The sequence below is a fragment of the Lupinus angustifolius genome, unplaced genomic scaffold, assembly GCF_001865875.1.
Source record: "Lupinus angustifolius cultivar Tanjil unplaced genomic scaffold, LupAngTanjil_v1.0 Scaffold_143_12, whole genome shotgun sequence".
Classification (NCBI taxonomy): domain Eukaryota; kingdom Viridiplantae; phylum Streptophyta; class Magnoliopsida; order Fabales; family Fabaceae; genus Lupinus; species Lupinus angustifolius.
Window position 1 is genome coordinate 1 of NW_017725470.1, and position 63,881 is coordinate 63,881.

The 63,881-nt window shown below is 34.3% G+C and overlaps 2 long non-coding RNA genes across 2 annotated transcripts; both read left to right on the forward strand.

The window, feature by feature from the left end:
• Positions 1-12,435: 12,435 nt before the first annotated feature.
• LOC109340109 lies at positions 12,436-29,918 on the forward strand. Its single transcript, XR_002106754.1, has 3 exons — positions 12,436-12,449; positions 26,477-26,482; positions 29,686-29,918. It is a non-coding gene; the product is annotated as an uncharacterized LOC109340109 (long non-coding RNA).
• Positions 29,919-41,067: 11,149 nt separating this feature from the next.
• On the forward strand, positions 41,068-41,628 carry LOC109340111. The gene is made up of 3 exons (XR_002106755.1): positions 41,068-41,269; positions 41,310-41,383; positions 41,451-41,628. It is a non-coding gene; the product is annotated as an uncharacterized LOC109340111 (long non-coding RNA).
• The last annotated feature ends 22,253 nt before the right edge of the window (positions 41,629-63,881 follow it).

Sequence of the window (63,881 nt, forward strand, 5' to 3'; positions counted from 1 at the left end):
ACCCCCCTTGTGTGTGTGTGAGTATAAGGTGTTTGAAGCTTTGCTTGAAAGATAATCCTTGGGAAACGACCTAGGAGTCACTTCCTAGTACTGCAGTTTTAATTGTTATATTATTTGTATCGGGTACGGCCTCGATCACCAGTCAAGCCCTTTTGCTCCACGCCGCTCACATATTGTTATTATAGACCCAATAACATTAGCATTATATTTTTCTAGCTTTCCAAACCTTTGAGAAAGGTTCTCTAGCGTGGAAATTACATTTTCCATTTGATTTCCTGAATATTGTACACCATAGTCTCTCAATGGATAATGTCTCTCTCATTCGCCTATTGGTGATGATTGGAAACTACATTCTCTATGATCTTTGAAGCAGCGTCAATCCATTTTCACATGAAGGTACCACTTGCTGAAGAATCCAACAATTACTGTGATGAAAAGTCTAACCCACTGTAAAAGTTCTGGACCAACATCCATGGTGGAATACCATGATGAGGGCAAGCTTCAATCAACTAATTTAATCTTTCAAGGCTTCAATAATTGACTCCCTATCTTTTTAACTGAAGTTTTAGATGAGGTGCCTATAGTGAACAATTTGGAAGGAGTGAAGTATTTGTTGAGAAAAGCCTCCTCCAAAGTTCTCCATGTTGCTTGAATTTTAACATTTTGAATTCTCAGCCACGTCTTAGCTCTGTCTCTAAGGGAATATGGAAACATGCGCATACGAATGACATCTACAGAAGCCCCATGGATCCTTATAGTCTCACGTAATTCCAAGAACTAATCAATATGGACATTCAGATCTTCATGAGGTCCACCTCCAAATTGGTTTTGCATCACCATTTGGATCAGAGCGAATGGCAAAGAAACGTTCTCCACCTCAATAGTTAGGCGAATTATTCCAGCACGTGAACTATGAGCATTAGGGGCTGTATAGTTGTGAAGTGGTTTTTCACCTCGTCCAGCTACTGTTTGTCCACGTGCTCATCTTTCTCTTGTTCTTTCTCTTTTTTCCTTCTTTTTCTACGGAATGTCCTTTCTAGCACTGGGTAGTAATTCAAACTTTGCATAAACCAAATGAGCAACCTGCAGAGGTACCAAGAAAAAGGAAAACACGTAATACAATAGAGTAAAGTAATGAATTAATTCAGAATCAAAGAAATTTTGTCACAGTCCCCGACAACAATGCTAAAAACTTGATAAGGGAATGGCAAATGCACGATTATGTCATCAAGTAATAAAATATCGATCACACGATGACTGGAAAATTTCTTTAATTATAACAATGAATTTATACTTAACTCAAATTGGGATTAAAAGTGAATTTAGAGCAATTGAACAATTGAAAAGAATAATTATGAAAATAGTAAAAAAATATTGAAATCTAATTTAGGAAGAGTTTCTAGGATAAGCGTTTCCGCCTTTACACTCCCAAATCCTTGGTTTGCTCCTTTTCATGAACTATAAGTTGTAAGGGTGATTTTCTCTTTGATATATGTCATCATCTCTCGAGCTCCGACACGTGTACTCAATTGAAGTCGCACATACTCTCGTGGTACAGTTATCTATTGAATCTTTTACTTGGATCTCTCTATCCAATCGCTTTGTAGCAACCTAAGGTGAATTCTAGAAACCCTGAGAATCGTAAGACTACTCTCATGAATTAGGATTCTAGTTTGAATAACTGAATGATCGGATAGTTGGGGTTCACCTCTCGGTCATTCTCCAATGTATCTAAGAGGGGCAATTTATGGATCAGATAACTCACATGAATAAAACTCAGTCTAATGATTCCAATCACAACACTCGCTGAAATAGAAGTAAGAACCCTAGAAATAAAGGGAATCACTCACTCATGATGGAGAAGAGAATACGAATTTCTAAATTAGATAATTGTAATGTAAAACAATTTTCAATCCTGGAGGGATAACCCTCATTTATCCTAATTACAACATATTGAGATAAGCCTAACAAAACAAATCTATAAAATAGGAATTGAATCTGCCATCCGCGCTTGTGGGTGAATGTGGTGCCTTCACTTCAAGTTGCTTCTCTTCGATTCAGGCTCCAAGGCGACTTCTTTTGGCCCTTCAATTAGTCTTCGTATAGCATCAACACTGAATTTTATCTTCTTGCACCCAATCTCTACTCTTTTTGGCTTCCACCCATCCAACTTGTACAACATAGCCAAAAACACTCACTCAACCCGAACACAGAGAAATAAAAGATAAAAACAATCTTAAATTCCTAATTATATCCTAAAATGCAAGTTAAATAAAATGCAATTATAGCATAATTTCACACTCATCATTTGAGCTTATCAAATCCCGAACCCTAAATCCAAATCTTGAACCTAAACCCAAACCCGAGTTGAGCAGAGTTGAAATTAACAATACTATCTCCGAACCTGTTGGGTGTTGGAAAACCTAAACTCAACTGGGAACCCGAAAAAATAAAATACAACGATATTATAGCTACTGGATGTAAGAAATGAACCATCAATCACAAAAAACAATTCTGAGTGCAAAAGATTTTTAAAATTTCTCTCTTTAAGTTGTGTAATTTTTTGGTTCTTGAATATTTTTATTTCTACTTTCTTTCAAACAGAACTTTCATTTTGGAACCTTATCTTCTCAATTACCTAGCCATAACATCCACTTTTTCAAGATAATTCTTGAGAACACCCTGCTAATCTGTTTGTACGAGGCTTGAATATACAAACAGATCCAATGGCATCACACCAACACACAAACAAATTTCATAAGCCAAATGCTAAATTAAATTCAAGAGAAGTCTAGAAACAATGCACGCAACAAAAAGTAGAGGCATGTGAGGGCTACAGTAAATGCAACTTACCATTTATCTTTCTTCTTGGAACGAACATAGAAGATGAATTTCGAATGAAACTAGGAAGGACAAGCAGATGGTTGTTAGAAGTTGGTTGTTCTAAGAAGGAGAAGATTAAATGAAGGAGAAGATTATTGTTCACTGAGACTTTGAGTTATTAAGGTATGAGGAGTTTCTAATTGTGCGGCCTGTAAGTCTCTAACAAAACTAGGTTAGAAGATATATTAATTTATTTAATTTTTCAATCGAGGCAGCTTAGGGGCGGGTTCGGGGTAGGGTACCACATATACCAAACCCTCGGGTAAAACTCGAACTTGAACTCAGTAACAACAATTTTAACCCGTTAAATTTGGGTTGGGTTCGAGCGGGTACCCACAAGTTTAGTTTTCATTGCCATCCCTAATGATAGAGCATATGAATTCATTCAAGGGACTTGTGAATCTATTGACAAAGATAGATGATGAGATGCAAGCATTTGTGCTACTGTGTTCGTTGCCAGCTGTGATATACTGGTGGTGACGCTCAACAACTCAGTCGCATATGGGAAGATCTCAATGGATACTATTTTAGGAAGTCTATTGAATGAAGAATCCAGAAGAAAAGAATGAAGTAGATCCTTCCATTTTGAAGCAAATGTTGTGGATAGACGTGGAAGAAGTGAAAATCATGAGAGAAATGGATCTCGTGGAAGAATAAAAAAGAAATTCAGAGGTTGCTCTCAATCTTGCATAAGGTCGATAACATGCTATTATTGTAGTAAAGAAGGGAATAAGTGATCTAAATGCAGTCCCTGAAGAGAGACCAAAAAGTTGGAATTATCCATGAAGATTTAGTTGATCCAAGGAAAAATGGTCATAAGCCTACCACAACCATCACCGTAGAGGATGATGTTCTCTTCATTTGAGAAGACAATTACCTAAACATTGAATATGGAGATTGTTCTTAGATCATTGATTCTAGTGTCTCTTTCCATGTAAGTCCACATGAAATTTCATCTCAAATTACAAGAAAGGTGATTATGGTACTCTAAAAATGGGAAACCATGTTACAAGCATGATTGCAAGAATTAGTAATATTGTGTTGCTAAGAGACATAAGAGGAAAACTTGTACTAACAGGTAAGTTGGATGATGTTGGTTTTGTAAGCCACTTTCGTGTTGGAAAGTGAAAATGTCAAAAGGTAATCGAATCATTGTTAGAGGCCTAAAGGAAGGATCTTTATATATTATGCAAGGAAGAGTTTGTTTTGGAGAAGCAAATGTTGCTACCGACTCCAAATATATTTGGCATAGACAATTGGGGCACATGGGTGAGAAGACACTTCAGATGCTCGCCAAAGACCACCTTCCAGGTATAAAAGATTAAATTTTGGATTCATGTATTGATTGTCTTTATGGTAAACAACATAGAGTCAGCTTTCAGAGATCAGACAATCCCTCATGGAGAGATGAAGTACTTGAACTGGTGCATCAGATGTTTGTACACCATCTAAAAAATCCCTCGAATGAGCCTATGATTCTATCACATTCATAGATGATCACTCGAGAAGAGTATGGGTGTACTTGTTGAAAAGCAACGATCAAGTCCTATTAGCGTTCAAAGATTTCCTTGCACTAGTGGAGCGTGAGACTGGAAAGAAGCTGAAGTGTTTGTAAGCATACAATGGAGGAGAATATCATGGTCCAATTGAAGTCTATTGCAAGGCTTATGGTATTAGACTGGAGAAGACACCACCGAATACTCCTTAGTTGAATGGAGTAGTTGAGAGGGTGAACTGCACAATTGAAGAGAAGATCAGATGCATGTTGCAAGATGCTAAGCTCCCCAAGTCTTTATGGGGTGAAGTAGTAAAGACTACATTAGATCTTATAAATCAGGCACCTTCGAGACCCCTAAACGGAGAAATTCCAGAGAAAGTGTGGTATAAGAAGAAGACATCCTTCAACTACCTAAGAGTATTCAAATGCAGAGCCTTCATTCATACTCCAAAAGATGAGAGAAAGCAGCTAGATGCTAAGATCAAGTAGTGCATTTACCTTGGGTCCCCAAAGGATGAACTTGGGTATAGACTGTGGGATCCAATATACAAGAAAGTTGTGTGAAGCAAAGATGTTGTTTTCTTTGAGGATCAGACGATCAAAGATGCTCAAAAGAAAAACTAGTGCAAGTCCAAAGTTCCCATTGATTCAGGGGAGAGATTCTTCAACAGACAGATTATGATCATTAGATAGATCCAAAACTGATAGACCATCAGGTAGATCGTAGCCAAACAAAACTTGAATAGATTAATGAAGATTCAGATCATGATGAAATGGTGGTAGACAAACAAATGCATCAAGAACCTAAGCCAGTAGAGCTTTAGATGCAAGTTTAACTGAGGCGCTCTACAAGAGGCAGAATACCTTCTTCAAAGTATCATGAATAAGATTATATCACATTGATAGATAATGGTGAACCTCAAGACTTCTCAAGAGCTATGCAAATAATTGAGAAAGAAGAGTGAATTAAAGCCATGGAAGATGAGATGAACCCGTTACATAAGAACCAGACTTATGATCTGGTGGAGTTTCCCAAGGAAAGAAAAGCCTTGAGAAACAAATGGGTATATAAGCTTAAAGTTGAAGAAGGAAGCTCTAGACCAAGGTACATAGCTGAGATTGTTGTGAAAGGATGCAATAAGAAGAAAGGCTTGATGAGATATTCTCACAAATGGTGAAGTATTCCTCCATAAAAGCAACATTGGGTCTAGCAACTAGCCTAGACTTAAAAGTTGAATAACTTGAAGTCAAAATAACTTTCTTATATGGATATATCAAAGAAGAAATCTATATGGAGAAACTAGAAGGTTATGAAGAACCAGGCAATGAACACTTAGTGTATCGTGTGAATAAGAGTTTATATGGTCTAAAGCAAGCCCCGAGACAATGGTATAAGAAGTTTGAGTCCTTCATGACCAAAAATAATTTCAAGAAGACAACTGGTGATCACTATGTATTCATTTAAAGGTATGAAGATGAAAACTTTATTATCCTCCTATTATATGTTGATGATATGTTAATCATTGGGCATACCAAGATTTGTTGGTTTGAATAATGCTTTAGGCAAGTATTTTGATATGAAAGACTTGGGTCTTGCACAACATATCCTTGGAATAAGGATAATTAGAGATCGTTCCAAGAAGTTGTTATGGCTATTACAAGATAAGTACATTGATAAAGTTCTCAAGAGATTCAACATGGATAAGGCAAAACCTGGTAGTACTCCACTTGTTGGACATTTCACGTTAACAATAATACAATGTCCAACTAGTGATGAAGAAAGGAAATAATTGAGAAATAATTGAGAAAACTGTCTTATTCTTCTGTGATAGGAAGCCTAATGTATGCCATGATTTGTACAAGACCATATATTACCCATGTAGTTGGAGTTGTGAGTCGGTTCTTGTCCAATCCCGACAAAGAGCATTGGAATGTAGTAAAGTTGATATTGAGATATCTAAGGGGAACTACCAAAAGATGTTTATGTTTTGGTAATGAAGATCCTATGTTGTTGGGATATACATACACTGACATGGTTGGAGATGTAGATTCCAGGAAATCTATATTAGCTTATCTAACTACCTTTGTATGGGGAGTTGTATCTTGACAATTCAAGTTATAAAGATGTGTTGCATTATCAACAACTGAAGTAGAGTATATTGCAGCATCCGAAACTGGCAAAGAGATAAATTATATGAAAAATATCTTGCATAAGTTGGGTCATGTTCAAGATAGATATGTTTTGCATTATGATAACCAAAGTGCAATTCACCTAGCTAAGAATCTTATGTTTCACTTTCGTACAAAGCACATTGATTATCATTATCATTGGATACGAAATGCATTGGAGGATGGTGAGTTGCAGCTAGAGAAAATTGATACAGATGACAACTGGTCTGAAATGTTGACCAAGACAGTTTCACTCAAGAAGCTAATAAACTATTGCAGAGGTGCATAATTGGTGATACCCCTCAATTAATTATGGAAGGGGGATATTTGTTAGGAATTCTTCCTAATTGAAGTGGAAGCATAACCAACGAATCTTGGTAGATGAACCATTAAGTACATTCAATGATAACTATTCCAATATCTTGGAATTACATTTTGACTCTTGAAAAATATGAAGTACAACTTAGAAAGTTGGATTAGGACTTGGAATTACTCCTTAACTCTTGAAAACTATGAAGTGCAACTTAGAAAGTCGGAGTAGCATTTTTTAAGGTATCTTGAAAAGTATGACAGTAATTAATCTTCCACTATATCTTTATGATGAAGTCTTCCTCCCCTTTACTCTATAAAGGGGACTTGTGAGGAAGAGATGCACAACCAAGTGAGAAAGAGCAATATAGAGAGAAAGTGAGAGAGTGTATATCCACTTTAGTGCGAGACTTGTATTCCTAGTGAGATAATAGAAAGAATTTGTATTTCCATTTGTTGAATGGAGAGTTGAGGTGTTTGGAGTTTAGAGTTTATTGAGTGATGACTTTATTTATTTACTCACTTTTGGGTTGAATTAACCGTACCATAAAATGTCGGTCTCTTTTTATTAGGTTAACCATACAATTTCTTATGAAAGGTTAATATCAAAGTTAAACATACCATTTCTTGCTAAAAGTTGGTCTCATAACAAACTGTACCATTTCTGCAATAGTTTGGTATAAATATTAAAGTAATAAATAAATTGTTAGAATGTTAGTATGTGTAGAAAAGTAAATTTTAGAAAGTAAATAAAGAAATATAAAAGAGTTAATAATTAGTTGTGGAATTTAAATTACTGAATATAAATAAATAAAAGGAGAACCTAATAACAGAAATTAAATGACAGAATTGTAATAATTAGCGATTAGACTACTTATTCATCACTCTTTATTAAAAAGTAACAATTCATTAATTGAATTGCACCTTTTCATGTTGTTCCTATTCACAAAGTTTCAAACCATGAATTGGTTTGAACCTATGTTTTTAGGAACTCTTTTTCAACAAATAAAATTTATAAGTCAACACTTTATTATATTTTACATTTGCATCTCTTTTAAAATTCAATTGTAGTATAGTATAAAGTTATGTCAAACCACCGGAAATTGCCTAATATAAGAGAATTATATAAGTATATTATATAAAAAAGGGAAAAGTACACAAAACTCTCTTAAACTTTATGTCGATCAAGTCCTATTAGCGTTCAAAGATTTCCTTGCACTAGTGGAGCGTGAGACTGGAAAGAAGCTGAAGTGTTTGTAAGCATACAATGGAGGAGAATATCATGGTCCAATTGAAGTCTATTGCAAGGCTTATGGTATTAGACTGGAGAAGACACCACCGAATACTCCTTAGTTGAATGGAGTAGTTGAGAGGGTGAACTGCACAATTGAAGAGAAGATCAGATGCATGTTGCAAGATGCTAAGCTCCCCAAGTCTTTATGGGGTGAAGTAGTAAAGACTACATTAGATCTTATAAATCAGGCACCTTCGAGACCCCTAAACGGAGAAATTCCAGAGAAAGTGTGGTATAAGAAGAAGACATCCTTCAACTACCTAAGAGTATTCAAATGCAGAGCCTTCATTCATACTCCAAAAGATGAGAGAAAGCAGCTAGATGCTAAGATCAAGTAGTGCATTTACCTTGGGTCCCCAAAGGATGAACTTGGGTATAGACTGTGGGATCCAATATACAAGAAAGTTGTGTGAAGCAAAGATGTTGTTTTCTTTGAGGATCAGACGATCAAAGATGCTCAAAAGAAAAACTAGTGCAAGTCCAAAGTTCCCATTGATTCAGGGGAGAGATTCTTCAACAGACAGATTATGATCATTAGATAGATCCAAAACTGATAGACCATCAGGTAGATCGTAGCCAAACAAAACTTGAATAGATTAATGAAGATTCAGATCATGATGAAATGGTGGTAGACAAACAAATGCATCAAGAACCTAAGCCAGTAGAGCTTTAGATGCAAGTTTAACTGAGGCGCTCTACAAGAGGCAGAATACCTTCTTCAAAGTATCATGAATAAGATTATATCACATTGATAGATAATGGTGAACCTCAAGACTTCTCAAGAGCTATGCAAATAATTGAGAAAGAAGAGTGAATTAAAGCCATGGAAGATGAGATGAACCCGTTACATAAGAACCAGACTTATGATCTGGTGGAGTTTCCCAAGGAAAGAAAAGCCTTGAGAAACAAATGGGTATATAAGCTTAAAGTTGAAGAAGGAAGCTCTAGACCAAGGTACATAGCTGAGATTGTTGTGAAAGGATGCAATAAGAAGAAAGGCTTGATGAGATATTCTCACAAATGGTGAAGTATTCCTCCATAAAAGCAACATTGGGTCTAGCAACTAGCCTAGACTTAAAAGTTGAATAACTTGAAGTCAAAATAACTTTCTTATATGGATATATCAAAGAAGAAATCTATATGGAGAAACTAGAAGGTTATGAAGAACCAGGCAATGAACACTTAGTGTATCGTGTGAATAAGAGTTTATATGGTCTAAAGCAAGCCCCGAGACAATGGTATAAGAAGTTTGAGTCCTTCATGACCAAAAATAATTTCAAGAAGACAACTGGTGATCACTATGTATTCATTTAAAGGTATGAAGATGAAAACTTTATTATCCTCCTATTATATGTTGATGATATGTTAATCATTGGGCATACCAAGATTTGTTGGTTTGAATAATGCTTTAGGCAAGTATTTTGATATGAAAGACTTGGGTCTTGCACAACATATCCTTGGAATAAGGATAATTAGAGATCGTTCCAAGAAGTTGTTATGGCTATTACAAGATAAGTACATTGATAAAGTTCTCAAGAGATTCAACATGGATAAGGCAAAACCTGGTAGTACTCCACTTGTTGGACATTTCACGTTAACAATAATACAATGTCCAACTAGTGATGAAGAAAGGAAATAATTGAGAAATAATTGAGAAAACTGTCTTATTCTTCTGTGATAGGAAGCCTAATGTATGCCATGATTTGTACAAGACCATATATTACCCATGTAGTTGGAGTTGTGAGTCGGTTCTTGTCCAATCCCGACAAAGAGCATTGGAATGTAGTAAAGTTGATATTGAGATATCTAAGGGGAACTACCAAAAGATGTTTATGTTTTGGTAATGAAGATCCTATGTTGTTGGGATATACATACACTGACATGGTTGGAGATGTAGATTCCAGGAAATCTATATTAGCTTATCTAACTACCTTTGTATGGGGAGTTGTATCTTGACAATTCAAGTTATAAAGATGTGTTGCATTATCAACAACTGAAGTAGAGTATATTGCAGCATCCGAAACTGGCAAAGAGATAAATTATATGAAAAATATCTTGCATAAGTTGGGTCATGTTCAAGATAGATATGTTTTGCATTATGATAACCAAAGTGCAATTCACCTAGCTAAGAATCTTATGTTTCACTTTCGTACAAAGCACATTGATTATCATTATCATTGGATACGAAATGCATTGGAGGATGGTGAGTTGCAGCTAGAGAAAATTGATACAGATGACAACTGGTCTGAAATGTTGACCAAGACAGTTTCACTCAAGAAGCTAATAAACTATTGCAGAGGTGCATAATTGGTGATACCCCTCAATTAATTATGGAAGGGGGATATTTGTTAGGAATTCTTCCTAATTGAAGTGGAAGCATAACCAACGAATCTTGGTAGATGAACCATTAAGTACATTCAATGATAACTATTCCAATATCTTGGAATTACATTTTGACTCTTGAAAAATATGAAGTACAACTTAGAAAGTTGGATTAGGACTTGGAATTACTCCTTAACTCTTGAAAACTATGAAGTGCAACTTAGAAAGTCGGAGTAGCATTTTTTAAGGTATCTTGAAAAGTATGACAGTAATTAATCTTCCACTATATCTTTATGATGAAGTCTTCCTCCCCTTTACTCTATAAAGGGGACTTGTGAGGAAGAGATGCACAACCAAGTGAGAAAGAGCAATATAGAGAGAAAGTGAGAGAGTGTATATCCACTTTAGTGCGAGACTTGTATTCCTAGTGAGATAATAGAAAGAATTTGTATTTCCATTTGTTGAATGGAGAGTTGAGGTGTTTGGAGTTTAGAGTTTATTGAGTGATGACTTTATTTATTTACTCACTTTTGGGTTGAATTAACCGTACCATAAAATGTCGGTCTCTTTTTATTAGGTTAACCATACAATTTCTTATGAAAGGTTAATATCAAAGTTAAACATACCATTTCTTGCTAAAAGTTGGTCTCATAACAAACTGTACCATTTCTGCAATAGTTTGGTATAAATATTAAAGTAATAAATAAATTGTTAGAATGTTAGTATGTGTAGAAAAGTAAATTTTAGAAAGTAAATAAAGAAATATAAAAGAGTTAATAATTAGTTGTGGAATTTAAATTACTGAATATAAATAAATAAAAGGAGAACCTAATAACAGAAATTAAATGACAGAATTGTAATAATTAGCGATTAGACTACTTATTCATCACTCTTTATTAAAAAGTAACAATTCATTAATTGAATTGCACCTTTTCATGTTGTTCCTATTCACAAAGTTTCAAACCATGAATTGGTTTGAACCTATGTTTTTAGGAACTCTTTTTCAACAAATAAAATTTATAAGTCAACACTTTATTATATTTTACATTTGCATCTCTTTTAAAATTCAATTGTAGTATAGTATAAAGTTATGTCAAACCACCGGAAATTGCCTAATATAAGAGAATTATATAAGTATATTATATAAAAAAGGGAAAAGTACACAAAACTCTCTTAAACTTTATGTCTTTTGAAAATAGACACCATAAACTATTTTTTCTTCCTAATTGATAAAATAGACACCATAACTCTCTTAAACTTTATGACTATTGATAAAATTCGACCCCACTTATATGCAATTTTTAATTACTAAAATGAAATTGGAATTAAAACAACAATAATACATTTCTTCCTCTCCCTATTGGAACTTCATGAATATTTCTCCGGTGTACATTGGAGACATCTCCAATCGAATGAACATTTGGTCTTCAATGATGGGCGTGAACTTCTTGATTCAATATCTACATCAGATTCTTCCTTGTGCTTATTGTGGAATGCTAATTCATAATTATTATGAATCTCATTCAAATGAGTTTTTTTGTGTACATATCTATCAAAAAATAAATGGACTAAGGCTCTCATCTAAAATGTTGCAGACGTTCTAGCAAAAATTCTGTCCTTCAAGTAAACATGTGCCTAATGAACTCGATTTTCATACAAAGAATGGAGCCACTCATGATCAATAACTCCAAAATGTTGAATTATAAATCTCCATACTGCATCAATTTGGATCACTTTTAATTCTTTATACACTGCCTTACTAAGTACTTTTCTAATTGCATTATAATTGTGCAACCCTCCCAGCTTTTCTGTTACTTCCTTCATTATTAATAAAAACCTAAAACAATGTTGAGATTTAAGAAAAACTTCCACAGTTTCACTTTGCAAGAAGAGAAACTAACATCATGCAGTAAACCTTACACCATTTAATTGTTAATTTCAATTTCATTGATAGTAATTTAAAATTGTATGTATGTAAGAACCAATTTCACCAATAGTTAAAATTTAAGGAGTAATTAGGAAGAAAAAATAGTTTATGGTGTTTACTTGCAAAAGGCATAAAGTTCAATGGGTTTTTGTGAACTTTTCCCTATAAAAAATAATTATTAACAACTTTTTGATGATTTTTATATTTTTGTTGTGGCATAAATGTAAATGAAATGATAAACTTATATTTACAAATTCTTAAGGAGAAAAGTGATTTGAATGATGGAAGAATTTCTTAACAAAGTTGTTTTGAAAACTTTATGCAAGTTATTTGTTATACCTTGGCTATTTCCATACATCAGGTTCTTAACTTTCCCCCAATGTCCTAGCCTGGAAAAGTTCACTACCACTCATCCAAGGATTAGATATTTTTGGTACCAAATGAGATTACAAAATCATGCTTTTGCATCTCATTTGCCAAGGTGCTCCAAGAACTTCAGAAATGGGAGAAGAAGTAGAGAGAATGAGTGTATGACTTTATGATGGAATGAATGTATTTGAAGTGGACAAGTGCATGATATTTATAGACTTTCTGTGAAACTTCCAAGCCCCTCCTTCTACGCGCTAAGCAACTGACCAAACCCTTCAGCATGGATTTGATCACTTGACCAAACAGCTTAGTCACATGCTTGTGGCTGACTCCTTTAAGCTATTGTGGGCTATTTTAGTCTAGTTATGGTGAGCTACTCTAAGAAAGATATGGAGGGCTACTTCATGTGATGTTATGCATGATATAATAATTGCTTGGGTGCTAAGGCAACTTAAGTCACTTGTTTACTAACCAAGCGTGAGGCACCTACATGGACCTGCTGAGTTGCCTGCTTGAGCAGGTTGTCTTAGTCAACTTGGTGTTCGGTGCTGAGTTAGCTTGATGCTTGCTTGACGCGCCCAGGTGCTTGATTTTTGCGTTGGGCGGTCTAGGTGCCATACTAAGCTTCTCATTGAGCACGTGGCTTGTGCTCTAACTATGTGGGCTTGTGCCAAGCCGCTTGACACCTCATTCTGAGCATGCCTATGCCCATGCTAAGCTGCCTCCTTGAGCAGCTTCATGTTCATGATTCCAACTAAGACCAAGTGTGTTGGCTCATGCTTAAGGTTAAGCACACAGCTTGTCACGCCTGCTTAAGCTCACTTGTGCTTTGTTTCTTGGCTTGAATTGGGCATATTTTTTGCTTCAATTTCAATTTCATATTTTCTTCTCTTTTTCTCCTAAAAACTCACAAAAATGTTTGGAAAAGAGGTATACAAAATTAGGTATTTTTGGCACTTATCAACATCCCCAATTTAAGACTTTGTTTGTCCTCAAACAAAATAGTAAATCACATCCAAAAACATCTTTGCTAATTTTTAAGAAGTGATTGACAAAAAATTCAAGTTTGCTTTTCCATGTTCAATATGTTCAATGAGATTTTCCAAAAATGTGAATCTTTGCACATAACGTTTCAAACTTGAAGGGGCATGCTTATTTTCATGAAAAATGTTTAACAAATTCACCAAAACAAAATAATTTCAATCATGAAAGTGTTTGTACACATAAAAGTTCAAAGATGGAACTTTTTCAAGGGTAAATGTTTCACTCAAATATAACTTAGTTGGTTTGCATGAATTTTATTTTGTTTTTCATCTTAACACTTACTTTGATTGCACAATTTATCAAGGATTACGAAGGTCTTCCTTAGGTTATAATGAGACTTGACTATCAAAGAAAATTGGTTTTCAAGATATTCAAATATATTTTTAAAATTAAAAGAGAGCAAAATAATTTTGCTTTTAGATTAATGTCTCTTTACAACTTTTTTCACCTTTCTTATTTTTGTTCCTTTCCTCATTCTTTTCTTGACCTTGTTGTGTAACATTATCTTAATTTTTCTCAATCTCTTTTTACTCCTTTTTGTTTTAGAGCTTTTTCTTTACTTTTTGATTTGTAAAGAGATTGAGAACTTTTCTTTTTAAGATCCTTGTTACATGGCCAACCATTCCCCCCAACTTAAGTGTTTTTTCAACCTTCCTTTTCGAAAATGTTATCTTTTTACTTACAAAATTATGGGAGATAACCTTTGTTTTTTTTCTCATTTAGGCTCAAGGGTTGATTTGAAAATGTATATTTCTTTTTAAGGATCAAAGGGGTTAACAAAGGATGTTCCTATTTATGGTTGTGTATTTTTGGTCAAGTGGCTCATTCTATTTAAAAGAACTTGCCTTGATCATTTCCTATCAATTTTGTGCAATCAAGTAAATAAATATTCAAACAAAATGCTTTGTGCAAAGCCAATAAGTTTCACACTATGCTCACAGAAGTTTTGTGTTTGGGTTACACTCCCTCACATGGTTAGGTTTTACACTTCCTTTATTTAGAAAATGTTTGCAAAGACCATGTCATACAATTTTAAAATCATATTTGCACACGGTTTCAAGTTATGACATTATGTGTTCATTTCACAAATTTTTTTAGCATGTATCTCATTTTGCTTAATGAAAGCTTTGATTTCATCATGCTTAGCAAACTTTAATTTATCAAATCATGTAATGATTTTTCTATTTAGCCAAGTATGTTTTTCAGTTTTGAAATTATTTTAGACAACAATTCACTTTTAAAATAAATTCTAAACTAAAACACAAATACAATTAATTTTCTATATGTATCAAACTTTACTCACCCTTCTTGAATGATGGCTTATCCTCAATCCAATGAAAATATTGTTTTAAAGAGATGCTTGATTCATATGGAAAATTAATATAAACAATTAAAACAACTAAAATTGAACACACAACAAATAGAAACACAAAAATAAAAGTACGAAATCAAATACGCAATTAAAATAGAAAACTAACCAACTATTGAGTTACCTCCCATTAAGCGTTCTTCTAACATCAATAGCTTGACGCTTGTTTTCAGCTGTTAGAGGTCATTCAGTTGTAGTCCTGGTGATGAAGTCTGATTCATCACCTAAGTAAGGTTTTAACCTCTATCCATTCACAGTCCAAGTCTTTTTAGACTCGGGATCTTCCAACTCAATTGCTCAATATTCTTTGATTTATTTTATCACAAATTGTCCTGACCATTTGGTTTTCAATTTTCTTGTTAGCAATTTGTGTCTTGAGTTGAATAAAAGTACCTTTTGACCTTTATAAAAATATTTTCTTCGAATATTAGAGTCATGATACTTTTTTGCCTTTTCTTTGTAAAGCCTTGAAGATTCATAAGCTTGGAATCTCATTTCTTCTAATTGATGCAATTGATCCTTTCTTCTTATTCATGCATCATTTAAATCAAAATTTAGAAATTTAAGAGCCCAATAGGCTCTATGTTCCAATTCAACTAGTAAATGACAAGGTTTGCCGTAAACTAGTTGATATGGAGTTTGACCTATTAGTGATTTAAATGTTATTCTATAAGTCCATAAAGTATCATCCAACTTTTGTGATTAATCTTTCCTTGAAGATGAGACTGTTTTTTCTAAAATTCATTTAAGTTCTCTATTGGATACCTCAGCTTGCACGTTTGTTTGTGGGTGATAAGGTAATGCTACCTTATGTCTAACATTATAAAATTCCAAGACCTTGTATAACTGGAAACTTACAAAATGGGATTCCTCATCACTTATGAGCACTCTTGCTATTCCAAAGTGGGTAAAAGTATTCTTTTTAAAAAAAATTATTACTGTTTTCCCATCCACTTTTGGTGTTGCTAATGCTTCTACCCACCTAAAAACAAAGTCAACGACCACCAATATGTATTCATTGGAAAATTATGATGGGAAAGGTCCCATGAATTCAATGCCCCAATAGTCAAAAATTTCAATTTCCAAAATATTTTATAAAGGCATTTCATTTTGTTTCCCAATTCTGCCATATCTTTAGCATGCATCACATTTTTAAACATATGCTCTAACATCTTTAAAAATGGTTTGCCAGAAAAAACCATATTGAAGAACTTTTGCAGCAGTTTTTTCTCCGTTATAGTATCCATCATAAGCTGAGTTATGGCAATGCCAAAAACATTTATGAACTTTTCATCGGGAAATTCTTCAGTTATTTCTTTTTCTCCATGCATGACTTCTATATTGATTAATCGTGATAAATGATCTACTACCAGATTGTCCTTTCCACTTTTTCACGTACTTCCAAATCAAATTCCTACAAAAGCAAAACCTAGCGTATTAACCGTGGTTTGGAGTCAAACTTTTTGTAATATATTTTATTGTGGCATGACCAGTGAAAATTATAATTCAGGATATTTGGTTGATTTGTCAGCTAGTTGCCAAGACATCCTTATTGGATAGAGTTGTAAGCCTCCAATTCTCCTCATCATTGACAATGGCATAAGACTAATACTTGCTCCAAGATCAATTAGTGTTTTGCTTATAGATACATTACCAATGGTGACTAGAATAGTCACACTTCCTAGGTCTTTTAACTTATGAGGAATATTGGATTGGAGGATTGCACTACAACTTGCATTGAGATGAATAAAATATCTGGTGTACGTTATAACAAAGGACTTGAGTCCAATATATAACATGGATACTCTACTCTATTCTAATATCAGGCAATGTGGGACTAAAACAATAATATATTTCAAGCATCCCCAAAATTCCACCTTGATTGAAATAGATGAGTATCTCGCTCCTTAGGAAATCTCCACATGAATCTCTACCTTAGCGAATATCTGACTCCATATCGCTCAATGCCTAATTCTCGTTAACAACTCATCCACATAAGAGTATGCTCCCATTCACCATAAGTCTTTCCGAGTATCTTTGACGATGTTAACAAGAGACTAGTTCTCCAAACTTTCAGTGCAACTTCTCGTACCGCCATCTAATTGAACACGTCACAACCACATATTGCTAGGAAGTCTTTCGATATATGGAACATCTACATAAAAGTTCACCAACAATCGTCCTCTTTAATACTCAGTGTAACTGAACCTTGGAGCTTCCTTGGAAAACCTCAACCACTACCACCATTGTCTATTCTAACAATCATAGTTCAAAAGAACTATCATAATTCACCATAACGAGTATACTCACAACACACACCTTGTGTCAATGTTAACCAATGTATGTGTCATATCCTTGCATACAAGTCAATACCCATGTCACATCCTGCATCTCTACTGATGCTCATGTTACATCTTGCATCAAAGCTAATGTCCATGTTACACCCTACATCAAAGTCAGTCAACGCCTCTATGTTTTTGTCGATCTACTAACAATTAATATCATTCACTATGACGTCTCAGATACGCCATTAGAATATTTCACTTCTCATCTCACATGAGATCATTCTCTCAACATCTAGAGAGATATTGTCAATAGGGGTGGCAAAATTATCCATAATCCATCCAAATTCATCCAGATTAAATCCATCCAAATTCATTTGTTAGAAGTAATGGATTTAAATGGATATAATTCAATGGATAGTGTTGATAATAGATGGATTCAAATCCATCCATTATATCCAATAGATACCCATGGGTATATCCATTTGGATGGACAACCAATCCATCCAAAAAAGAAAAACAATTTTTTTTCAATTAAGGGAACAAATGTTCAAGCTGCACAGTTTCTGATATTTGTTTATTGTGAATTTGTGTTTTACTTAAGATGCTTCACATAATAAAATATTCTAGCAAAATACACTCACATTTATGAAAAACCAATAATTATGGATAGAGAGATCAATCATAATATATTTGGAGTTTTGTGATTAATTACATATGACTTATCTGCATAATAGATTAATCTTTTTCATGGTCTTGAATTAGAGTGTGTTAAGATGATAACTAGTAGTTCTCATAATCTCACATCACTAAAAGTAGGTAGGTTAGCCGTTAATGAGTGATATATTATAATCGTAAATACGGCTATACTATTATAGTGTTTATTTAAAAAAAAAATCACTTTTTAAAAGTATTTTTTTTAAAAATACCTTTTAAAAATGTTTTTTAAATTGATATTTAAAAATGTTTTATTAAATAATAATTTTTAAAAGAATCTTTTCTTCAAATAATGCTTTATAAAAAAAGTTTTGTTCAAATTAAAAAAAAATGATTGGATATCCATCCAATCCATTAGAATGGATGGATTGAAATCCATTGGCTATGGATGAATTGGATAATTTAAAAATGTGATGTAATGAATTTATATGAATTGATGAATAGTTTTCCATCCATCTATTAGGATCCAAATTCAAATCAATTCAAACTCATCCAATTGTCACCCCTTATTGTCAATATTTGTCTCAAGGCCAAACTCAACACTTGACTCCCTATCTTCACCTTGATCCTAATCTAGTATATGAACTTCTCGGGTTCTGGATACACATACATCACCCCGTCATAGTTCTGCCATATGTCTTTCTCATTCAACTCATCTAGTTTATCCTCATGCAGTAACTTTGACAAATCTTGTCCAACCAACACCTTTTCAACCCTCCTTTGCCATAATCTGGCATCTGGGTCAAGAGTCATCTACCAATTGATTCTCATACCAATTATTGGTGCAGCGGAAGCGATCCTTGCGCAACATTGGCCACAAGCAATCAAATAAAGTGCACAAAATAAACAGAAGAGAAGAAACAAGAGAATTTGGTAACGAGGTTCGACCAAGTGTGTCTACTCCCTTAGAGCATTGAACGACTACCAAGATATTATTAGAGAATAAGGATTGTGAACACCCAATTTTGTCCAGCTTGTTTACAAAATAAAAATATATATAAAATTTCAAAACAAGAAAAAATAATTAATATGAAAATAGCATATTGTTTATATATCTTGGTAACAATTTTTATCTTCTTGGTTCTTCACCAGCACTTAAAACATTTGGGTCTTCACCAGCACTTAAAACCTTTGGGTCAGTGTCAATTTCATTTCAATTAGTACAATAAATTAAATGATTACTTTTTGAGAAATGTCAATATTCAATGTTACAAAAAACAAAAGGACATGACCTTCCTATACTAGCAAAGTATTATTGCTCATACAAGCAATCATTGAGGAAACTCTACAGATTAAAAAAAATAGGAATATGACAATGTTGAGAATGGAAGAAAATAGAATATGGAATGGTTCCTGCTCTAAAAAAATAACAGGCGCTTTCTCTCATTCTCTCTTAGGTGGTTTTTATTATAGCTATTATGATTTGTTAATTCACTCAAAATATATCTCCCATTCATTGGCCATCGTAAATGGCATAAAGGGCCATTAAGGTCCATTCAAGATAAAACATCTAAAAAAGAAGTTGTATAGCATTTATGTATGAGATATAAAGAGAGGAAGCAACATGTGAAAAAAGAGAAGAAAAGAAACGCACAGAAAGGTAAAAATATAAGGGTGAGGTGTGTTAGAAAGATATCCATAGCCAAAGCCTTATTATCATGTTCTGTGTTCCTCCTTCAACCTTCAATACCATGCACTTTCATGATTTCATAGCCCCCACCATTCATATCCACATTCTATATCTAGGTTCCTAGTTTCTTAAGACAAAGAAGACAAATAAGAGTGGAGGAAATATATGATAATGCTGCTTCATAACAAAGTGGTGCAATTCAAGCTGAAATATAGAGGAGGTGTTGAACTTCAAACTATGTGCAAAGGAAGTATTCTAATCTGTCTATGGTTCCTTTGTGTTGTACTTGGTAGTGGTCTTCATTTGAGTGAATGTTTATGATTAACTCACAATAACAAAATTAATATCTTCAATTTCAAGTCACCCATTTTGTTGGTACAAACAGTCGCAATGCATTTACATTCCACCATTCACCATCATATTATTGGTGTGATACCACTGAATTATAAAGCATCTATTCACATTGTTAATTTTGATGTATCTTATAATAAAGCTGCTATATAACATGCTAGCCTACCTTTATTTCATTAGACCACGTCCCTACTATATGTATTCCAAAAAAAAACTTTGAAACTTTGAATGCTAATGTTTATAATTTACTGCACTCTTCAGTCTTAACCATCAAACAATCATTCTCAAATTTGCTTTCTCCTTCATCAACCCAAGTCAAATTCTCCATTTGCTAAAAATCCATAACTCAATCTTGAGAAATATCCAAACATTATTTCATAAACCATTATCCTCCCACAACATTGTACATGACGAGAAAAAACTCATCAAATGGAGTTGTTTGTGATAAAGGCTACACATGGAAATCTCCAAGTATTCGGTTTCATTCACTATTGATATGACTTTTGTTAATGATAAAACTAGAGTGGTTACACTATGCCATATATAAAATACAAGGACCACATATGTCCCCCTTTTTATACCATTCTATATACCATCAGCTTTGATTAGTCAAAAATAATTATTCAAGTTAAAATTGTAATTATTAAATATTTTTCTGGCCAATTACATCTCGTAGTACAGAGATTAACACAAAGCTGTAGGACGATAAATATACTCCCAAAATACAATGATACGTAAATCTCACTACACCTAGTATTTTGTAACAACAATATTTAATAATGTTTAAATTAGTGATATCCAAATAACTATGATGTTTTAATAAATTATTTTTATGGAATTTTTATAGGAAGATCACAGTTTGAGTCATTTTTAACTTCTCTGAAAAATAAAATAGGAAGAAGGTTTACGACCAACATCGTCTCTAAGCTATCAATTCAATATAAAAAAAATCAAAATAATCTTATCACTTACTTAATTATGGAACTTTTATAGTAAGGTTATGGTTCGAGTCGTCTCTAACTTCTCTGAAAATGGGAAGAAGGTCTACGACTAACATCGGCAACAAGCTATTAATTCCATATAATTATAATTAAAAACTACTTTATCTCTTAAATGAGTTTTTATGGAATCTTATAGTAAGGTCATGATTCGAGTCCTCTCTAACTTCTCTAAAAAATGGGGAAAAGGTTCACGACCAACACCGTTTCTAAGCTATTAGTTCCATTGAATTAAAACAATCATATATTATAAATATTTCAAAATCAATAAAAAATAACTCCATTGAATCTATCAATATTTTTCAAATCAACAAAAATCAACCAAACCAATTAACCGATCAGAACTACGTAGTCTTGATTTTCCTATTGCACCTAGGGATATGTAGGAGCAAGATAAATTCTTGTGTGACAAAAAAATAAAAAAAATAAAATATTTTGATTTAGTAATTAAATTCTTATTAAATAAATTTTTTAAGGGCATAAAAGCCCATATTATTAGCGAGGTTACCGTTTTAATACGGGTAGACGGATTGCTAATACCTTCCCCAACCCGTAATCGACTCTCATGCTCAGAATCTCCGTTTAAAGACCATTTTAACCAATTCAGGCATAAATAGAGTTTTCTACGTTTTAACCGCAAAAAATGTAGTGGCATCTCCAAATCAATTGAAAGAGGTAGAAATTGAGTTCGCCTCTTCCTAAGTCACAGAGTCGGTCTTCCAACCAAAAATCGGGTTACGAAAGTTGGTGAATCTGCTGGAGACACGCATAAGAGTCAGGCTCACAACCGTTAATTACATGGATTTAAGTACCCTATTGTTTTTTTATTTCTTTATTTTCCTTGGAATAATAAATTATTATGTTTTACTTCTGCGCTTTGTTATCAGTAAACTCTTTGATTATTTTTTAAGCTTTTGGGGATGGGGATTTAATATATTTGCACGCTTTCCCACATACAAAAATAATACACTTGAGTTACACAGACATATGTCCTGAACCCGAGTATTAGTGATTAGGATTAGAGATAGAAGGAACATCTACTTTGTCGGTAAATGACCTCGAGTCACATCTGGTATTGGCGTGATCTACCACCCAAATCGCTCATAGTATCTTGAGTTAGCGGCTTGGAGGGCTCGATCCTTCTCGTTTCTAGCCCATGATATTTGGTTTCCTTTATTTTGGGATTGGATACGATCTGGTGACCTGGAACTCTACAACTCTTATCGAGTGTGCTTTAATCAAGACCTAGTATCCCACCATTGGATTATGGCCTTTAGACTACCTAAAACCTTGTAAGAATACCTTTTTAGGACACGGGAAGCATATCCGAAATCTTGTCTCTAATCATTCAAAATTTGGGACTTTTGTCCCTTAAAAAATGTTCATGCCTGAGTGTCGTAAGGATGTCATTGCACTTTGATATCCTTGTATCATAATGCCGGCTAAATAATTTGCATTTCCTTCGATGGGCTAAGCGCCCTAGGGATAATGTTCATCATTGCCATGGGCTAAGCACCTTAGGGAAAATTTTCATTCCCTCTGATGGGTTAAGCGCCCTAGGGATAATTTTCATTCCCTATCATGGGCTAAGAGCCCTAGTGATAATTTACATTCCCTACCATAGGCTAAGCATCCTAGGGATAATTCTCATACCCTACCATGGGCTAAAAGCCCTAGGGATTTTTTTCATACCCTACAATGGGCTCAACGCTGTATGGATACTTTTCATACCCTACGATGGGCTTAATGTCCTAGGATCAATTTTCATTCTCTTCTATGTGTTCAACATCTTAGGGATATTCTTTATTCCCTTCGATGGGCTCGATGCCCTAGGGATCATTTTCATACCCTTTGATGGGCATCAATATACATCATGCTCATACATATCATTCATCCATTCATACATGCATTCATTCTAAAATTACATAATTCACACATTCATCAAAACATAAATCATTCAAACATTCATAAGAAAAAATAAAAAAAACATTGTTCATACATTCATCATCCATAAAAAAAATCGTCATTCTAACATTAAAAAAATAATCAACATTCATACAAATATATATCATCTACTCATGCATCATAACAAAAAACCCCAAAAAACAATAATTCAAAGACATGCATTTCATGCATTACAAGCATAACCCATTATCTAAAATGCAGAAAAAATTAACCAATTCATGTATCTTCATAGGCATACATTCACCCAAAACACAAAAAACAAAAAAAATCATTTAAACATTGCATTTCATGGAATAACATACCATGTATAAATTATCTAAAAGAAAAAATAATTCAATTCATGCATTTCATATGCATTCAAAAAGAGAAAAACTATTTACATTTTCTTGCATCATATCCACAAAAATTTACATAAGATATATCACGCATATCATTGAATCATGCACAAAACGTTTTAATCTTCAATAAATTCATTTTTTTGTTTCTCAGAGATTTTGGTAAAGACACTACATTTGTTCTTACTATTGTGGCAATATCTTGCTATCCAAGGTAACTAGAAAGAATAAAAACATCTTACATTTAATAGATACAATCTAGGTCTGGAACCTTGAGTTTCCTCTAAAATTGATATCATGCGACCTTGTAGGGTACGCCACGAAGACACCAAATGCCGATAAATATGTTTATTGGGAAATGTTAAGAAACAAGTTAGATGCAATTAAGATCTGAAACCTACTAGTTTATTCTAAGATTGTCATCAACGCAAAAAGGACTATGCCAACTTCTCTCAATGGAAAAGGACTTTTGTTTCTTCCCAAAATTCGTCTTTCAAACATTAAAAAAAAAATATTCATCTCAATATAGCATCTATTAATCATTTCATAAACATCAAACATATCTCAAAACAGGGGTCATTTCTAATGTGATAAAAATAACTTGTGTCTCAGATATATTCATTACTACTTTAAAGCACCCCTACCACAAGAGCTTTAAAGTTCGACCAATGGCAGATCAAGAAATAACTCAGGTGAATAAGTCAAAGGTGATAGAGCTCAAGGAACAAATGAGTGAAATGATGAAGAAAATCTTAGCCCTACAATAGAGGAAAGCTACTATCGGTAATCCTTCAACCTCTCATATAAGACCATAGACTAGTGAAGCCTAAAACAAAATCAAGGTCCCTCTTCATAATGTTATACGGAAAAAGAAGGAAGACGTGAACATGTGGTATTTGATTCAAGAAAGATTGAAAGTCGTGGAAGGGGCTAATTGTCCTAACATTAAAAATGTATTTGAGATGTGCTTGGTGCTTAATGTAGTCTTGCCGCCCAAGTTCAAGGTTACAAGATTCAAGAAGTATGATGGGACAACTTGTCCCAAATGCCATTTGTACATGTATGCTAGAAAAATGTCGGCGTACCATGAAAATGACAAGTTATTGATCTATTGCTTCCTGGAAAGTCTGGTAGGAATTGCTACCACTGAAAAATCATTTTTAAAACAATATTAATCGGTTAACCCATTTGGTAATCGAATAAGTCCTGGTGAAATCTGTTAATCGATTAAGGAAAGTCATAATCGATTAACTGGAGTTACAGAAGCTATCCTCCTAGGATTTCTGCTTATTAATCGATTAAGCAAGTTTTTAATTGATTAAGCCATAACGGAAAATTTGTTTTCAAGAAACACGTTAATCGATTAACTTGACATTTAATCGATTAATATCAGTTGAGTCAGTTATAAATTAAATATGTTATTTTGAAACAGAATCAAATCAGTTTTTAAAATAAGCTTTTTACACTTTCATTAATCAATCGAAAATAATACTAAAAGAAAAGAAGCTATATTGTTGATTCTTTGAAGTTTTTCTTGCTTACATTTTTAAGAGTGAAAAGAGAGAGAAAGTATTTTCAATATGCCAACATTTTCATTCAGTTGAAATACCTTGTATGATTTCTACATCTAGTTCTTAGGGTTGTTTGTGAGATCATTATGTCAAGTGTTGTAGAAAGCCGATTTCAGTGTCGTTATCCGCACAATCTTGTGTGTGAAGTAACTCGGCGAAATTCAGTAAATTGAGGATAATTCTTGTGGTGTGTGATATCATCATAAGTTGAGAATCAATAGTCTTCACAAGGCAGGGAGTCTTGATTCGAGCGAAAGTTTCGGCTGGGGCCAAATTGCGCGAATGGTGTGGTATCCAAGTAGGCATAGTTAGAGGTCAAACCGAGCTTGGTGGCTCAACGGTTTCAAGAAAGAATTTTATGCTAGGATTATTGGAAGTCTGTTTGTAACTGAATTACATTTCTAATAGTGAAGAAAAATCTCCTAGATAAACCAGGAGACCTGGATGTAGTTTGCAAGTGGACCCGCAAACGAACCAGGATAAAAATCCTCGAGCACATTTTCTCTTTCCCTATCTCCATACGTTTATGTCTTTACTTGCTTTCTGAGTTAATTTGAATTCTATGATTAATTGCTAATTGTTGATAATCACGAATCAATATTAAGATAGTAAAGATCTAGATTCATCATTGTTTTTCAAAACAAGAAAACTGTTTTTCAAAGAGTAAACAACTAGTATAATCAATTAATGTACTAATCATAATCGATTAACATAACTGTCCTTAATCGATTAACCATATTGATAATCGATTAACTGCGGCAGCTTTGTTTTCTAAGCAAATATCGGAAAAGCGGGATTAATGATCCGCTACACCTACTCACCCCCTCTAGGTGTATTCTTACCTCACTAGTATCCAACAAGTGGTAATAGAGCTAGTACGAAGGTGCTAGTTTGACCTCTAAATTCATTGATCCAAGGGATTAATCACTGTGGCTTCCACTAACCCTTTCGGCGGTGATGGGGCATCCATCAACCACCCTCCGATCTTCAGTGGCGATGAGTATGCCTACTAGAAGGTGCGCATGCGAATCTTTATTGAGGCACTAGACACGGAGATTTGGGACTCCGTTTTCAACGAGCCTTTTACTCCATTTCACTTAGTGGATGGTGAACCCAAAGAAAAACCAAAGGGATTGTGGGCTGACGAAGAAAGACGTAAAGTCTAGCATATGATGAATTCTTTTGGGTGTCATAGTGTCTAAATGCAAAAGAAATATGGGATACTTTGCAAGTAACCCAAGAAGGCACAAGTGAGGTTAAGCACACAAGATTGAATGCGTTAAACATGAATATGAGTTTTTTCGAATGTTTCCAAATGAATCTATTAATGAAATGTGGAAAAGATTCACTCATATTTTTAATCATTTAATTGCTTTAGATAAGAGTTTTTCTATTGGTGAACTTACTAACAAAGTATTGTGTTGTCGTGATAGGAAATGGCAGCCTAAGGTAACATCCATTATGGAGTCGAAAGACTTAGACAAAATGCCACTAGCAACTCTCTTTGGTAAACTCCAAGAACACGAAATGGAGTTGGGACGCTTAACAATTTATGAAGATTCAGACCAAAAGAAAAAGGGGATCTCTCTGAAAGCTACATCGACACAACCACAAGAAGAGAGATACGATGATGATTCCGGGTCTGAATTAGATGATGAAACCTTAACTCTCCTGGTTAGAAAGTTTGGCAAGAAGAAAGGAGGGTTTAAGCGCTTTCAAAAAAGAGAGGCAAGTGATTCAACCAAAGGAGGAAAAGCTCCTAAAGATCGCTGCATTTTCCATGAGTGTGGCAAACCAGGCCACATGAAATTCCAATGCTCGAGTCACCTTAAGAAGGTTGAACATGATAAAAGCAACCCCCGGGACTTTAAATCCAAGAAGGCCTACATAGTATGAGATGTACCGGAGGACGAGACAACAAGTAGAACATCCGATGAAACCCATATATGTGATCAATGTGATATTTTAAATGCTGAAATTTCTGATTTAAAGGATAAATTGGCAAAGTCCATATATATTAGTTATAACCTGAACAACCTACTTGCTACATCTAGAAATGTAGGTAATCATGGAGGTCTTGGCTGTAAACTAAAGAAAAATATAAGACCATATAGGAGGCAAGTAGATTACATGCATAATAGGACTAATCATAAAATGTCTACTTGTTTTTATTGTGGTAAACATGGTCATACATCTATATCGTGCTACATTAGGAAATATGGAGTACCTAGTGGTAAATATGCATGGATGCAAAAAGGGCAAGAATCTTTGATTACTAACAAGAAAGGACCCAATATAACTTAGGTACCTAAACAATACAAATAAAATTGTTTTGCAGGTATGCCTTCGGAATCAGGGATAACACTGGTACTTAGATAGTGGATGTTCGAGGTATATGACAGGTGATAGATCAAAGTTCATGGATCTCTCACTAAACGATAAAGGTTATGTCACTTATGGAGACAACAATAAAGGGAAGATAATAGGCGTTGGAAGAACTGGAAATGTTTCACAATCCAAAATAGAAAACATGTTATATGTCAAAAGACTAGAGCACAACCTACTAAGAATTAGCCAGTTGTGTGACAAAGAGGAAGGTTGTGTGTGATGATGTTTCAGGTGCGCTGGAAAATGCATACACAAAGAACATGGAAATTGAAAATGAGGTTCAGGATGATCAGGAAATAAATGCAGATCATGAAGACATTCCTATGGTGTGGAAGACAAAGAAAGGTCATCCGCTCGACAAGGTAATAGTTGTTATCTCAACGTGAGTGGTAACCCGAAACTCTATGTGAAACTTTTGTAATTTTGTAGCATTTGTGTCTCAATTCGAGCCTAAGACCATAGATGAGGCCATAGAGGATAAACATTAGGGAATTGCTATGCAAGAAGAGCTAAACCAATTTGAGTGTAATATCGTATGGGACTTGGTCCATCAACCTAAAGATCATCATGTAATAGGCACAAAATGAGTCTTTAAAAATAAATTGGACGAATCTGGTTTGATTATACGAAATAAGACACGTCTAGTTGCCAAAAGGTATAATCAAGAAGGCATCGACTATGATGAAACCTATGCCCATGTTGCGAGGTTGGAGGCTATTCAAATTTTACTAGCCTTTGCATCAATTAGGAGAGACTATCTGAAGAAAAATCTCAAAGCAATTAGGAGAGACTATCTAAAGATCTAGAACGCATCATTTTCATTGTCCGTGCTACACATGACTCATCCCAACCACCACCTCCACAAGATTAGCCTAGATAGGATTGTCTAATTGCTTCAGATAGTCTCTCCTAATTACATTTCTGATAGTGAAGGAAAATCTCCCAGATCAACCAGGAGGCCTGAATATAGTTTGCAAGTGGACCCGCAAACGAACCAAGATAAAAATCCCTAAGCACATTTTCTTTCCCTATCTCTTTACGTTTCTATCTTTACTTGCTTTCTGAGTTAATTTGAAAATTGTTTTTCAATGAGTAAACAACCAGTGTAATCGATTAACGTAGTCATCATTATTGATTAACATAACTGTCCTTAATCGATTAACCCTGTTGATAATCGATTAACTGCAGCAGCTTTGTTTTCTGTGCTAATATTGGAAAAGCGGGATTAGTGATCCGCTACACCTATTCACCCCTCCTCCCCTCTAGGTGTATTTTTACCTCACTCATACCCAACATCACCTTCATCAACACTCTCTAGAACCCATATTTTGATCGTATGATAGGCAACACAACTTCAGACTTTAATGCATTAATTAAGGTGGGAAGTATAATTGGGCATAACTTGAAAAGTGGGAAAATAGAGGGCAGACAGTTAGGTTCAAATGAAGGCAAGGATTCAGCCTTCGTGATAAATGAGGAAGGGGAAACAAATTTTTTGACTAAGGGGCGAAAATACAAGAAACTCAAACACCACCACCAAAACCCATACTCCAAAGCCTCATCATACCCATATCAAACTTCATATCCATACAATACCTTTCAATACCATACACCCTCATAATTCTCAAATCATCGCCCAAACACAAACCAAATACAGGTTCCTCAACAAACCCAAAACAATCACCAAAGCATCAATGCAAATTACGCCCAAAGAAATTCATACTTTGACCTTATTCCAATATCTTATGTCGAACTCTTTGACCAACTTCAAGACCAAGGAATGTTGACTCATGTGGAGGGAAAAATTTTGAGCCAACATATCCTAAATGGTATGATCATACCGCTAGTTGTGTGTATCATTACAATATCATAGGACATTCCATAGAAAAATGTAGAGATCTCAAATAAAAGGTACAAGAATTGACAGAACAATCAACAAAGAATGATAAAGGAAACTTTCTGCCCAACCGAAAAAGACAACAAAATTGATAGTGTATTTTGTTTGCAACCCCTACTGCTCTCCCCAAGGCTTTAGGTTCATAAAGTAGTGGGACACCCATGTTTATCATAAATAAAAGTTTATTTTCTCATGCACATATTTTTAACAACTACATACTATTGAATTGATCATGTAAATTATCATCTCATGCTTTCTTCCACAAATCTCATTCCAACCACACACAAAAAATAAATTAACTCATGCATTATTGTGAGATATTTGATTTAATAATTTATATAAAATGGAGGATTAATACAAATGTAAGGCAAATATTTCTGATGACACAAGGCATATTTGAAAATCTCAAAAACTACGAAGATATCTCTAGTCATCCATTTGAGCTATAGGCTTTACGAAAGGAGATTTTTTCTAAATTACCTACAAAATATCAATAACCTTGGGCATGATAGTTTTTCAACTGTTTTCTTTGACATTCAATTATTGAGAAATAAATACACTTCACCTACACCATTTTTAATATCTAACCTGAGGATAAAAAATCCATATCAAGTCAAATAAAAATATTCATTGGTCAAAGTGTGAAATAATAGAAAATTAGAAGAATAAAAATAAAAAGTCCGCTGAGAAATCAAAAATAAAAATCTCAGGCAAAATTCAGGGCAAATAAAATGCACTATCAAATGACCTCCAAGAAGAACAATTCAAACTCCTAGCGAGAAGATTATCACTTAAATATTAGGCTTTCATCAATTCCATCACAAAAAAACAAAAACATAATTTTAGTACTTGAATGTCATTTTAGAAATTGTTGAAATAGGACAATGGAGAAAGAGGAATATAGAAAAGGATTTGGGAAACACATATTTGAGTCTTATCATTTTTCTTGGAAACCCTTAGTCACACCACAATTCAAGCTCAAAATGTTAGGTATCAGTGGACATAACACACCTAGAAGGGGGGTTTGTTGAAAGGGTTTTTTAAAGGTTTTCCCCCTCAACAAATTGTTCCTAGCAGCAGCGCCAATTTGTTGAAAGGCAAAGTTTTCCTCTTTAGTGTGTTTTCTTTATTTGGTTAAGTAAGTGAACTCGGTTTTATTCTTTGTTCGCCATCTCGGCTTTGTTGAAATAAATTCCAACGCCAGTATAATGGTTTCAAGAGTATTCCAGTTACAACTTACTTCTAATAATCATGTGAATAAGTTATTCCTTCTTTGCCTCATCTCGGCTTTGTTAGAATAAATTCCAACGTTGGTACAATGGTATCGAAGCAATCCCCTATTACATAATTATTAAGTACCTTTGAATACCATCTCGGTTTTGTGGAATAAATTCCAACACAGGTTTAATGGTATTCTAATGTACAAAAGTGATTAATAGTTAGTTGTTAGAAACAAATAAATAGATAAAGAACAAAAGAATAATAAGGTTAAGTGACCTTTATTTATTTACTCCCTTTCGGGTTCCTTTTATTAACAAACCAAACTTCTTCCTTAAGGAAGGTTGGTATTAAACAATAAATAAATTGCGTAATGTAAATAACAATAAATAAAAGTTAGTAAGTTAGTTTCGTCACTTTTGTATATTAAAATGTGTTTCAACAAATAAATTTATTGATAACACTTTACTATTTTACAATTTACAACTCTTTCAAGATTCAATTGTAGTATAGTATAGGGTTATGTTGAACCACAAGAAATTGCCTAATAGAATAAATCATATAAATATGTCAATGCACAAATAATGAGTGAACATATTTTGGTTGTTTTGATTTGATTTGATATGCACATAAACACTTAACAAGAAACATAAACTAAATATTAACAAATTTTTTAGGAGACAATATCATTTTGAATAATGAAAGTATTTCTCAACTTCTTATTTATTAAAATATATTTTATTCAATAAAAGATAAAAAATAAAAAAAAATTATCAAGTCATCTGACTTGGTAAATGGTTTAGGTAGCCCATAAAAAGAGGAGTAGATAGTTTGATAAAAAAATCCGTGGTTTTACAGGGGATGAGGATGAGGTTAGGTTTTAAAAAAATAATATAAATAGGATTGGTTTAAGGTATTAGGTCTTCTGGCTTTTCTGGAAAAAAATACTGCAGAGAAGGAAATATTGTCAAAAGTCATGTGGTGCACAGAGAGATAGAGAGAAAAAGAGAGAAGTTTATGTGAGAAAAGATCCGATTCAACGAGTTCTATCCTTTGCACCGTGAACCATTTTCCTGGCCAGTCGAACTGCGCCGCAAGAAGGTCCACTCATTGGGTCATAACGCATAGTTAATCGGAGCGTGACATGCAAGCGCCTGCACGTCCGTCTAGTTGCACGCGCCTACACCAGATCCAGCACCCCAGTCTTGGTTCAAAATCCCCTGCACCCGTGTGTATAGCAGTCCCTGTGCATCCTCTGATCTCTCCATTCAATCTGAAGGTGCAAACTTCGGCGCATACACTCCGCCACACGAAATCAATACCCTTTATGCCCCTCATCCTGTGCAGCCAAGTCCACCATAAGTCTATCACATCCTCACTTCCAGCAACCAAGGACGCGCACGTGGCATAGTCTTTTGCAGCAGATTTTCTAGCCATTATCTGGATGACACGTCAGCGACTTAATTACTACTAGCCACATAAAATCACAGCCCAATCAGGTTATTATTTGTTCTTGTTTGAATTATGTTATATTATTGGGTATTATTCAACCATAATTTCTTAACAAATAAAAATGTAATTTTTTTTTTATCTTCCAGAAGTCCAACTATATAAATAAAAAAATGTTTTTTTGTTTAGTTATAATAATAATAACAAAAATGGTAAAAAAAAAACCTTAATGTAGCTAATAATTAAACATTTTTTTATAATTTATTTTTAGCACCTAATAAATTTTTTTCACGGTAATTAAATAAGAATTGTCATTTACAAAAATTCATAGTATTGTCTAATTAAATTTATTTTTAATAACATTTGTATGATTTGAAATAATTTTATATAACATTGTTCATAACAAAAAACATAATTTCTTTTGGGATTAAATCCAAGGATGGAAGCAGGTCATGTTAGCACTTATTGTTCGTATCATCCTTTAATTAATTCCTAAGTTAATAATAAAAAACCAAAGAAATATTTTATAATTACTTTCAAACCATTTTTAAAATGGGATGTGGGGCATATTAATGTTGTTTCACCATTTTTAAGGAGCTAATTGTTTTAAAATTTTAGAACGAAGTAGTCCTGATTTTTTAAAGTGTTTAGAGATAGTAGGAGCACCTAACATTGTCAGACTTACAAACAAAAAATAAATATTTTTTTTATACAATCTAATTTTTAATAAACTACGGATAATATTTTATCTTATACAATCTAATTTTTAATAAACTACGGATATTTAAATCATACAATTGGCAATGGTGTTAATACTTTCTCAATCTGTAATGGCCTCCTGAACCTGGATATCACAATCCAAAATTTAGTGGCAATTCAAAGAGGTCACATTACCGAAAATTAGATTAGGAGAAAAATCCCCCTCTTATCCACCATGATAAGAATTAGTAAACAATATAAAAGTACAACTAAAACATCATACATGTAAATTATTTTCCCACAATTTTGGAGGTTGAAATCAAAACACATGACAAACCAACCTGATGTCACCACAACCAAAACATGTTTATGTCATGATGTTATTTATTCATGCATTTTTCTAATTTCTATTAGATGGATGAGACTTGAGCTAAACTCTCACTGTGCTTGGAAGCATGTTGTAAGAATCATAAATGAGATAAGAATGTAATCAGAATGCAAATATACAACAAAACATGAAATAGAAAAACTAGAATAAAGTCAATCATCTTCTAAACCATCGGGTAGAACAGATTGCTCAAAATCAACATCCATAATGACCACATCCAATCTCCTTTTTTAGAAGAATGAATATCATAAAAATTAACAATACTAACTCTTGGGACACTTGCTTAATATTATGTAGTAGTCAATTACAGATAGTAGAGCATAGTAGTCGAACCCAAAAATATTGAAAAATTGTAATTCATAGAGCTTAGGCTTTGTAGCTATGTTAGTATTGGGCTCATTTATTTTTGTTTGGTGGGCCTTAGTTGTAACAAAGCATTCTATAAATAGAAGTAGTTAGTTGGATGGTTGTTAATAATCACAACATTCTCACAAATATAGAAAGTCTTCTTCCTCTATATCTTCTTCTTTAACAACTCAGATTTCTCTCTTTCTTGAATTCCTTTTGGTTCCAATTCTAACAGTGGTATCAAGAGCTTGTACGATCAGCAAACCTGTGGCAACACGTCGAGATCACCATCAAAACATGAACAACAAGGAAGAAAAGGAAAACAACATCAACAAGAAGAAATGTCAACTTCAAATGGATTTGCAATGAATCTTCCCATGCTTGATGAGAAGAACTTTGATCATTGGAACATTTAGATGAAGGTATTTTTGGATTTCAAGAATGCTTGGATGTAGTGCAAGAAGGGGTGCAACCAGTTGAAGAGAACTCAACCGAAGCACAAAGGTTGGAGTCAAGAGATGCTAAGAAGAGAGATTGCAAGGTCATTTTCTTGATACATCATGGTGTAGATCGTCCAAACTTTGAGAAAATATCTACTACATCATCTTCGAAGGAAGCTTGGGAAATCTTGGATAAATGTTACTCTAGTGGGATAAAGGTCAAGAAGGTCAGATTGCAAATGATGCGAAGACAATATGAGCTAGTGCAGATGGAGGAGCAAGAAACTATAGCTGAATACTTCACTAGAATTCGAAGCCTGATTAATTTGATGAAAGGCTGTGGTGAACAGATATCTGAGCAAAGCATAGTATAGAAGATTCTCAGGACACTTGCTGCTAGCTTTGATCATGTTGTAGTGGCAATTGAGGAATCAAAAGATCTTGAAAACTTCAAGATTGGTGAGTTGCAAGGGTCATTAGAAACACATCAACAAAGATTTCTTGAAAGAGTAACTGATAGACAATCACAACAAGCATTGAGTGTTCAGTTCAAGAGAAAGAATCTGATGCACAATGACTAACACATAAAAAGTAGTGGAAGGTGGCAAGGAGAAAAGAAGTGTGTGAATGAGAAATCAATTCAAAATGGACAACGATTTCTCAAAGATAGCTCAGGCAATCAGAGCTATGATGCAGACTCTAAATGTCAAAAAAGGAAGCAGCCAAGAAAATGGAAGAAGAAAGAAAGATAAAAGCAGAATCCAATGCTTCAATTGCAAAAACTGGAGTCACTTTGCTTCTAAATGTAAGCTAAGAAGGAGAAGCAAGAAAGCAGAAGCCAGGTTGGCCAAGGATGAAGACTCAGATGAGGAAGTCTTACTGATGGCAGAGTGTGAAAAATCTGGTTTGGAAACAAGTGACTCAAGTGGAACATTGCTAATGGTTACCACAGACAAAGACCAACATTCCTCTACTGAGAATTGGTATCTCGATACAGGATGCTCAAATCATATGACTGGGCATAAAGAATGGTTTCTAACACTTGATGATTCTGTGAAAACCAAGGTGAAGTTTGCATATGAGAGTTTCATAACAGCAGAGGGAATTGGAAAAATTAGCCTAAAAAAGAAAGATGGCACTGCTTCATACATTTTCAATGTCCTATATGTACCAAGGATGAAAAACAACTTGATCAGCCTTGGCCAATTACTTGAAAAAGGATACTTTATGAGGATGGAGGATAGAATGCTCAAAGTCTTTAACAGAAGAAGGATCCTAATCTTGAAGGCACCACTCTCAAGCAATAGGACCTTCAAGATTGGCATCCAACTTTAGAATAAAAAATGTTTGGAAACCATATCAGGTGATACTTTGATATGGCATCAAAGACTTGGGCATATGAATTTCAGGAACATAGAATTGCTAAAGAAAGATGAAATGGTAACTGGCCTTTCAGATATCAACATTCCAACTGAAATTTGTGAGGATTGCCTAACAAGTAAGCAAACCAGAAACACCTTTAAATCACAGTTACCATCAAGAACTTCTAAACCTTTAGAAGTGGTATATATTGATGTGTGTAGACCACTAGAAGCTCAATCAATTGGAGGTAACAACTATTTTCTAACCTTGAAAGATGACTATACCAGAAAGCTCTAGATCTACTTGCTGAAAAGGAAAAATGAAGTTTTTAGCAAGTTTCAGAGTTTTAAAGCACTAGTTGAAAAACAAAATGGTCACAAATTGAAGCTTCTAAGGAGTGATGGAGGAGGTGAGTATATATCTCATGAATTCCATGATTTTCGTGAAAAGGAGGGCATTGTTCATGAGATAACTGCACCCTACACTCCTCAACACAATGGGATAGAAGAAAGGGTCAATAGAACTATCCTCAACATGACAAGGATCATGTTGAAATCTAAACAACTTCCTAAGAGATTTTGGGGAGAAGTTGTGGCCACCTCAGTATACATAGCAAATAGAATTCCAACAAAAATATTAAAAGACATCACACCAGAGGAGGCTTGGTCTGGACTCAAGCCAAGTGTGAAACATCTCAAGGTGTTTGGATCGATTTGCTATAAACATATACCAGACAAAAAAAGAAAGAAGTTCGATGATAAAGGAGAAAAAATGATCTTCTTAGGATACCACTCAACAGGAGCATACAAAACATACAATCCAGATACAAACTTTATCTCATATAGCAAGGATCTCAAGTTTGATGAAACACAATCTTGGAATTGGAACTCAAGCAATGCAGCCTCGATTAAAGTAAGTATGATGGACATTGAAAACAATCAGAGAACACCAGAACATAGCATAATTAGAGAAGAAAACTCAGATGCAGTTGAAAGACCTCAGAGGCAAAGGCAATTATCAAGCAGATTGAGAGATTATGAGGTGTTTCCTGATAACACAATCACACCTGAGGGAGATTTTGTTCATATGGCTCTACTTGCAGATATGGAACCAATTACATTCGAACAAGCATCAAAGGAAGAATGTTGGGTTGAAGCTATGAAGGAAGAGATCAGCTCCATAGAAAAGAATGATACATGGGAACTCACTACATTGCCTAAAGGAAAGAAGGCAATAACAGTTAAGTGGGTTTACAAAGTAAAGTTGAAATCAGATGGTTCAATAGCCAAGCACAAGGCCAGATTGGTGGCAAAGGGCTATCTACAAAAACCAGGGTTAGACTTTGATGAAGTATTTGCATCAGTGGCAAGGATGGAAACAGTAAGGCTTGTTGTAGCAATAACAAGCTCAAGGAATTGGATTCTTTGTCAAATGGATGTAAAGTCAGCTTTTCTCAATGGTCCATTGGACAAGGAAGTCTATGTGTCACAACCTCTTGGTTTTGAAGTCTCAGGTTACCAGCAAAAGGTATGCAAACTAAACAAGGCACTATATGGACTCAAACAAGCTCCTAGAGCATGGAACAAATTGATTGACAATTTTCTTGTGAAACAAGGACTGTCTAGATGCACAAGTGAACATGGCATCTATGTGAAGGGATCACCTACTTTAGCATCAATAATAACATGCTTGTATGTAGATGATTGGCTCATTATAGGTTGCAAGAAGGAAGAGATAGAAAGCATAAAGAAAGGACTCAAGATGAAGTTTGAAATGTCTGATTTAGGATCACTCACATACTTCCTAGGGATCAAATTCATGAGAACTAGTGAAGGCATTCTAATGCATCAAAGAAAGTATACCCTGGATGTACTTGATAGATTCAACATGAAGGGATGTAATTCAACTGCAACTCTAGTTGAAACAGGGAGTGCCTTATGTAGAGGAAATTCAGAGGATGAAGGTGTTGAGCCAACACTTTTCAGGCAGATGATAGGATCACTCAGGTATATCTGTAATACAAGACCAGATATAACCTACGGGGTTGGATTGGTTACCAGATATGTGGAGGATCCCAAGTATAGTCATATGGTGGCAGTCAAGAGAGTTCTCAGATATTTAAAGGGGAGTGTAGATTATGGTGTATTCTTCCCTACACTGAATGAAGTAAGAACAGAGACACTGCTTGGCTACACCGATGCAGATTGGTGTGGTGACAAAGACGAAAGAAAAAGCACTTATGGTTATCTGTTCAAGCTAAATGAAGCACCTATAAGCTGGAGTTCAACGAAGCAAAAAGGAGTGGCTCTCTCATCATGTGAAGCTGAATACATTGTAACTTGTTTAGGTGGTTTTCAAGCACTCTGGTTGCAGTCTCTGCTTAGAGAAATTGGACTGCACAATGAAGACTCAATGCTACTGCAAGTTGACAACAAATATGCCATAAATTTAGCAAAGAATCCTATAGCTCATGGGCGCAACAAGCATATAGAAACTAAGTACTATTTCCTAATAGATCAAGTGGACAACGGACATCTAAGACTAGAATTTTGCAAGACTGAAAAGCAACTTGCTGACGTTCTTACAAAAGCTTTGAAGAAGAACACTTTCAAAAATCAAAGAAACCAGACAGGCATGGTTAGTCAAGAAGCACTCTGGTTTCATAGAGCTTAGGCTTTGTAGCTATGTTAGTATTGGGCTCATTTATTTTTATTTGTTGGGCCTTAGTTGTAACAAAGCATTCTATAAATAGAAGTAGTTAGTTGGATGGTTGTTAATAATCACAACATTCTCACAAATATAGAAAGTCTTCTTCCTCTATATCTTCTTCTTTAACAACTCAGATTTCTCTCTTTCTTGAATTCCTTTTGGTTCCAATTCTAACAAAAAACACTATAGCTGGTAGCGGGATAACCACTACAACTAAGGGAAAAATATAAGTAATTTATATCCTAAACATATAAGTACACAAAGGAAAACTTAAAATACACAATATTATATGTTATACCCTCCACATATAAATATACACATACACCAACAAACATTCAAAATATAAGTAATTCATAAGTTTTGACAACAAAAAGAAACTCACAAAAGGAAGGGAGGGGGAATAAAAGGAAAACAAAAAAATATAAGTAATATATTAAAATTGGAAAGTCTTGAACATGTAAAGAAGGAAAACAAAAAGAAATTCATAGAAGGAAGGGAAGGGGGGAGAGGAAGGGGTAGAGGGGAAGGGGGAGAAGAGCAGGGGGGGGGGAGGGAAGGAAGTCACATGTGTTTTTTTAGGTTAGTAGTAGTCACGTGTCTTTTTGAAAGGAAATAAAGAGTGGAGATTGTTTTATAAAAAAAAACCTAAAAAACCAATGCCATGTAATAAAAAGTAAGGGCAAAAATGATATTTCCCATTAAAATTAGTGTTCTTCATCTTGAAGCGGGTTTTGCAGTGGGTTTTGGCTCACACCTCTGCTGCAACTCATCCCGTGATTGGCGCGACGGCCAGCTGCACCGCTATGCGCCATTCCGTCGTGGGTAGGGATGGTAACCTCCACAACCTCCACTATCGCACCGCTATCGTGTGCGATTGACTACCTAGAATATTATTAACCTCCACCTTTTCAAATTATATTGACTTTATGTTGTGAGAATCCTATTCTTGAAGGTGTAAGTTAATGTTGATGTTAAGCATTTAAAATTTAAGTTGCCTTTGAGGAAAAGCTTATTATAGTAAGAAGCTTGTTAATTTTAATTTTACAATTTCAATTGTGATCCTAATCTGGGAGCATTATTCATACAAGATCTATGGTTAGACGTAGCATAGATTTATATGCTTACCTGCACATATTAAAGTTAAATTCCTCCACCTGCACACATTCAGAGTTTAGTGTAAACAATATTCTGCATGTAGTCACCAAATTTTCTTGCTTTCATGGGTTCGTTATGAGCTAAGAGCTGCAACCATTGGGTATGCGATAAGCATTAACTGAAATTTTCTCTAGCCATGAATGTTGAATAACAGATTTAAATCATTCATGTTAACACACCTTTATTGTATGCATGTACTAGTTGTTGTGTTTTCTTAATTGAAATAAATTGCAGTTTAGAATTATACCCTTCACCTTATCCAAGTATGATGTATAATGCCGAAAAAAAATTTATGACATGGATAACAATCTCCTTCTTTCTAACATCTACAATCTCTTTTTTCTAGCAGGTAGAACGAATAAACATAAACCCTAACTCTAGCCAAGCATCATACATCATAAGCAACAAAAATAGCAAGTCTGTAATACATAATCATGGACACGCAGTTGAATGCAAGCATGGTTAAACCCTAATATTGATATACCAATTATAGAAGTTTTCAATATGCAACTAGTTCATGTGCCAAATCATATAAAATGTTACATCATCCATCTTAACTTGTTAAGGAAATCATTTAAAGAATTTCAAATATTTATTTGAATTCATTAAATCACTTAAATGTTGTGTATTTCCATGTAATTGGATACTAATGAGTGAATAATAATGTACAAAATGTTTAAGTGTGTCTATGTAGAGATGAAGTTACAAGCTTCTATGAGAGCAGGACATAGTGAAAAGTAAATCACTACTCACATTTGGAGTAGAAAGCACATCATCTTCAAATGTTTGAAATGTACCTACAATATGCATATAAGATATATGATTTGGAGGCATATTTCTACCTCAAGATTGTATAGAAAAGATAAAAAAAACATGACTCGTGGTGGGTAACTCAATGAGTAATTGATTGAAGCATTTCCTCAAACAGGTTTTGCTCAAGCCAGCAAAGACATAATCAAAACTCAAACTAAGCATTGTTATGCATCAATATTATAATTACTACAATATCTATCAACAACATTCCAATACACAAGAAAATCATACTAAATAAATGATTAATCTCCAGCTTTATGCTGGCAAAAGTAACATGAATTATGAATAAAAACAATGAAAGTTACTTAAGTCATAAAATTAAGCACCTCATCAAATAATCTTATGAAGAGAAAATAAGTAAAGCAACATCGTTAATACCATGAAATGGACTTGAGTTGTTGATTGTAGGAACTGATGAATGTAAGAATCGTTGATTTTAGGAACATGATGAAAGAATTTAGAGGAAACATGATTGGTGAAGTGAAGAGTGAATTGTTAAAATGAAGAAGACGGGTTTTGGTAGCTTAGAAGAAGAAAGAGGGAAAACAAGAAAAAGAAATGGAGTTTAGGGGGATTTGAATTGAAGAATCAATTGATGAAAAAGGAATTGATGAATTAATGAATTAATTTGGACAGAGGAAGATGAAAGAGGAGGGAGCGTGTAGGTTTTAGGGTAATGAGAAAAAGGATAGAGGAAGAACATAGACGAAAGAGTTTAATGGGAAAACTGAAAAGGAGTGTGTGAGATAGAGGAGAGGGGGGAAATAAAAGGGAGGGGGAGAGAAAAATAAAATGGAAGGATATGCAAGTTTTTTGTGGCTTTTGTTTTTGCCACAGGCCAGCTAGAGTAACTAATAGGTTAGTTTCAGTATTAATTTTGACACAAGTCATTTGGTGTAGCAAAAGAACCATTGCTCACAAGATATGTTCTTGCAGTGCCACGTGGAGATTGGTTCCTAAAAGCAGATACATATATTCTACCCTTTTTGCGGTCACATATGTATAATTATTACACAAAATAAACATGATTTTTTTTATGAAAATCTACAATGGTACTCATGAGTCATGAATATAGAAAAAAACGTTTCTTATTATTGGCAACAATAAAATGGAACCGTTTCGGTTTATATGTGCAACTTGCATATAAAAGCACACACATTCATAATTATTAAGTTAAATGATAGAATGCATAAAGAAATTTATGTGTATTTGCATATCCATGTGTGTTGTTTCCTATGAAATGAATTGTATGAAGCAGTTTGAATGTTTGATAGTGGAAGGTTGAAATTTGAACTTGAAAGAGGAAGGAAAGGATTCTTTTCAACCATGTATTAGTAGTGTGATTAAAGTATGTAGGGAAATTGGAAGTCGTGAAATTGGAAGTCGTGAAATTGTTTTTGCCTTTTAGAGTCTGTGAAGTTCTAAGTGTCAACATAAAAGTGGATTTTAAGATTTATAGGACATGCAGTTGCAGGAAGCTAATGGTAATTAGAAGAGACAGTTTAGGTGAACATGGAAAGAGTAACGTCTAAAATTTTGCAAAAACTAGAGTTAGAATCATCTACAAATTTCCATAAATTAGCTCTAGTAAAAAGTAATTTACCAAAATAAGTAATTCTGCTTGAATGTGCTTCCTGGAACACAAGTTGAATAATTTATGGGTCATGTTAAGGAATGCAATAATAAAACATATAAATGAAGTACTAGTACATCAATTTGCCAAATAATATGTACTTTATATGTTTTTTTAGTAATAATATATGTTTTTAGTTAATTTTAAAGTGAAATGTCAACTCCAAGACTGAACTACTGAAGGAGGATGAGGAATGGAGTAATGAAACAAAAGAAATAGTAAGACTAATAAGGAAACAAAAGAGTTTCTAAAGACAAAGCTTGATATTCCTATGCATATAAAATGCTCTAATTTAACCTGCTTTTCAAAGTCAATTTATGGATGCATTATTTTAAGCAATACCTTAAGGTTGTAGTGAGAACACCAAAATGTATAACATATGAAAATATGAACTTTTCTCCTTTAGAAGCAAAAAACTATAATTTTGTATTCCCCTTAGATATACTAATACTAACATTATATCCAACCTTTATTTATGTGATATTTAACCTTCTTCATCATGTGAGGTTTGCATGAACATTCCTTGCGGTCCAGTCAGATTTAGAGTTCTTCTTGTTTATGAAGGTTGTTCGTCAGTTCAAAAAGGCATCCTCCTCATCCTTTACAAGAACACATCCATTCGATTATATATATTTAGAAGCAAAAGCTTATACATTGACTAATAAAAAACTCACAGGTTAGAGATTTCAACATATTTGGGAAAGTCAATAGTAGATTTAGAAAATGTGAAATTATATAATTATGATTAATGATTATAATATAAGAATCAATTAAATAGGTATTTTTATTTAGAATCGAAGAGAATCGAATCTTGGAAGAAACTTCCATTTGATTCGGTGTTGTTGAACTCACAACAATGAAGAGAATCAACTTCACATACTTGAACTTGTTTGAATGAGTGAAGGAGAGTGAATGAGAAAGAAGAAAGGGAGAAATGGGAAAAAATGAAAGTGAGTATTGATCCCAGATTCCCCTAGTTGAACAAGAGACAAAATCAGTTGTCTATGAAAGCTAAGCATTATAATTGTGTGGTTGAATATTATTTTAACTATGGTTACTAAACCGTGGCAACCACTATTCATCACAAAACCAATTTTACACCAATAATTTTTCCTTTTTTTTTTATGAAGACACAAATAAATTAAAATTGAAACCAAAGCCAAAGAGAAATATTTAGCTCCCTCTAAGACTAATCATACTTTTCAAATCATCAAATATGGGAACAATTTATAGAAATATTTAGAATGATAAGATATAAACAGATATAACAAATATTAACATCTCAATTCTCACTTTTCATTTTCTGAAATGATAAAGCATTTTCATTTCTCCTATAAAGTATGTATAAAATAGATATAAACAAATTTGGAGATAAACAAAATTTCATGTATAAAGGTATTTTAAATATATTTAATTTCCGACATATTTCTCCGTATTTTTTTTGTCATAAAAAACAATGTAATATGAGTTTAACATCATTGTTAGTATTGGACCAGACTGTGACGGGGAAGCCTCCAACTACAAGGGAGTTCCATTGTTATCGGAGTCTAGGAAGAATGGAGAGTCGGCACGTCTTGAACCAAAATCTTAAGACATTAGTTTCATGAGTGTTTTCTACTTATAAATTTTTTTATTTCTCCACGCATATCCAATGTGGCACTTCACACTTAAATAAACTCAACAATTTCTTTCTCAAGTGTGGGTACCATACACTTTCTGGTGCGCTCCCTTAAGTTCACCATGTCTCAGCCAAATCATCGGCTCTGATACCACTTATTGTATCAGACTACGATCGGGGAGCCTCCAACCACCATACATTTCCATTGTTATCAGAGTATGGGAAGAGTGGAAAGCTACGAATGAGATACTACGTCTTAAACCAAAACCTTAAGGTATTAGTTTCACGAGTCTTTCCTACTTATAATTGTTTTCACTTTCTACCTATCGAATGTGAAACTTGACATTTAAATAAACCGAACAAAGTTTTGACAACATTTCCTTTCCTAAACTAGGCACGAACAAAGATAATCTTCCTAGTTAACGTTTGATTTTAACTAACGACACTAATAATGATAAAGAGCATGCCTATTGTTGGAAGAAGATATATTCGTAATGAGAAATGGATGGAGTAGTCCATGATTTTGAAGGAATGAAACCCATATTCTATCTTCTTTAGGTGAAAGGCATTGATTGAAATTAGGGGACTCCAATATCATGTGATATACCCATAATATTGTGGTTGTAGTAACTGTCGTAATCGTATCAGACTGTAATTGTGGTGTGATATCAAATTATAATGATTTGGCCATATCGGGCCATAACACAATGACATCAAACCGTATTGGGTAGCATCAGGCCGCAATGCAACCGCATCAGACCGCATGGATTTCAAAAATATTTTTTCACTCACAAAATAATTCATACCGCAACGGTCACAATCCACATCTCAATGACCACAATGACTACAATTGCAATAATCACAACCACAACCAAAATCATAACCACAACTACAATTTAAAACACAGTCGTGGGTGATCGAGCTTTGTGCAAAATAATATGGTTCAAATATGATATTGGGAATTGTATGAGACATTTTTTTTCAGAAGTTTCACTATAAATTTTGTTAGAAGATTAAGAGACATCCTTTTAATATGAAATTTAAGAATATAGAATGCCATTTGGAGAGATAATCTTTCGAAAGATTTTCTAATAGAATAAGATATTTGAGAGAGGCTTGAGAGAAATTTGAACAGATTCACAACAAATATTTATGACAGACTCTTCTCAAAAGGTGTGAAAGTTGATATGTCTATAAGATTTCTGATTCAGCAGAGAGAATCATCAAACCAAAGAATGTAAAATATATATAATTTAGAGAATAAAATAAGTCTTAATATTAGAAATATTTAGAGAATAAAGAATGTAAAATCATAATATATATCCAATTTATTTTAGTTAAAAAAATATTTTTATAGTAAATATATATGTCATAATTTTAGTGGTTAAATGATTTAACTTATCTACTCACATCATGAAAATATTTTATTCTCACTAATTAATACATATTGATATCATGGATTGGAAGTATTCTATATTTGACACCCACAACTAATTCATTGGACTTAGTTAACTAATTCATTGGGACTTAGTTAAATAATATGCATGGGATGCAGATAACAGAACGTTTTTAATAAACAAACCATGCCAAGCTTTTCCAATGAAATAAGTGTCCTCTTCAAAGTTTGAGTGCAATTGATGATAAGTTTCCATAAACCCAATATTTATTGTATCTTTGTGTATATGATCTATGAAGTGATGCTTGATTTCAATGTAGCTGGCTCTGGAATGCAGCATTTAATTCTTTATAGGTTGATTGTGAAATTGTTGTCATATAGGAGTTGTATTCTGCTTAAAATACATTGTAGTCCCTGAATTGAAAATCGATCAACAGAAGCTGAGAGCAACAACTTACAATAGAAATGTATTCGGATTCTACAATTCATAAAGATTCTATATTTTGTCTCTTGCTTAACAACAATGAGACTAGATTTGATGCTTCTTTCAACTTGTCTCCACTATAGTCATCATCACAAAACTCTACAACTTATACTCAACACATTCCGTAAGTACTGACCAATTTTTTTTGTACAACTAAATGTATCTTTTACATTTTGGTAAAGAACTATTCTCTTTTGGGTATGTGATTGCTCATCCCAATAAATGTTGTTCTATGGAATCAAACTATTGACCATTTGGTTATCTTGAGAATCTAGTGAGACTTTACACCACTAAACGAATGCCTTGTTGATGAATAGAAACCAAATTAGTAGTACCTTTCAATTATCTAAATATTTCGTTAACAATTGATTTATGTGACACTCTACGATAAATTTGAAAAGAATAACATATTCTTAAGAAGATAGAGTATCATCCATTTTCAAATGCTTAGTATTTATTGTGTATTGGTAAAAGACTCTTCTTTTAAAGGGAAACTTGGCAAGTCTTCTTCATCAAGAGTTAACCCATCCTTTATTATAAGATTGGTTTCATCAAAAGACACATGAACAAGTTCTTTTGTTGAAAATTTTGTAAGCTTTACTCGTAAGAGAGTAGCCTAGGAAGAGTCCTTCATTGGCTTTTATATCAAAATTGCCCAAGTTGTCTTTACAATTATTTAAAACAAAACATTTACAAGCAAGTACATTCAAATGAGAAATGTTTGGTTTTCTACTAAAGAGTTCATGGAGGGTTTCCTTGAGAAGTAGTTACCACCATAACTTTTGGTCCTTGGGAGGCCAAATAAGTTCATACGTAGTAACTGCAATGGTCTATCGGAAGAAACCATATACTTAGGTTTGAAATAAGTTTTTGTTTGTTTACCCATTTGACAAGTACTACATAGTTTTTCTTTAAGAAACTTCACTTTAGGTAAACCAACAACTAATCTTTCTTAATCAGTTTATTCAAATGATCCATATGAATATGAGAAATTTTCCTATGTCAAAGCTATGCATCATGATTATTATTAGCAACTAAATATTTATTGGTAAAGAAGAATCTAAGTCAATCATATATTTATATATATTATTTACTCTCTTACCAATTAGTTTAGAGTTTTTAGAATTCTTACTTTCGATGATGCATTTATCAGGGTAGAATGCCACATGGAATCCTTTGTCACATAGTTGACTTATGCTCAACAAGTTGTGCTTGAGTCATTCAACATACAATACTTCTTCTATAGTTGTTAAAGGTGGCTTACCCTTCTATCAACTTCAAGTATTTTTCCTTTGTTGTTGTCACCATATGTAACATAGTCCATTGGAGTAAGGACAAAGAACTTTTCTTTGTCGCCCATCATGTACTTTGAGCAGTCATTGTCTAAGTACAATAGATTGCAGACGACTCTCAAATTATCCTGCAAAACATGTTAAATAGTATTAGGTACCCAATTTCCTTGGGTCCTACATGGTTAATACCTTTCTCAACCCATCTTTAGTGGTCTAAGGGCACACCATATTTTCTAATTATGTAAGTATTCAGTATATTCCTATGGTTCTTACAATAAGTACATATGGGATGATGTTTATGTATCCTAGTTTTGTTGTTACTATAATTAAATGCGTGGACATTTTGTTTCGGGAAGTTTATTTTCGTTGAGACATTTTGTTTCTTAGAATCTTGGCTGTTAGAATAGTCAAGACCTCTTCATTCTGTAGAATGTCTCTGATCTTTAATCATTTTTTCCAGATTTTTACCACTCTTGTTTAATTTATTAAGTTCAAGACTTAATATTGAAACTTTATTTTCAAGAGTAATGCAGTTTTGACATGAAAAAAATGATGGTTTATTTCTGAATACTTCTAACTCAGTTTTTTGTTTTAAAAATAATTTAGTGAGTTTGACATATTCATCATGTAAGTCATTAAATGCATGTTGTAATTTAGAATAAGAAAATAATTTAATTTCAATTACATCTTCATCGTCATAGTGATGAGATGTTATTAGTGAGAGACGAGCTTTTTCTTCATTTTCTAGTTCAAAAGCAGAATTGGCATCACTGTCTTCCCAAGTTATGTAGGTTCTTCGTCCAATCCTCATTTCATTTTTCCCTCTGAAGAAATTCTTTTTCAGGTTTGGACATTCCATCTTCATGTGACTAAGCTTACCATATTCAAAACGTGTGAATTTTTCAGTTTGAAGTGGAGGCGTCATTATTCTTGGTGAATTTCTTCATTTGTCCAGTTTTAGCGCATTTATTCTTTTTAAGGAACTTGCTGGACTTCTTTACCAAAAGACTTATGTCTTTCATCTCTTCATTTTATGATTCATCTCCTAATGAATCATATTTATCTGCCTTTTCTTTGAGAGATATATTTTTCTTCTTCTTTTCTTCCTCTTCATGTTGGTCAAGTTGGCTGAATTTCAATTCATGTTCCTACAATTTACCAAATAAAGCAGCTAATGACATTTTTGATAAACTTTTCTTTTTAGAAATGACTATTACTTTTGGTTGACATGTTCTGGTGAGTGATGTCATAACTTTTAAGTCCAAGTCATTATTTGATAATATTTTTCAAAGTGCAATAAGATGATTTATACGATGAGTAATTCTCTTTTGGAGATCTAGTATTTTCTCTTCAGGCTTCATATGGAACATTTCGTATTCCTGTGAGAGAGTTTTGAGTCTCAACCTTTTGACTTCCTTAGTTCCTTCGTATGTAGTCTCTAGAGTATCCCACATTTCTTTAGCAGATTTGCAGTTTGATACTCTAAAGAAATCATCAATGCCAAGTATTGAAGTGAGGATGTTCTTTACTTTGAGATTGCATTGCACCTTCTTTTTGTCTTCATCATTCCATGAGGATTTTGGCTTTACTTCCCTTACACCATTAACAACAATGAAAGGTTCATAATGTCCTTCCTCAATCGCATTCCAAATATCCAGGTTTTAAGATTCTATAAAGATTTTCATCCTGATTTTCCAGAAGTCATAGCATTCTCCAATAAAACATGGAGGACGATTGATGTTAGAACCTTCTCCTAGAAATGATCTTGAGGTCATCTTAGATACATGATTATATTTGAGAATAATTTACTCAAAATAAGCTCTAGTCCAATTGTAAGACTAAGATGGAAACTAAGAGAATGTGAATTAATTGTCTTAAATCTATGATAAATTTTTCTGCAAATTTCAGAGTTAGTAGCAGCGGAAAAGTTATGCAGAAAAATATCAAGTAAATTTAAGGAGATAAAGGAGAAGAGGGTACTGAGAGAATTTTATACTGGTTCACCTTCTTGTCCACCGAAGATTACATCCAGTTCTCTTGTACTACAAGAGATTTCTTCACTAGATATTAAGAGTAGTAATTACAAAATTTTACCCCGAGACTTCCTTGTATCTTACCCACTCTCTAATACCTATGTCACTCTTTGGAAAACAACTTTTCCAAGTGACTCTATTCATTTTCTTATCACACCCTTCTGATAGAAAGTATTTTAGCAAATTGAATGAAGAAAACTTTAACAATGGCAAGGATTGCTTTTAAAAGATTTGAACATTATGATCTCTTGCCATCCAATAACTCTTTATACACTTAGTTATAATGCTCAGAAGGTTTGAAAACCTTGGAAACCACACTTAAAGCAACTTCAGAAATTTAAACTGAAAGTTAAGAACAAGTTGAAGAAAGTGCAGAAAAAATGTTTCAGAAAAACTCAAATTGTGTATGTGAGTTGTGTGTTTGAATTATGAGTTTCAATGCCTTTAAATAGGCTTTCCAATTAGTCATAACACCTCTATGAAAAGGTAGGATTCGATTGGAATGAAACCATTACGTTTGGGGTGAAAGTTGTTCAGTTTGAATCTGAAAATCTGGTGTAACAACTCTCAGTAATCGATTACAACATTGACGTAATCGATTACCCAAATATTCTGTCCAACTGAGTAATCGATTACCTAAATATTATGTCCAACTGAGTAATCGATTACCACACTGTGTAATAAGTTACTCTCATATATTGTAACAATGTAATCGGTTACTCAAATGGAGTAATCGATTACCTTGTTCAGTTTTTGTTGGGTAACTGTTTCTCACTCATGTAATATGTTACTTAGTTCTGGTAACCCGTTACTTAGTCACAGTAACATATTACTTAGTCACAATAACCTGCTACTTAGATTCAGTAATCTGTTACATAATATTTTGAAAATTGTTTTCATTTATACTTATAGTTTTCAATTTTCTTTTAAAAACCTTTTTGAGCATTACTACTAATTGTATATTATAGAATATAGGGATAGAAGTACCTATATTCTTATACTCTAAATTCCTTAAAGCTTTATCTGCACTGTCTTCATAAGTATTCTTCATTTTCTTCTTTATATGATGTTAGTGTCTTCATCAAAACCGTGTCAAGGCGAGGAGCAAGATCTTCTTCACAATCCTAATTTTAGTTGAGTGTCTCCGTCCTTCCATTTTGCAACAAAACATCATAATACACAGAAAAGAAAAATGGAAAGTGAAGAAAGAGAGAGAACATAAAAACGAGAGAAAGAAGAGCACGAAAAATGAGAGAACAAAGGAAAAAGGTTTCCAAGAAGGTCGAACACGACGATTTCACGCTCTAACACGGCGATTTCACCCAATTCCAAGTAGGTGGAGCACGAACTGAGATCGAGCATGGGTAAGGTTTTGTAGATCGTAAAAACGTGTGATCCTACGAGTGGGCTCATGATTTTAACTACCATGGACCCAACTCGACCCACCTTACATCCAACATGTACTTCCAACATGTACTTCCTAATGCATATATACATAAACCATATCAGCCTTTCAACATTAACAAATTGGATTTAATATGTATACACTAAAAATGTAAGTGTTTTTTATATTGTCAGCAAATCATTCACCATTAATTTATTAACTACAATTGACTCTCAAATAAAAGTAATATAAATCAATGATAAATGATGTGCTGACAATATAAAAAACTCTACACTGTCGGTGCATAAATTTTAAACTCTAACAAATTTGAAATGCATGCGTACATATATCATGATCATATTGACAATTAAACAGATTTGGTATTTGTTTATATCTTGACTTTCTTTATTTCCTATTTTCATTATCTCTAATTAATAAATATTTCATTACAAGATAAAGAAAAACAAATTTAGTATTTACCATCTCATGTTGTTTTGTTGACAATAATTTAGACCCTCCGGTATGGGGAATTGTTTACCTTATTTTAACTTTGGCATTCTTCCAGCACAATTCCTATGTTAAAAAACCCGGGCACAAGTTCCAACAACACTTTTTGGATGCTTGGCTATAAGGGGACACAATATGAATTAGAATCAGTATACATTATAGATGATTTAAACAAAACATATTTCAAACTAAAATGTGTACAAGCCATGGGGATTTGATTGTTCAGTAGTAGCCCATGAACGAACAAAGGTTTGTGCTGTAATACTCACTGGAGGAGCATGAGTTTGAGGCATCATATTTGATGTGCCATTAGATTTTGTAGAAACTTCTTTGCACGTTTGCCTTTTGGTTTCATGACAAAGTGAACAAACAAATAAAAGAAAAAGTAGTACCAAGTAATCATAGGTTTAACAATAGCACAAATAAGTAGTACACAAATTAATAAAATAAAGGCAACAAATAATACATTTTTTCATGTCATTGTGATGAATTCATTATCTACATCTTTCCTGTAATTGTGTCATCTTCATTCGAAAATAGATTAGTTAAGTTTTGCTTTTGGTGTGGTTCACTTTCATATATAACACATCTTCCATACCTTCACCCATGTCATATAAGTCCCTTGTCATCAGTTGAACACCAACGCTCCAACCTTTATTAACCTCGTCATCCACATAATATACCAATTGTGCTTGTGAAGCTTAAATGTAAGGGTCATGGTCTTCACGTTCACTAGTGTCAATGCAATGAGAGAAATTAACTAAACTAAATTGCCAAGCATCATTTCTAAATCCTCTATCACATGTGTGGTATTATCCCACTTACACTTAATTAGGACAACTCCAAAAAAGGCCCCAATAGTTAAGCTCAATAATGTCTTCTAAATTTCCATAATATGGCAAATCTGCTTGCGTCATATTTGTATCAGCAGTACTTGCGTCATATTTGTTCCTTCATATCCTTGATTAGAGGTTGTAAGTACACATCAATATTATTCCCTGATATTCGTTTAGTAGGGATGATCATAGAAATAATTAAAGCGGGTTGCTTCATTCACTCCCAAGGATTTAAAGACAAGCCATATGCTATAGTTATTGCTCATGCTTTGATAAGGATAGAAACCATTCATTGCTAGGCCAAGAAGAATATTTCTAGATTCTAAAGAAAATTTAGGATGAATTTGGTCAAAATGTTTCCACGCAAGACCATCTCTTGGATGCCTCAACAATCCATTTGGGTTACTTATCAAAGTGTTCTTGATAGGGTACGAGAGAGACCACTCAGCACTAGGGTGTATCAGAGGAGGCCAAGTGGCAGCCACTAGTCCATGTGGCAGCATGTGAATAAAGCTCTTACGAGCAGTTTTTGTAACTACCATAGTAGTGAGGCAGTGAAGTGTATAAATAGGAGTTAGGGGGGTTATTGTGAGGGGTTTTTGAAGTATTGTGTAGGAAGAGGAAATGATTTAGGGAATCACCCTTGTAATGTGTAATTGATCCAGGGAATCAATTAGGGGTTTTCATTGTCTTCTTCAATTCTTGCAATCAATAAAGAGGTATTAGTATCTGGAATTCAATTGATTCCGGATTGGTTTTGTTTGGATCTTCTTTTTTTGTGAATTATTTTACCGGTGTTATCACTGGTATCAGATCACCAATTCCGATGCCCTGAAAACCGCTGCCTTTTCGTCGATAATTCATGAAGACTCGAAGCATGTCACGATCCGGAGAAGATTGGGAACAAGAACGTGAAGAGATGCGAATGAGGTTGGAATTCGTGGAAGCTTTGGTCAAGAAACACGAAAAACAAATGGAGGGGATGACGACGAAGCTTGAATGCTATTGCTTCGCCGCCAAAGCTGATCATGGCGACGACGCTGTCAGCTCCGTTCACGCGGTAGAATTGGCCGTGACGGAGGAGAATTCCGCGGTAATGAACGTCACAGTGGAGAGGATCGCGGAAGGGAAGGTCTCCACAGGAATGAATGCCAGTTTCAGCGAGAGAGGGTTGAACACGGGAGAGATGAGTACCGTGAAGAGGATGACCAATTCCGGCGGGAAAAATGGAGAAAATTGGAAATTCTGATATTTTCCGACGACGACGCATTTGGATGGACTCACCGGTTGGAGAGATACTTCCAACTCAAGGAGCTTACGGAAGGTGAGAAAATGCAAACCACGGTTATGGCACTTGAGGGGAAAACTTTGAGTTGGTACCATTGGTGGGAAAAGTGCAACCCTAGGCCGAATTGGGAAGGTTTCAAGATCGCTGTGGTTCTAAGATTCCAGCCATCTATGATTCAGAATCTGTTTGAGCATTTACTGGCCCTAAAGCAAACTAGTTATGTGGAAGAGTTTGTAGAGGAGTTCGAGAAGTATGTTTGAGCTTTGAGAACCATTGATCAAGAGTTTGCAAGAGGCATCTTTCTGAATGGATTGAAAGAGGAGCTTTGGGCCGAGGTAAAATTGTATGAATTACGTTCTTTATCCGAAATTATACAGAAGGTGCTATTCATTGAGAAAAAGAATGTAATATTGAGTAAGAATGGCTCATATAGTTATGCAAGACGAAGTGGAGGAGGTCAAAGAAGCAATCCTTACTCTAGAACAATAACCGTGCAATAAAAAACAGTCAAAGAGGGAAAACATGACAGTTTTAGGGGGAGTAACAAGGCTGGAAATTTTGGACCGAAATTAGTGGGTGAAAGTGTTCGGCCAAGAGGAGGAGAATTCAAGAATTTAACAAGTGCTGAGGTTAGAGACCGGCATGAAAAGGGACTTTGTTTCAGATGCGATGACCCTTACACTAGAGATCACTGATGCAAAAATATGCCATTTAGAATGCTTATTTTGGAGGAAGAGAAGGAAGAGAAAGAAGGTGTAAAGGAAGAAACCGTGGACTTCGCGCAAGATTTGCGGTTGTCCTTGTGTTACATGTTTGGCTTCACTACTACACGGTCCTGGAAGGTAGAAGGGGTATTGAGGGGAAGAGTTATGGTTGTGCTCATTTATTGCGGGGCTTCTCATAACTTCATAGCCAATGAGGTGGTGAGATAGTTGAATCTGGTGGTCCAGGATACTCCTTCGTACATGGTAGAGGTAGGAGACCGCCATAAGGTGAAATGTAGAGGGAAATGTGCCCAATTGTCTTTTCAGATACATAATTTGGAGGTGGTCTAGGACTTTTACCTCTTCACTCTCAAGGGGATCGATCTGGTGTTGGGTTTAGATTAGTTATCTAGATTGGGTGAGGTTTAAGCTGATTTTGGCAAGTTGAAACTCACGATCAAGCAAGGCCATAATTTGATCCGTATCACTGGTAACCCGACATTAGCTAAAACTGAACTTTCATATGGTGCATTGTTGCAGGTACTCCGAGCCGAGGATGAAGGGTTAATCATGCAGTGTGAATCACCAAGACAAGAAGGAGAGATGGCTAAGATCAATTCGGTCCGAATGTTGCAGTTGCTCGATGACTTTGAGGAGTTATTCACGGATCCTACAAGCCTTCCACCCGTCTGAAGGCATGATCACACCATACATTTGATTGAAGGGGCATCCATCCCCAATATTAGACCTTATAAGTATCCGCACTATCAGAAAACAGAGATCGAATGCTTGGTTAGGGAGATGTTGGAGTCGGGGGTTATCCAGCATAGTATTAGTCCTTACTCCAGTCTTGTCATTTTGGTGAAGAAAAAAGATGGGGGATGGCGGTTTTTTGTGAATTATGAGATTGGGGGGCCACCATTTTCATCAAATTGGACTTGAAGTCAAGCTATCATCAGATTCAGATGCGGAGCAAAGATGTTGAGAAGACTGCTTTCCGAACCCATGAAGGTCATTATGAGTTTGTGGTGATGCCTTTCGGCCTCACAAATGCACCTTCGACTTTCCAGGCCCTCATGAATGAGGTATTATGATCCTATTTGCGACGGTTTGCATTGGTCTTCTTTGATGATATATTGGTTTACAGTCAGGATGAGGAATCTCATGAGAAGCAATTGAGGGTGGTTTTGACCGCCTTACAAGCAAACTCTTTGAAGGTTAACAAGAAGAAATGCAGTTTTGCTAAGCCAGAGGAGCTTGAAATTCCTTACAGATCAGAGGCTTTTCCGAGGAACAGTTTAAATGGGCAATGAAGCTCATTGGTTTGGATTTCGAGATTCAGTTCAAACTAGGGAAGGAGAATTTTGTGGCCGATGCGTTATCGAGGAAGGCCTATTATTCGAGACTCTCCATGATTAATGTTGGAGATGCCGAGGGTTAGTTCCAAGAGGTTCAACAAGAACCTAAGTGGAGCAAGGTGATCCAGGATTTGGTAGAAAATCCAGATTCTCATCTGGGGTTCCAGTTTTCAGGTAGGGCGCTTTCTGTATAAGGGGAGATTAGTGTTGCTCAAGACGTCTGACAAGTTGCCTCCGATTTTAGCTGAGTGTCATGATAGTGTAGCTAGAGGACACTCGGGGTTCTTCCACACTTACAAGCGGGTTTCAAGGTTCTTTTATTGGGACGACATGCGTGGTTATGTGAAGTAGTATGTCGAGGCGTGTGATGTTTGTCAACGCCAAACGTATTCCATCTTAGCACCTGGAGGGGTTCTGTAGCTACTACCTATCCCTACTCAAGTATGGTAAGACATTTCGATGGATTTCATATCTGGTTTGCCACGGTCTAGTGGCAAGGATACCATTTTGCAGTGGTGGATCGGCTCACAAAGTATGCCCGCTTTTATCCTCTTGGCCATCCCTATTCGACTAAGGATGTAGCTTCTGTGTTTGTTCGAGAAGTGGTGAGGCTACATGGGTTTCCCTCATTGATAATTTCCGATCGTGATCAGGTCTTTTTGAGCCATTTCTAGCAAGAGCTATTTCAATTGGCAGGTACACGTTTGAAGTACAACACAACTTACCATCCTTAAACGGATGGGCAAACCGAGGTTGTGAATCGCAGTTTGGAAACGTATCTTTGATGCTTTGTGGGGCCTAAGCCGAAGAAATAGGTAGAATGGCTTTCGTGGGCTGAGTTTTGGTTTAACACTACTTACAACGTTTCTATAGGGATGACTCCTTTCAAAGCTTTATATGGGAGGGATCCTCCAATTTTGATTAAGGGGTGTACATTCACATCTAAGGTAGAGGAATTAAATCAGCTCTTGGTGCTCGAGATGAGGTTATTCAAGAGTTGAGGCAGAATCTGTTACATGCCCAAGATTTGATGAAAGCTCAGGCAAATAAACATGGATGTGAGGTTGAGTTTGAGGTGGGGGATTGGGTGTTCTTGAAACTGCAACCGTACAGGTTGAAGACTCTAGCTTCAAGACCTTGGTCCAACTTGTCGGCTATGTTCTATGGGCCTTATCAAATTTTGGAGCGCATTAGGCCGATAGCTTATTGGTTGGCATTGCCTAATCATATGCCGATCCACCCCGTGTTCCATGTTTATTTGTTGAAAAAGGCTTTGAAACCGACTCAAAAGTCTCAACCTCTTCCGGTGATGTTGTCCGAGGAGTTGGAGTTGAAAGTACAACATGCGAAAATCTTACAACACCGTGTAGATCATAGTGGAAATGATGAGGTGTTGGTGCAGTGGGAGGGTTTGCCACAATGTGAGAATTCATGGGAGTTGGGGGTGCAAATGCAAGAAGTTTTTCCTCAATTTGCAATGAGGACAAGTTGAGTCTTTTGGGAGGGGGTATTGATAGGGTGCAAGAGAGACCACTTATCACTAGGTTGTATTAGAGGAGGCCACGTGGCAGCACGTGAATAAAGCTCTTAAGAGCAGTTTTTGTAATTGTCATAGCAGTGAGGCAGTGAAGTGTATAAATAGGAGTTAGAGGGGGTTATTGTGAGGGTTTTTTGAAGCATTGTGTAGGAAGATGAATTGATTCAGGAAATCAACCTTGTAATGTGTAATTGATTCAGGGAATCAATTAGGGTTTTTCATTGTCTTCTTCAATTCTTGCAATCAGTAGAGGTTTTAGTATCCGGAATTCAATTGATTCTGGATCGATTTTGTTCGGATCTTTTTTTTTGTATTCTTTTATCGGTGTTATCAGTGTCATCTCACGGACTTTGCTATTTTAGAAATCATAAATAACCTCTACAACCTTGGTTTCAACGGAAAGTAACCCAAAACTTTTTCCAGTTGCTTACCCTCACCCTTTAGCTTTCGCCTGTTCTTTCCATAATGCTTGCATGCCTCCAAACTTTCATCTTCTCCCTAATACAACATGCAATTATTTGGGCAAGCATGTATCTTTGTATGGTTGAGACCGACTTTGTGGATGACCTTCTTTGCCTCATAGAATGAATTAGGAATTTTGGCTTATTTAAATGAATCTTTCAACAATTCAAATATCAAAGCCATTGCCTTGTCAATTATACCACATAAGCACTTTATATGATACAATCAGAGTAAAAATGATAACTTTGAGTACATCTTACAACCATCATACAACTCGTCATTACCATCATTTACTAAGTCAACTATGTCACTATAATCTTCATTAGGCATGGTATTAGTAGACTCTAAAGGTTTCATATCATTGTATCTATTCAAACCAAATGCAGCATTTACCATCTCTAACATTGGGTATCATTTGGTAAAAGCTCGCGTATTTCTTGAGCGTCAATTGACATCAGTTGATAGGTTTTACCATGCTATATCCAAACTTTATAATTTTATTTTTTTAGGAAATTGCTTGCAAATCAGATGGCCACACAGTACATCTCTAGGTTCCTATTTATTATAATGACACTTAGGACATAGACATATAATTGCTCCATTAATGGATTGCTTCTCAATTGCAAAATTTAGGAACTTATCTAACCTATACAAATATTCAGTAGAGTTTCTTCATATATCAATCCATGATTTATCCATTGTTAGGATAATGAAGCTATGTAATGAAAAAATATAAAACATATCATATTAGCATAATGCAAGAAGTTATGTAAAATGTCATAAGCAATGAGACTAAATATGATTCCTCAAAATAGTATTTAGCCATAATGAATATTAACACGTATGACAAAAACATAAAAAGAAAGCTAAAAAACACTGACTATAAGAAAAAAAAACAAGCAAATCAGCAACACACTATAAATGAAAACTCTGGAAAAACGAAATCAAATACCTGAACAAAAAAATTGATTTGGTGAAATACATGAAAAAACGATTGGTTCGGTGACCAAATGATTAATTTGGTGAAACGAGAACTCTGGAAAATAAATGAAAACACAACGAAAATGAAAATTAAAATGAAAATTAAAATGAAACGAAACAATTGGTTCAATAAATCACATTTGACAACAAAAATGAAATGAAAATAAGAAATGAATGAGGAGAGAACTCACCATCGACAACGAAAAATAAGAGAGAAATCACCGTTATGGAAAACAAACTCTGAAAGGGAAGAGAGAAAACAAAGTGCAAGAGTTTGGGAACTCTGAAATGAAATGAAATATGAGAATGAAGTGGTTTTGTGTTAATTGCGGGAAGGGGTTGGGAAGTGCAAGGGGTTGGGAAGTGCAAGGGTTTGGTGTTAATTTTAAAATGCCGAATAAAAATAAAGAGTGAAAGGATTTTGCATTTGATGATCATGTGAAAGGGTGAGATTGCAAGTATGTGTCATCACATTGTTTTGATAAAGATAAAAATAAAAGGCAAGCTTTTAGACACAATTTAACAAACAACAAAGTCAAGGCTCAAGCTCAATGAAGAAGACTTAGGTTAAGTTTTTACATTTCTAGAAGTCTCAAGATGATTGATTGGGTAGAGTTTAGGCTAAGTGAACCTTGAATAAAAGTCTTACAATCTTAAAATTTAATTAACTTAAAATGAGGCTTACATACATATATACATAATTAACATGCTAATTCATTTACACATGATTAACATGATCTTAGTGTGTTAATAGCTTACATATTTTAAAAATCATGAATCATGCATATTCGCATCATGCAGAAGGTTCATCATGCATCAAAGAAATACTTTTAACACGGATAATCGATTCCAACTTGTGTTAATCGATTAAACAATAATATGAACTTGTTAATCGATTAAGAATGTGATTAATCGATTAACTAAGTTACACTAGCTAAAACTTTGGATTTATTGGCTTCATTAATTGATTAAGCCATGCTAGAATAAACATACTATGAATATTGAAGAATCAATACATATGCGTTCTGATGATGTTTCAGGTGCTCCTGAATATACATACACTAAGAATGCAGAACCTGTGTTGCAAGATGATCAAGAAGCTAGTCAAGATCATCAGGATATGTCGCAAGCTTGAAAAATAAAGAAGGACCACCTCATCGATAAGGTTATATGTGATATCTCAAGGAGTGTGGTAACTCAAAACTCTTTATGCAATATTTGTAACTTTTTCGCTTTTGTTTCTCGTATTGAGCCTAGGACTATAGATGATACAATAGAGGATGAACATTGGGGAATAGCTATGCAAGAAGAGCTTAACCAACTTGAAAGTAATAATTTTTGGGACTTGGTCCCTAGACCTAGTGGTCATTATGTTATTGGCACAAAATGGGTTTTTTCAAAATAAATTGGATGAGTCCAGCTTGATAATTAGAAACAAGGCAAGATTAGTAGCCAAGGATTATAATCAAGAGGAATGAATTGATTATGATGAAACTCTTGTCTCCATTACAAGGTTAGAGGCTATAAGAATTCTTTTAGCTTTTGCTTCGATAATAAATTTTAAACTTTACCAAAATGGATGTAAAAAGTGAATTCTTGAATGGATGATTTCAAAAAGAAGTATATGTTGACCAACCCCCTAGTTTTGAAAACTATAAATATCTGAACCATGTCTTTAAGTTGAAAAAGGTTCTTTATGGTTTGAAACAAGCTCCAAGGGCTTGGTATTATAGACTTAGCTCTTTTCTTTTAGAAAGAAAAAAAAGGTTTGTAAGGGGCAAAGTTGACATTACTTTTTTATATCTAAATATGCAAAAGACATTTTTTTAGTTCAAATTTATGTAGATAAAATAATTTTTGGTGCAACTAAAAATGTTTTGTGCAAGGAATTTTCTGATCTTATGAAGGGTGAGTTTGAGATGTCAATGATGGGTGAATTGACATTTTTCCTTGAGCTGCAAATAAAACAAATGAACAATGGCATCTTTGTTCATCAATCTAATTATTGCAAGGTGCTTCTGAAAAAGTACGAGATGGAAAAATATAAAGAAGCTTCAACTCTTATGACATCATCTTGTTATCTCGACAAGGACGAGAAGGGTGAAGTAGGAGAGGTAATTAAATATCGAGATATGATCAGCTCTTTATTGTATCTAACTTCAAGCCGCCTCCACATAATGTTTATTGTTTGCATGTGTGCTAGATATCAAGCTTCTCATAAAGAATCACATTTTTCTGCAAATCAAATACGTCATGAAATACTTAAAAGGAACCATAAATATGGGACTTTGGTATCCTAAGGATGTCTCACATTGTTTAGTATGCTACTCTGACTCCGATTTTGTTGGTTGTAAATTGGATTGAAAGAGTACTAGTGGTGCTTGTCACTTATTGGGTAGTTCACTAGTTTCATGGCATAGTAAAAAATAAGTTTGTGTTGCTTTGTCAACCGCCAAAGCGAAATATATCACTTCGAGTGTATGTTGTGCTCAAATCCTTCGGTTGAAACAACAATTATTAGACTATGGTCTAAAACTTGATAGGATTCCTATTAAGTGTGATAATACTAGCGCCATAAACCTACCAAATAATCTCATCTTGCATTCTAGAAAAAAAGCATATATGGATAATGCATCATTTTCTTAGAGATCATGTGCATAAGGGTGATTGTGTTATTGAATTTGTAGAAATCTCAAAACAACTAGCCGATTTATTCACCAAGCCTCTTCCTAGGGATTCTTTCTTTGTCTTGCGTAGAGAACTTGACATACTTGATGAATCATATTTAAGCTAGTTTGTATTAGGTTCTTTGTAAATTTCTTTTATGATCTTGGTATATGCCTATATAATTTCTTGCTTCAATGTATATTTCTTGTACTTGTTTGACGTCATGTTGTGTTGATTGTGTGTTACTGTGTTCCGAGTCTTTAGGATAGGTTCTTTCTAGTCATATCTTAGAAAATCTCTGAACTTATTTGAATGGTACTCAAATTTGTGAAATCACTACATTTAATCAATTATCTAAGGTGTTAATCGATTACCTATGAATGTTTTAAGATTGTTAATCGATTAATTAAGCCTCTCATCAATTATCTAGACTAATGTTGAGTTCTAGAGGCTACCATGGTAAAGCCGTGTACAAGAGTTAATTGATTAACTCACCATTAATCGATTAAACAGGGCGAAATTTTGAAGTCGATAATCGATTAAAGTTGTCCTTAATTGATTAAATTAAGTGATAGACTAGTTTCAAGTATTGTTCCAAGTTCCGTTAACCCTAACCTCTTGAATTTTGTCTTCTTCCTACAATTTCATTCGACATTCGTTTTCAAAGTGAAATTAGAGCACCCACAGGGAGAAAGTTGTGTTGTTTGAATTTTTCAAGTTGCATAACTTCCACACAAAAAAATAACAAAGTAAAGCTTCCTTATAAACTAACCCCATTCATGATTTGAGGGGGAAATAAAGTAAGAGAGAGCATCGCCTTCACAACTATTGCAAAACTAGTTGATCTGTCATCAATTCATTCAAACAAGTGTACACACAAGAGTTTGTCATCAAGGGGGGGATGAGATTCCAAGTATGCATATCACATTGTTTTGATGAAGACAAGGATAAAACGAAAACTTGAAGAAAATGACAACTAAACAAACAACAAAGCCAATGCTCAAGCTCAATCAAGAAGACTTAGGTTAAGTTTTTACATTTCTAGAAGTCTTAAGATGATTGACTGGGTAGAGTCTAGGCTAGGTGAACCTTGAATGGAAATCTCACAACTTTTAGATTCAATCAACTTAAGATGAGGCTTGCATACATACATACATGATTAACATGTTAATGCATTTAGACATGATTAACATGATCTTAGTGCATTAATAGCTTAAATCTTTCAAAAATCATGAATCATACATATTCACATCATGTAGAAGGTTCAATATGTATCAAAGAATTTTTTCAACACAGGTAATCAATTATAACTTGTGTTAATCGATTAAATAAGAATGAGAACTCGTTAGTCGATTTAGAATGAGATTAATCAATTAACTGAGTTATAGTAGCTAAATCTTTAGATTTATTGGCTTTGTTAGTCGATTAAAAGCTTATTTTTCCCATTTGCTTACAATGATCTAGTTAGGAAAATTCTGGTGAAAAACTTTCAAATTCTTGAGCGAAAGATTTACTTTTTATGTGAATGAGTTTTATTTGATTCAAGAAAAAAGAGTTAGGATAGTTTCATAGATGATTATCCATTATGCATTATTGTCAAATCAATTTTTAGAAAACCTTGCATAATCACACCTTATTTTTTTAAGTCTTTTGTGAGATATTTGGGCATGTTTTTAATATTGTTCTTAATTGTAAGATTATCATATTTTAGGTGCACATAACTTGTAATTTTGTAGACGACTTTCTTGAGTGCTCTAGGTGTGTTAGTATCACTTTGTTAGAGAATTGGATCTGGAAATCCTAGCTACGGTTAGTTGGTGTATTCACTTGCACAAGAGTCTTGGTAGTGAGTAGAAGTGGTTGGAATTGATATCTTAGAAGTGGTGTTTAGTATCCATTAGAAGCGAGTGTGAAGGTCAAACCATTGGAGTCTCTAAGTCCAAGAAGAGAGTCTTGTATTTTGGAAGTGTGTTTGTAAAACATTGATTTCCAATAGTGAAGAAAACTCTCCCAATATCATAAGGGGAGGCCTGAATGAAGTTTGCAAGTGGACCTGCAAACGAACTTGTATAAAAGATCATCATATTCATTTTATCTATCTCTTATATCTTTACATTTTAGTTTATCTACGATTTTAATACTTTGATTACTTTGCTTACTGAGTTTATTGCATGCTCTGAATCTTTAATCATATTGACATAAATTCACCCCCTCTAGATAATGGCAATTGTGATCCACTACACCTATTCACCCCCTCTAGATAATCGTAAGTCCTTGTTATCCAACAAGGGGAATGAAATATGGGCGAAATGGCAAATGAAATACATGAGAATAGAAATGGCGGAAACAAATTTTTTTGACGCTTCGTATTCCCTTTCCCTATTGTCTTGTACTGCTACCAAAAAGATAAAAAAAATATTATTTCTCCTGATAAATTGTGACAGTAAACGAATGTCACCTTCCACAACAACACACTAGAAATAATTATAAATAGTGACAGTCAGGAAAACGACAATAATTTTACATATAGTAGCACTTTCCTAGGATTGCTAGTCCGCTACTAAAAAAACGTCATCATTACCCTCATTTTTTGTAGTATAGGAACTTTTCTCATTCAAATAAGGCTTTCTTTAGCTTGTATACCTATTTTGGATGATTATAAATTTCACATCGAGGGGTTGCATAACATACTTCCTCATTTTTTTACCCACTCAGGAATACACTCTTATTTATGTGCGTGACTTGTGCTACAAATCTGGCTTTGTTTCTTAGAACATTTCCTTCTTCATCGATCTTGTTTTTGTATACTCACTTGGTTACAGTGATTGATTTGTCCTTTAATCGATGTCATTTCTCTTAAATTAGTCCATCTCTTCTTACATAGCTAAGATCCAACTTTCATCAAGCGGAGCTTCATCTACTGTTTTGAACTCCATCTCAGAGATTAACACAAATTCATACCATATTTCCTACTTTTATGAATGTTGATCTTGTCCTTAATTTGTCATTGGGATCACCAATGATAAGCTTTTATGGTTGGTAAGTCTTGAGTTGCCAAGATCTTTGCAATATTTTATACTGTGAGGACGGTTCTTTGAATTCTATGATTCTTGTTTGTAGAATTATCATTCTTGCCTTTACACGAATCTTCTGCTTGGTTGTGTTCAACAACAAAACCAACATTCTTCCTTTCTTTTTAATTTCCTCCAACAGTCACCCAATCATAGTCCTTAGGTCTTAAGTCTTAGAATATGCACCTATCTTCCATCATGTAACGTGATTAACCACTATCCAAGTATGTTAGATGCCTCTCATTACTATGCCTTAAAAGAATTTTATGACTATTTTATGGCTCTCTTTAAGGGCATTTTATAGCTTTGTTTCCAAGCATCCAATGCTTCATATCCAAGATACCAAGACTTTGCTTGCCTATAAAAGGACACATATAGAGAGCTTCAAAATCATCTTCACAACACACAACATCTCTTTCATTTACACATATATTGTGAGTGCATTCTTGGTGAGAATTCTTGTTCCATTTGAGAGAGTATTTGTGAGAAAAAATATTGTCATTTGTCCTCATCATTATAAGAGGATTTCTTGTACTCTTCTTTTTTACATAGTGGAATTTTGCTCTTGATCGCCCGTGGTTTTTTTCCTCTCACACTGAGGATTTTTTCCACATTAAATCTTGTGTGTTATTTTCTTTATCCTTTACTTGCTTCTCTTTTGTTCTCAATTGATTCAATCCTGTGCTTCCGCATTGTGCTCTAACCTTAACACAAATCATAATCCCTTAATG